Here is a 63452-nt window from a genome sequence, read left to right on the forward strand (position 1 = left end):
TAATGTAAATACATCTTTACGAGCATCAGGAACATGACACAAGCCATAGATCCATAGGAGAAAAGACAAACAGCCCAAGCTGACCAATCATAGTTGCATTCTCCATTGTTGCCGTATCTATACGTTCATCTTTAGTCCTAGCACTGAACATCTCTCCCCTCATTCAATGATCATAGTGTCTGTAGATGGAGGCTGGTGGTGGGTTGACTTTGTTATGGGATGACAGACTGTGCCTTTAAATGCTTCACATTCATGTCTTCTTTGTATTATTCTCTGCTTTCCATTCACTGAGCTGTGGAAAGAGCGACAGCCTTGGCACACGATCGTGTCGCCAAAAAGCACCGCATCATCTCTTAAGTATCTATCGAGTGCACATCAGCTGCCAAAGTCCCAACCTCTGGATACGACTGTTGCACAAAGCAACATTGTTTTTCCGCGTCTAAAGAATGAGAGACAGGAATTGGCGACCGTGCCAGCAGAGTATGGATTCATCTCTGTCTGGCTGACCTCATCGGCTGCTCGCTGTTGACCAGCGATGCAGAACGAGGGGGCAGACGGAGGGTGGGCAGAGACCAGCACCCGAGTGGACCCCCGGGCGGCTCCATTGCTCAGCCAAGTCGAAAATGAGTTCTCAGATCTTTGCCTGACATGACGTCCTGTGGGGTCCGGCCTCTGCGTGTGCGTTTCGGATGTGCGTGTGCGTCTGTCAGGGAGGAGAGGAAGCAGAAATTCACACTGATCAGCCTTGACTGGTGCGTGTGTGTCTGTGTGTGTCTGTGCGTGTGTGTCTGTGTTTGTTTTAAAGGGCACGGAGGTGTGTCTAACGAAGGCGATCTGATGTGCGACAGTTTCACACAGGCCTCCTACAAATATGAGATATCAGATCTCAGGGCCATGTGCGAGCGTACGTGTGTCATCTGTTTGGAGGTGATGTGTGATTGTTCATATCGTAGGAACATTAGCGGTTACACAAGCGAAGCGTGTGGAGAATTTCACGTGTGCTTGGACTCGTGTTTACTTGTGAAAATTGGAGCACACCAAGTGCGCTTCAAACGAGAATCGCAGAAAGGGGTCCACTATGTGGAAGAAATAGTTGTGTAGTCGAAAAATTGATTTTGTGTGTGTGTGTGGGTTTCATGTCGTAGTGGAGGCAGTGAAGCCATGATTCCTCCCTGGGCCTGTTTCCAACTGGAACACTTTGTCAGATTGAGCGACCTTCGGCTGACAGGCCGAGGAGTTCACTGAACCGTGCGTGGGCGAGCACGCCGCACAGTCTGTGATTGTATGGTTAAATGCATTTGTGCGATTGTGTGCATGAATATGGGTGAATGCACGGATGTGTGAATGTGTCTGTTCGTTTATGTGTCACACGTCCATTGTGTGTATGTGTGTGTGTGTGTGTGTTTGAAAATCTCCCAGGGTAACAATCCATCTTGACAGTCTGTGGAGCCCCAAAACATCACTGTCACGCCACTCTCTCACTTGGACGAGTGATGGAAGGAGTCCAGAGGGAGAGAAGAAGGGAGAGAAGGAGAGAGATAGAGAGAGAGAGAGAGAGAGAGAGAGAGAGAGAGAAAGAGAGAGAGTGACAGAGAGAACGACAGATCACATCGGACTCATCAGGAAAAAGTGCTGTGACACACACTCTTCTGCACGGAGAGAGGAGTGCCCGTCGTCGCAAAACAAAACAAACCGAGTCGGCTTCCCCCTGATCCACGGATATTGGTTTAATTGGAGGTCTCCATTCGTTTGATTTCCTCAGAGTTAAACAGCTTGCAGCCTCAAATTCCACGCTTTTCAATTGCTGTCACAAGATTAACTTGTGCATGGAAGTGATGAGAGCCACCCCCTTTTTTTCTGCAGACACAAAACAAGTATTAGAGACCACCGTCTTCATGGCCTCCAAGGAAACGGTGTATAAAATGTTATCGCTCCTTTATGTTACATGTCTTTTAGTATGGCGAGAAATAGCTGCCCCACGGCCTTCCTCAAATGTCATCTTCTTCTTTTAATAAACAAACATCTTGAATAGATCCCATAGTGAAAGTCAGTTTAAAAGAAGTATTTCCTGATATGTAGAACATCCAGAACCAGGACAATTAGAGATACCCAAGTAAGATGACCACGTTCTTAATTTAGTTATTTGGCTTGTTTGTGAATAGTAACTATATCCTGATACATGCTGTTAGCGTGCTATAGATGTATTGTCAATAATCAAATATGTTCTAGCAATCCTAGTTCAAGGATTTTGACATCATTAGATTTTCCCTATGAAACATATTTACCAATACTTGGGTACCAGGTCCAAAATTGATGGCACTTGTTTACAGTATCCCAGTTACAATAGGTACGATTGAAGTACATGGGATTATTATTTATTTTTTACTGTGGTATGAAATTGGGTATTGAGAATCATGGAATTTCACTGGTATTGGTATCGACTACAACATTTCTGGTATTGTCATACCCCTAGTGCTTTTTAATTAGTTTTATTGTTTTCATTATATTAACAGCTTTCACACGTCCAAATTAATTCATATCGGTCCTACTTTTAGGTAAAAAGTGAAAGACTGTAAAATGACAGCCGATGAGAGAATTTTTGAAAATAAATATCAACAATTGACCTTGAGATTCAACCACAGATTTATGCCTGCACTCCAGAGGAATTTAAAGTCAGTTGGCTCTTAAGGGATTCAATCATGTGAAGCGCACAAAGAGCACAGATTGGCATCGAGCTGAACACTCAATTTGTGGCAGCGATGAAGCTTATGGTTCTCAAATTGATGGCTTTTGCTCTCCTGCTACATTTCATTTGTTATAGATAGGCTTCAGCTATTTACAAGGAGTGAATAGCTTGTCCTTTGAAATGGCATGAAATTGGTCTCAGCGAATCATCCTTGAAGACTATTCAGGTGTAATAGATGCTTTCCTCTTAAAAGGAGATGAATACAAATACATCTCCAGTGTCCCGGTGTTGAATGCTTGTCCGTTGTGAAAGTTGATTCAAAAGCATCCCATCTTTTCTGCTTTTCGTGGTATTTCTACTAAATGGAAAATTAACGTTTTAAAGAGGAAAGATGAAGCGTATTGGGATTTTCAAATATTTCTGTCTCTATATTTGAAGGCTTTTTAGCCGCCTAGCAGCTAGGCTCTAGGGACGGAAATGTGTGTTGGTTGGCTGGCTGGTCAAAACAACAATTATGAGATGGATTGCCATGACATTCTGCACGGACATTCATGGTCCCCAGAGGATGAGGCCTACTGACTTTGGTGATGCCCTGGCAACACCATCAGGTCGACATCCTTTTTTCTTTCTTTTTTTTAAATGCTTTGATTGATGTTGGATGGATTTCCATGAAATATAGTGCAGGCCTTTCATCTTACACCATCATTAGGTGAAAACCTACTTTACTATACTTTATTTTATGACACAATACGTGCAAAATTAATGACCTCCCCATCAGTTCAGCTGTTGTTTGTGTTCCCTGCTAATTATGAAACGTTAACATAACTACTAGTAAGACTTAAAACTCAGGATGTCAGGAGAACCGATCGATGCCAGAAATGTGAAAAAGGGACAGTACTTGTTTCTCTGCAGTACCCCAGGTACAATCAGGGCTCCAAACTGGCCTCCCTAGTTGATAGTTTGGTGGGATATTGTGCTGATATTAGTTTCCACTTCTGTGCATTGCCTTATGTAGGAGGCCCCAGACAGCTGTGAAACTATGGTGACACCTGTGCAGATCTCATTAAGATGTCCAGCGGGGAAGCTGCTCGCTCAGCCTTGGCAACAGGGCTAAGTACTGCAGCTCTCAAAGGAAACTAAATTATACTATTGGAGAGTACGTCTGAGGGGAAGTTAGCAACCTGCACTGCTTTAGCTCTCGGAGCAGAAAGCCTCAGCGTGAGATGGGACACGCTGAGATTGCGTCCCACCATTGATTGTCCATAAACTGCCCAAAGATTTGACAAAATTCAGGCGCACTCGCTAATATCAACTCCTTGTATTGTAGATTTAAGTTTATATTTCCCAAATGTGATGTTTGGCTGGGTCCACCCAGCGCGGTGCCAGCAAATGTGATCTTAGTCCTCGTTGCAGAGTAATGATTTACAAAATTGCACAGTGTAAACTTTCATGACTTCATTTCCTCTCCCGGTGCGTTGTCACTCAGCTGTAAATGTAATCAGTCGCTTGTCCAATTACGTTCAAACCCGGCCCGTCAGCGCTGTTCTGAAAAGCAGGACTGCGGTTAACTGAGACAGTGAAGACTTTTGGCTTGTTCGCCTTGTCAGCTGCTGCTTTTAATCAAACTATCTTCTGAATAATATGCATTTCTTCATCCAATCCTTTTTTGCACTGGCTGCTTGAGGCGCACTTGGAAAAATCTCCTCGATACTCGTGGCTTTTTCAACCTCTGCTCAAAATGTGGCGCACAGATGGTCAGCGTTGGCCCAGAACCAGCTTTGAAAGGTTCTTGTAGTTTTTATTGGTCCAGACATTTAATTGAAATGCAACAAGTTGGAGGAATAAAAGCAAAACGTGTGGGAGCACAGCTTGACGCCGAGTGAATCTTCATATACAGTCAATTCATGTCATTTGCCAGAGGAATAAATCAAAGTTTTGTTTCCGGCTTTAATGGCTTTGTGTTTGTTTGGTGTGTGGCAGCGTCGCAGTGGGGCTGTTTTACAGAAATCTCACGGCACGAGCACATAATTAAAGCATTGTGGGGGAAAAGCGAATTTGAGATCTTCATCAGCTAGACAAGCGAGAAAATTGCCATCACGTGCAGTGATTTATTAGTTTCATTAATTTATGTTGATTTGCTTAATCACTCTCTGAGTGTCAGGCTCAGATCGCATCAAGATGTTTACAGCCCTGGCACTCAGCAAAGAGAGGTGTTATAACACTGACGCCAGATAATTAAACTGGAGTGCTGGATGTGTAATGGGGTTAAATTGGAAGCAGAGACTCCAATCAATATTTTATCACTTAGGATTTGGTAGAGAAGGCATCTTGCATTGATCCTAATGCGTGACATACCACCATTATCTTTTGACTGGCCGATTATGTGGGTGCGAAGACTTGAGGAACGCCACGTCCTCCTCTTCCTCTCCACGTCGAGACACAGAATCCCGCCTTCAATATTGATTAAACGCATTTCGCGTTAATGTATTTACTCTCGTCTGTCTGCGCTTTCCACTCATAACCGCCAACGTGGAAGCTGAAAAGGAGACGCCGTTCTTACAAGAAGCACGGGTATTTTTAACAAGGCCCCCTGTGTCAGTTGCCAAGCATTGAAGGGCTCGTGTGAAGTCTTGTGCCTGGAGGGGCGTTTGGTTGTATCTCTGTGTGGCAATAACAAGAAGAGGAACAGTGGAGGAGCCAAAGGGGGATGAGTTTTTTGTTTTTTTTTCAGCAAGGTTGTGGAACTGACACTTAGAAATGTATCACAGGAGAGCCTCCAAAGACAGATAGCCTTTTGTTTTTGGCACTATAGGCAGATGTGGAATGAATCAGTGTAGGAATACTGTACCTTCACTCATGGGGGTGACACCAGGAGTTTTTCCAGCCCCTTGACAAGAGCTCAACAACAGCTCTGACATAATAAATAGTGGTTCCTGGTATGTTCCAGCTCCAGGTTCCCTTCGACTACTAACTCACATTTTAGAGTCTGAAACTATGTATATTCAGATTCAGATTCAGATTAAACTTTATTATCATTGCTCAGAGTACTAGACAACGAAATGTAGTTTAGCATCTGACGAGAGTGCAAAAGAGAAGCAGTAAAAGTGCAGTGCAATGTGCTGGATAAATACAAATTAAGACAGTATATACAGTATGGTCAGTATAAACAGTGGATATGAATGCAGATATAGACAGTATAATTGTTTCAGATGATTTTTTTCTGACGATCAGCTACTCAACTAATCTATTTAACTGTAATCTAATCTCATTTGTAACTGACCTCCAAAAACGACACACACACACACACGTACACACACACACACACACACACACACACGTTAACTGATCAGACACACTATGATAACGTTTTGGTTATCTTTCGGTAACACGAGAGAAAGATCCAGGTTGAGGTTAGGGAGCGATCGAGCACTTTGCCCCTGGAGGCTTTCTGAGTGTCAAAGGATAGATTTAAAAATCCTATTACTTGTCTATAAAGCACGAAATGGTCTCGGGCCTAAATATGTTACGAAGCATTCAGACACCTCAGCTCATCTGGGACAGGGTTACTGAGTGTTCAGGGTGAAAACCAAATAAAGGGAGGCAGCTTTAAGTTTCCACGCTGCCCACCTGTTGAACAGGCTTCCTGAATATCTGAGGTCTGCTGAAGCCATTCATCTTAAATCAGGGCTTAAAACACTATTGTTTACTGTGGCTTCCCAGTAAATTCCATGCATAGCATGTTCTTGCCTTTTTGTTTTAGTTGTAATTATCTTTTAAAGGGAACTTTGTATGTATTCTTAACGTCTCATGTTTGACATATTGATTATATTTATATGCTCCTGTAAAGCTCTTTAAATTGTGTCTGATTTGTGCTCTACAGAAAGAATTGCCTCACTTTACCTTGAATGGAAACAGATGTTTGTTTGTTTTCGGGGGCATTTAGTGAAAAAAATGATTGGACTGATTGGTCTTTTTTCTTTTTGTTGGAGGACAGTTTAATGTAGTTGTTGAAGCGTTGTTTCTTCCCCACACTGCTGCAGAGCCAGCTCGTCTTCAGCTCTACCCGTGACTTCAACTAGCTACTTAAAGCGTGATCGCAGTTCTTTAATCTCATTAACTGCTATCTGTGGGAGCACATCTAAAGGACTTGGACGCAGATGGCTCTCTGTTTATTGTTAAATGTGTATTGTTAAATGTTATGCATCTTCCGCCAGGACAAATTCCTTGTCTGTAAAAACATACATGGCAATAAATGGTTCTGATTCTGATGTGGTTTAATGCACATTTAATTGTTGTGACTGCTGTTTGGCAGCAAGGCAAAATCTCAACGCTCCAACTGCCACCTCTTTATTCAGACTTAAACTATGACCTTTGGTATGTGGCACTATATAAATATCTATATGTGTTTCATGAGGGTCTTTATGAGCCATTTTTAGCCACACCAGCTGCGTCGCCTGTCTGTCTGTCGGCCGGTCGGTCGATGCGCCGCTTTGGTCCAGATGAACAACTGTGAAATGAATCTCCGTGAAATCTTGTGCAGACGTTCATGTTGCCCAGAGGATAAATCCTAAAGACTTTAGTGATCCCTGGACTTAAAGCGCCGTCTGCAAGTTGACATTTAGTTTGTTTGCTTATAGTCAAATGTCTTGACAGCTATTGGATGTGTTGCCATGAAGTTTGGTACCGAGATGTATCTCCATACCTTTTCATCCAGTGACACCATCAAAACAAACTGTTAATTGGCTCAGTGCTGAATGTTTATGACCTTACACCTACAAGACGAATAACATTCCCATCAGCCCCAGCAGTACTTTGTGTGATAAACATTTGAACCGCAGAAGCATCAGCAAGCTGACTCCGTCTTCGTGAGCGTGTTGCCATGCTGCCGTTAGCATTGAGCCCAAAGCCTTCTGCCCAAACACAGCCTCACAGAGCCCGGCTCTTCGACTTGTTATTCAGTATTTATAAAGACACTTCTACAGTACTTATCTTCTGCATATTATAAAGACATCAGCTGCCAAAGCCACTTAGAAACGGCCTGACCCTGGATGAGGTGTGTGAGGCTCTTTGAATGAGAGACGTCTGTTGTTTAAGAGGCACTTCAGTCAGTTTCTAAAACACATTTGTGAGTGATGTTACAAAGAGCATGAACTAAAGTACATACTCCTGTTGGTGCTAAAGCTCCACATCGTGACCCCTGAGAGGCTGTTGATCACGTTTCGTAACAATCTCATCTTCTCAGGCCCAGAGGATGGAACTGAAGGAGTTGCTCTGTCGTTCACTAACAACCACTTGAACCGCGCTACCAAGGAGACCCAGGTACTCCCCAAATCCCAATTAATGATGAGAGAAAGGCTTAAAGAGGGTGTTCTTGACTCTGGCGGTGACAGCTTAATTGTAATTTTGGTGAGGCCCCTCTGGCAACAATGTTCTCTACTTGAGAGCTCTTTGCTGCTGATTGAACTGAAAGCCCTCTTTTGCATATTCATGTCGTTACAACTGAACACAGTGCAACGGTGGAACATCTAACCATATACGATTGTGTATTTTCTAGTCAAGGAACCATTCTGCATCTAATCAATACGCATCCACGGTGAATAATCAACATCAATGTGTTCGTACAGATGACAGTGACATGAATGTGATGCTGTGTTTTAGTCAAATGTGATTAGTCCTCCGGAATACAACAATGCTCGATGAACATGTCTTATATTTGTCATAACACTGAGACGTATTATCGCTTTAGAAAAATAAGGGTCTATCATGTTGAAGTCACGGTGAAATGACAATGAGCGTCTTTATAGCTTCTGTACTGTGACGTATTTGAAATCCTTGGCATTTGATTGGATCGCTAAAAAGTGAAGGTTACAGTTTACCGCGATACGGAGCGACCTTTCCCCAAATTGAAAAACTATATACTGCATAGAACTCAATGAAATCCTTTCGATGTAAAGTAATAAGAGGACAGGGGTTGCTGTGGTGTTAAAAACTGTGAATTAATGTCCCTGATAGTGGAAACACAATCTTATAAAGACAATAACAACTATGATAACGTGGATCAGTAATGGGATGTCATACTTACTTTTATACCAATCTGGTTTATCAGATATGATGAACATGAGATATATATATGAGAAACAGTCTCATTGTGGATACATACATATGTAGACTCCTCTGACTAAATGGGTCTTTAAGTTTTGAGTTCACTACTTGTAAGACAGATCTGCAGATGTTGTCAGGAACTTGTTTCTGTTCAGCAGCTGTTTGCTGCTGAACACGGGAAGTGAATGAGTAGTATTACTTCCTGTGTGAAGAGGGTTTAACTTTATTTGGTGTGCGTAAATCAGTGATTGTAGAAAGGTCATGTCATGAGGTTGCTGGTTATAGTTTAGCATTCATGTATGCATTAGACGGAAGACTTGAACTGCATCTGTCTATTTAGCAAGCATAGTATTTATAATTTGGCCATAGGTGCAAGCCGAGCCCAACTACGGGTCGTACCTGATCCAACATGGCAGGAAATATACGTATGCAACTTGGATGTTTCTCGATAAATGCAGTGCTGCTGGGCAATGGTTGACAGATCGTGGGATTTTTTAAAGGCTGATATAATAACAATAGTTTGGACCAGGAAAAAGACGATAGCCGATTAAATGGCAGATATCGGTAGTTAATCACATTGCACACAGATATTTTCTGCCATGATGGATCAGGTACGACCTGTAGTTGGGCTCGTCTTGCACCTATGGCCAAATTATAAATACAATGCTTGCTAACTAAACAGATGCTGTTCAAATCTTCTGTCTAATGCATACATGAATGCTATACTATAACCAGCAACCTTATCATAATCATATTTTATGAATAAAGCTGTCAAATTTTCACAGTTATCTTTCATTGAAATTCCTCTCAGGTACACATTGACTTAATGGAGCCTCAATATAAAACGGTAATATATGATTTGTAAAACCTCCTATTGGCCTCTACGGCCGAGTATAGAAAGAGCATGAATAGATATACATATATGTGGCAAGAGCAGCTTGTTCTACATTGTGGCAGACTGGCTTTCACATTGTGTGATAAACAGTATTTATCTAGGACTACAACTTAGTCACACAAACATATTTAATTATTGGGTGCGGTCATGACGTTGTCTTAAATCTTTTGTTTGTTTTTATTTTTTTACCAAACTCGGACGACTAATTTGCCATAATTTCCTCTAGTACGTGTTGTATCTCCTCTTCGAATGCAACATGACGTTATAGTGTTGCTCCAGTATTGTTGCATCAACTCCCTTTGTTGTGGGAGATCTGGTCATTATGCATGAAAGGCTGTTCCTGCATTAGCGTCGCTGCTGTTGCTCAGAAGAGCATATTGGTGCAGCATCCCTGACTTCAGATCAGCCTCGATGGACCATTACCGTCAAATGATGCACACAGGAGCAAAAAAGGCAGCAAGGTGCATTAAAAGCAGTCCTTTTGATGTTTGTAGACGCATAGTCGTCCTTTTATGAAGTGCACTATATCTCGCATGAGTCCCTCTCCTTATTAACATAATATTAGCTTTGAAAAGACTGGAGCTAAATGCATTTGTCTGCATGAATAATGCAAGAAAGAGACATGTCGTCTTCCGCGTTTCTTTTTCCACGTGTGCACCGTTCCTCTCTGAAGTAGACGTCCCTAAAAGCCTTTCCTGGGAGAGTGCAGTGAGGTGGACGGCAAAGCAGAACAAAAGGTTATTTTGTTGAAAGAGGCAGAGTGGTCACAAATTATGAACAACTCATTACACTGAGGTGGCACTTTGTAGAACAGCGAACATAATCAAACATCGAGGATGGATCTCTGGCGGAATGTTGGAAGGTGCTAATAGCTCTCTGACAGTGACAAAATGAATTACATTAAATTTCCCCAAAGAACAAAAACTAATTTATACTTTAATGCTTTTCATGTTTAAGATGATTTTGTATGGCGTTTCTGCTCTGTTAGATACAGTACTTCAAAACTTTAGAAAACTTTCTTTTTTTTAACCAACCGTGTGTCCCAAAATATATATATATATATATATATATATATATATATATATATATATATATATATATATATATATATATACACTTCTCAATTATGCTTAATTGCTATGTTTACTGGCCAAGTAGTAGTAAAGTATTACCTTCTCATAGTAATTTTGGGTATTTATAAAACACAAACAATCATTCTACACTGGAGTGTGTCCTGTTCCCCCATGTCGAGGTTATGGACAGATTGTGGTTGTAGTTAAATACTAAAAAGTATAAACTTGTCTTGTGTCACCATAAACTTTTTCAATATTTAAACAAGACCTGTACCTTTGCCTTTAGTTGCCTAAACATAACCCTAAAGACGTTTTACCTTTAGTTGTGTTTTGTGGATATTGTTGGAAAAATACAAATGAAGACACCACTTATGCAAATATGTTCAATAAAAATGTTTTCGTATTCCAGATAAAAGCTCAATTTGAGGAGGCGTTATGTTTCTTTCAAAAAACATACAGTTGCAAGTTGGGAGTAAATAAAATGGATTTAAGTAGAACGTTGATTTTATGTGCATATCTTTGTTTTAAAATGTATTGATTTAATATAAGAAAAATAAAAATGGATTTCACTTTGTGGTGGCAGGGGTGTGGTTAGGCTCAGCTGCAGAGGGGGTGTGGATGAGCGGCTCAGGGGACAGGTGCCGGTGATGAGGCCTAATTGGCCTCAGCTGATGCTGATTGTTTTTCCCCAACAAAAAGTACAGTAGGAAAGACGGTGGAGGTGACCGGGATGACCGCTGCCAGACGGTCTGTGATAGCTGGTGCAAATAAAGGCCTTACCAACTTTAAATACCTGGAGTGCTGTGTCTCTGTGCAGGGGGGGAACTTACCAGGGTAACGGAACGCGTTACACACTTGTATTGAAGGAATAGTTTGACATTATGGCAATAGCTTTTACTTTCTTCCCTGGCGAGAGTCAAGTGAGAAGTATGGAGGGTCTAAAAGACTCAGTGAAAGTCAATTAACTGAGCGATTAGACACAGTGACAGATAAGATGCAAACAAATTAATTAATGTGTTTTTTTAAGTGTTTCTTCTCTTGAACTTTGAGCAATTCGATTAGTTTTGGTTTGGCACTTGTGATGCGCTTGTATCCAGAGCACCTCACTGAGCTGTGGTGGTTGTGGTGGCAGTAACACAGGGAAGATGAAAAACAGCCAAGAAAACACTATTTAAAAAAACACACATCATGTGAGAGTGTTGTCAGAGACGTCATGGAGCTTCATCATTCAGTTTCCTCTTGCGGGGCGCTGGGGCGAAGCGGCGTAACCCTGCTCCGGTGTCTCGGATAAAGTTATCAGCTGTTTGGATGCTATGGTGTTAAAGAGCGCTCCTGTGTGGGCCAGCACATGTTTCCCTGGTGGCATCATCAAATCCCCTCGGCTAGACTCCCCACTTCGCTTAATATCCCTTGTCAACAACTGCTTTGGGTTCAGTTCTCGCCACTGGTATTTTAATCAGTCACTATTATGGGCTAAACAGCTACACTGGCCCTGAGGCCAGCTGCTGGGCATGTTGGGCTGTGTTTGGACATCTGCCTGCATTGCAATGGCCTGCCAGCACGGGGGCAGCGCAATTTGATAGACCTGTGACGAACAAACACACACATTTACACACAGACACGTAAACATTTCAAAGTGCTTCCTCCAATTCAAAATGTCACGTATCGTTAATGGCGTGCCCTTTTTGTTTTTCTTTCTGTTGGCTCGGCTGAAGTGTGTTGCCGCATTTTGGTCACGGTCACGGGTGCCCTGGTCGATCAGCCGCATGTCGTTAACACGACTCTTTAAGCGCAGATCAGAAGAGCCGATCGGATGACGCATGGATTCTGACATTTATAATACTCTTTAATTCAGTCTTGAGAACGACACAGCTGGACTTGGTGCGAGTCCAGCTCACGATGGATTCCGAAAGGAGGCGGGCGGCCATGTTACATTAACCCATAGACTGCCATGCCCAGCAGGCCAAAACTGTAATGTTTATTCGTTGACATCCCCAACTTCACTACGGCCCCCTCAAATGCACACAAACATTTGCACGCAAGCTCCTGCAAAAATCCACACTCTTTTGTTGCAGTGGCGAGTTACTTTGCTCGACAACGTCGAAACAACCAGTCACAGGGAGGAAGTTATTTCTGACCCGATGAGACAGCCCCTTTCCCAAATTAGTCACTGCGAGGTTGCCTGAGCGCTCACTCTAAATAAACATTTGTATGCACACACAAAGCTTAGCAGTCATCAAAAATATTTAACCGTCGTCTGACACTGGACCAATTACTGTTAACTGAACCGAAAAAAACCTGATGGGAAGATGGAAAATTGCATGAAGCATCAGCATCAGCATCTAATAACAGCATGCAAAGTGCAAGAACACAGTCTCACACCAGCAATTAGACCCGTCCCCGGGAGCAAGTATCCTGTGTGTTATATATATATATATATATATATATATATATATACATATATATATATATATATATATATATATATATATATATATACATAAAACCAAATACATGGGTCCAATAGGTCAAACATGCAGGATTTTAACTGATGAATGGAGCTGAGCTGAGAGCTGTCAACATTTAATGTTTAATTTATTAAGGATTTAGTCTGACAAGCTTTTTGTTCATTTCTATATGTTAAATATATTTGATTTATAACTTCTGAATCCCCTAATGGGGAACGTTGAGCTTGAAGGAAAAATAAGTGTATATATTGTGACGCGAGAGAGACGTTTCCTCTGTCTGACAAGAGAGTGAAAGACAGAAAGTGATGGGTTGTGGGCAGCGTGCCCGCCCCGACGATAAGTGGACCACTGCAGAGCTCCGAGTGTGGAGAAACCTGATATCAGGACGGCAGCACTCAGCACGCTGGAGGTGAGGCACAGACGGAGGGAGGGCGTAACACTGACAACAGCATTGCTTTTAAGTGGACAGCTTGAAGATATTAACATGAGATTCTGCTCAGACGTGCGAGTGTGAGTTAATGACACGTCAAGCACAAGTGGTACCGAGAGGAGATCCAACCACACCAGCGAGCGGAGGTGTCACTCTGTCACATATTTCCTTTTTTTTTGTACCCTGTGAACGATATTCATGTCAAATCCTGTCTCTTTATCTCACGGTTACTTGGCGTTCTGAGGCGTAACCCACGCTTCTTTAAAACCACGGTTTGGTCTCGATGAACCAGAGTTTGTACACTCCCTGTGTGGCGTTTCCTTCATAGGTGCATTTGACAGTAAGCTCACATCCTCACGTTAACAAACACTCAGATTCCAGACCGCTGAGTCATCTCACACATTTCATATGTTGACCACGGTGACTCAAAGGTATTCCCGAAATAATGTTCGAAGGTTGGCCGGCTGATACCGTAAAAGTCGGATTATACGCCGCTACTACCTTCGGCATTGTCCCCATTTGCACCCCGCTGTAGCCAGCTGGCGCTCATGCTAGTTCCGCGCTAACTTCCGCTAGTTCTCCGCTAGCGCCCTGACAACCACCAAAGGTAGGGACCAGCCCCGGCTCGACACCCGACAGTAGCAGCGCTAGCTAGCGCTGCTACTAGCTTGCTACAGCGGGACACTGACCGGAGGTAGGAGCGGCTTGTAACCCGACTTTTACGTGTACTAGATAGAACTTGGTCAGAACGAGGAGACAAGAGAGCGAGGACAAGAGAGAGAGGACAAGAGAGAGAGGATGAGGACGAGAGAGAGGACAAGAGAGAGGACAAGTGGAGTCAGAGCGAGGAGACAAGAGAGTCAGAGCGAGGACACAAGAGAGTCAGAGCGAGGAGACAAGAGAGTCAGAGCGAGGACACAAGAGAGTCAGAGAGAGGAGACAAGAGACAGAGCGAGGAGACAAGAGAGACAGAGCGAGGAGACAAGAGAGACAGAAAAGAAAGACCGCAAGGACAATAGAAGCAGGAAAAGAGAAGAATAAGCAAAAGACTTGAAAGAAAAGAAAGGTAGGTAACATGTGTCTGCGTGAGAGTTTTTTCCTTTACAGGAGGATCAAGAAAAAAGAAAAGATGGATATAGAAATTGTAAATCTGCAATAGTTTAAGGTAAATATATACATATGTCTATAAATGTGTCTATACATGGTAATCTGGCAATTTATATAATTCATCAACATTATTAAGACCTTTTAAAACAAATTTTGAATTTAATTTCTGACTGTGTCAAAATGAATGTGTATTTGCAGATGCCGAGTATCCGGCAAATGAGGAAGAGGGAGAGGAAGACGAGGAAGTGGACCCCGCAGGCCATGGCCCAGGCCGTGCTGGAGGTGAAGGCAGGCAGGCTCAGTGTTCGGCAGGCAGCCCAGGAGTTTGGGGGTCCCGAAGTCCAGCCTGGGTGATTGAGTCAGTGGAAGGGTGTCCTCTGACTGTGGGCCTGGTCAGAAGACATTCCTCACCCCTGCAGATGAGGATTCCCTGGTGGAGTACCTCTTGTACTCTGCCAGTCATGGGTTTCCACTGACGAAGCCTCAGGTCCTGGCCCACGCTCTGGCCATTTACAATCACCGCCATCAGGCACCCCTAAGACCGGGCTTGGCCAGACGTGGTGGATCAATTTCCGGGAGCGGCACCACCACCGCCTGACTGCCCGGACCCCAGACATTATTGACCGTGGGAGGGCATCCTGCGCCAAGAGGGGGCCAATAGAGGAGTATTTTAGGCTCCTCACCACCACCCTGGAGGAGCACGGGTTGAGGGAGAAACCCCGTCAGATCTACAACTGCGACGAGACGGGGTTTCAGCTGGACTCCTCAAGGAGAAAGGTTATCGTGCCCCGGGGGACCAAACATGTTTACAGGCAGGCCCAGGGAACCAGGGACCACATCACCGTCCTGGCCTGCCTGAACGCGGCTGGGGAGGATATCCCCCCTTTCATCATTTACAAGGGGGGATATCCAGGGGGCCCATATAACAAGGAAGGGGTTCCCAATGCCCTCTACGGGAAGTCGCCAGCAGGGTACATTGACAGTGAGCTGTTTAAGAAGTGGTTTGTCGGGCACTTCCTGAAGTTCGCCGCGCAGGAGCGCCCGCTGCTGCTCATTATGGATGGACATCAGTCCCATCTGGATCCAGAGCTGGTCCGGGCGGCACAGAGGGAGGGGGTCATTCTCCTGTGCCTGCCACCACATACGTCTCACATTCTTCAGCCTTTGGATGTGAGTTTCTTCAGACCCTTGAAGGCAGATTTCTCTGGTGTTACAGGAGATCTGTCGGCAGTGAGCCACTCCTTCTTGGTTTCTAAGAAGGAGTTTTCAAGGGTCCTAAGAGACTCCTACCAGAGGGTGAAGGATCGGGGAGTAGTGGTGGCTGGGTTCAGGAGATGTGGCATCTTCCCTCTGGACTCGATGGCCATTGACTGGTCACAGGTCATGCCGTCCGGGCCACGGCACGCTACCTCTTCACCTCCTCCGCCAACCCCATCGGCATCTTCCTGGGCTGGGCCTGATGTTGCCCTTCCCTCCCAACAACCCCTTTCCCCAGCCCAACCCCCACCTGCCCCTCCTCCTCCTCCTCCATCCCCTCCCTCCTTCCCCCCCAATCCTTACCTCACCCATCCCCTGGTAACATCAGGCCGGATTCCAGTCGACCTGGCCCACCTCCTGGCCGAAATAAATTACACCCGCAACACCGGTAAGGTCAGGAGGAATGTGACCAAGGCCAGGTTGCTGACAGCCCAGGAGATGTCCGACGTCATTGAGGAGGCGGAGGACCCGGCTGTGAGAAGGGAAGCTCAAGCTCTGGCCAGAAGAGACAGAGAGCAGCAGCGGGCCGGCCCGGCAGCCACTTCCTCTACCCTGTCTGGCGGCTCCCGTCCCAGCCGCAGAAGACCAGTGTCCCTCGTGCCACCCACGGTCCCCGGCTGCCTGCCAACCCCAGAACATCTCTCCCAACCCTGCCTGCTGACGAACCCCATCACCTTCCCCCGTCTCCTGGTCAGCACACACCTATTTAGCATTTTAATTCACGTTTAAATCTGAATGTATTAACTATTGTGACAGTTGGACATTATGTGTATGAATTTTAGTATTGTTATAATAAAATCTGATTATTATTTTAGAGCCTTCAACATCGGCAGCGGGATGTGGCCTCCGTGGGTCCCAACGTCGTCCCTCTCCCTCCTCCCACTGTAAATGCTTTATATAACCTGAAAAAATACAATATTATAACATGATGGTGACATTAGCATGATGAAGACTAAACAAAACATGGTTATGCTTATTCTGTTATTCATGCAGCCTCCAATCCTGCAGACGCCGGACTATCTTCCAGCTCCTTGTCTGCTGGACCCATGACATCCACCGGTAGTGTACTTCATGTTAACTTTCTTTATATACCAACCCATGAAAATCTGATCATTTTCTTTAATTCAAAGTTGTTGTTTTTAATTGTGAATAGGTCACACTCCTGAAGACATGCAGACTACAGATTGGGAGTGTGGCCGCTGCAGGGAACCTGAGCCTCCCGAGAGCTCAGAGGGCTTGGTGTCGTGGGTCCAGTGTGACAGCTTGACACCATTCAATCAGCTGAAAACGTGATACGATCATTTTTATCAATATTTTAAGTGGCATTTTATCGGAATTTTCGCTAAAATGCGTCCGGAAAAGGATGCCTTTCCGTTACAACAGTTCTTTTGAGATTTCTGGAGTTAGGGGCCGATCACACCAGACTCGACTCTCAAAAGCGCGTCGCTACCAAAACCATTGTTTTTCTCGTGTTTTCTTGGTGCGCCTAAAAGTTTAAATATTTTCAACTTTTAAGCGCCTTGCACGGAGTTGCACAGCTCATCAATGTCAGTGTGTATCGCCTGGTTGCGCACGTTTTTGCCAAGGCGTTTTAGAAGCGACTGTATTTTTAAAAGTCACGTCTGCTGTGATCGACCCCTTACTCACCATTTTATAAAAAATATTTTGATCTACTTCTATTTGTGTACTTTTTGTGTGTGCAAAGTAACAGTACTTTTAAATTTTTCGGCTACTCTATCCACCACTGCCGAGTTTATTTCCAGTTTCAGTGGATGAGAAGACCTCAGCCAACAGAAAGTAAACACAAACCCAAAATGTTGCCTCGCAACGCAATTCTGTTCGGAAAATTCTAAACGCAGCGTTTCAGACAGAGAGGGAATACAGGTATATCCAGTCAGACAGACAGTATGAGAAAAATATAGTTTTTAGAACATGAAAGCACATGTTTTAGTAGAAACCTGGAAATTTGAACTGGAAGTTAGCACAAAATGTCTCTTTTGATAAGAAATCTGTCAACATCAGCTTGGTGTGGTGCTGTACTTCCCCGGTCCAGTTCCTTGAAGACAATATGATGGGTTCTGAACATATTGCAGGGGGTGGAGCTGGGTAATTAGAGCAATTGATCTGGCTAAATGATTGCCTTTGCAGCGTGCTGAAGGGCATGTGCTCAGCAAGCCCCGGTGTTATCTGATGACCCACGAAATCGATGGCCTGGCTGCAATCTCCCAGGTGATTTACCTCATTCCATTAATCTCACAAGGCTGAGTGGGTCCACATGCATGAGAAACACAGCACACAACGCTAAGCACAGTACTGCATACTCTCAATAAGCATACATAAATGCTACACAATTCCCGTTTGAAGTATTCATGAGTGCAAAAATCTCATCTTGCCCACAGTCCTGAAGGCACTGCGTGGAGGGGCTTGTTCCCTTGGAAACCATATTTTGCTCTGGTACATAATGGATTCTGGTTGCCCGCCGAGTGACTGATGAAAAAAAGATCATTACATAGAGAAGACATTTGAAATGTCACCAAGATGTCAGGCTGCTCTCACATACTTGTAGACATCCCATGTTTCTAATATGATTTTCACGTTGAAACAAGATGTGCACAAAGTTGAGCGCAAACTCGCCAATAATGAACAATTTCAAAGCTTCAAAGAAAACCGATATCAAACTGCAAAAGACTCTGGTCAAATTTACCTTGAACCACAATATCTCAATATAAGAATTTGGTCACAATATGAAGAGCGATAGTATTTAAGTTCTATGGTCCTCTAAACCCAACAGCGTCTCTGTACCGGTTTGTATAATATGAATAATTAGCAACCAGATGTGAAGCCGGACGTATTACGTTTTCTGTCAACATAATTAGGAAATGGTGTTAATTAATTAACATCCGGCTGGGATATGAACATAGTTTTGACAATATATCCAATCATGTGATATTATTCATAGTGATCACTGCAACTATAAATCTATGGACATTTTAATGATGCTTTATTAACTTTCCATAGGTTAATAATACAATTTTATGAACTAAAGGTTTGATCTATAGGTTTGAACTATAGGGAAAGATTGTGTTCTGGTTTACCACAGGAAGTGTCCGTATGTATGTATATATATATATGTGTATATATATGTGTGTGTATATATATATATATATATATATATATATATATATATATATATATATATATATATATATATACACATACATACATACATACATATATATATATATATATATATATATAGCAGACGTGTCATCATTCATTTGGTAAAGGCAAAGTGGGCGTCGCCGTCATCACCAGGTTCCCTTTTGCTCTCTAGCTGAAGGACAGGATGAGGTCACTGTGTTGACCTGCTTCTTACAGCAGCCACTTGGATGGTAATCACAAAAAAATAACACCAACGCACTAAAGAGCGTTACGCCGGGCCGGCCTGTGGATCCGGTCACAATGAGTGCCGACTAAATGAACTCATTAATCACAGACGGCACTGGAGGCAGCGCTATCCTTAATTCATTAATGCTCGGTAGAGCAGTCTGAAAAACACAAAAAATAATCATGGATTTGGTATCAACAACTGTGAACTCCAAATTGACGCTTTGTGTACAACAAATACTCAAAATGAGTCCTGATTAATATGTTCCAGGACGGTAGAGTCACAGAATACATCAACACTCCATGTGAGCCGGTTTTACGACTACAAATCAAATGAATCAAACGTGATTATTGTCATTATTTTAGCTGTTAAACCTTCTCTTTGTGTTGACACCAGTTGTAGGTGGTTACTGACGCATAGAGGGAGTGTAATAACAAATCTGAACATCTTTTACCTTTTTTCATGTACGAGCTGGAATAAGGCAGTCGTTCTGCTCCGAGTGTTAACATCTCCAAGCTTCGCAAAAGACGGGAACAAAAGGAAAATTTGTCAAGGCACTTGGAGGAGCCTCGTGTCTTTTCCCACTGTTTCACTCTTGTTTACCTTTCGCACCGGAATGAATTGCCCTGATAGACAGCTGTGTGTTTAAAAAGCGTACCTGTCACAGGTTTTCTTTGCGGAGGATCGAGCCCTCTTTCAAGGAGGGATTACAGAAAATCACCAGATGAGAATTGAAAACAGGAAATTCCTCAACATCCTCTATGTATTTCATATTGCACTATGTTTATAGGTTATATGTTGTCTATTTTTTACTTTTTTAACCGTTTTGCACTATTCACTTTATGTCGGACAGTAGAGAAACATCATTTCAGGTCCTCTGTATGTTTGCACAAATGGAGGAAGTGACAATAAAACTGACTTTGACTTCAGTTGTGTAACTCGGCTCACTCCATTAATGAATAAAATACAACTTGGGGAATATGTTGTACTGGCTTTGACAATGCTGCGTAGGCACAATGAAACTGCTTGGGTTCAACTCCTCTATTTCTTCTCCAAACATGCATGTGCGTAGGCCATTGCACACACACTCACACACACACACAAAGTACTGTATATACACTACCCGACGAGGCAAACAAATACATGGACTTTAGCTAAGAAAAGCCTTCACCTTTTTTGTTCCGACACCGCTCATGTCTGTTTGTCTCTTTTGATGAAGCCCTTTCATCTTGTTTGCATTGATTACAGGCTGACGAGTCACAGTGATACACTTCGGGGCCCTATTCATGTCTGCAGCCCCCGCGACACACACTGGGTCCATTGTGGCGAGGAATGTCTCCTTTCATGGCCTGAACCCGCCTGTGAAAGCATGTCAATAATCCCCAGGCAGTGGGTGCTTCACAATGCCGCCGCGACCATCCCACCAACCGGACCGCGGTGGAAACGGGCCCCATTTTGCACTCCTCCGAGGAGAAAAAAAAAAATGACTGCGATGGCTGTTGAATGGATGAAGTAATTAATCTGATGGATGCTGATAATCAAACAACGTCACAAAAGGTGAGACTACTTACGCGAGAAGAAAAAAGCGCTAATCAACGTTAAGCCTTTGAAGCAGTATGCAATCCCTCTTCATTTACAGCCCTCTCACACACACACCACCCCAATATGTTGAGAACAGCTTTATTGCTCTGCACAGCCCCTCCTTGTTTTCACACTGCAGGTCTCCAGGAGGCGAGTGGACATGGTTTCTCCACTCAGGAAGTATCACGAGCCTTGTATACAGCAGAAGCAGGAACAAGAATCGGTTCGCTATAGAAGCTGTGGTTTTGGTGCCGAAGGAGCTGTTTGAGCAGAGAATGCGATACCATAAGAAGAATAAATGGGATTTGAGTCTTCAGTGGCCACTAAAGTCATTGAAAATACACATCAGGTATATTTATTTTGGGGCGGGTGTGAGCTGGTGTGTGGAACTGAAAGATGTTGAAAGGCTCCATTGGCCGAGCCCTCGTCGAGATGGGAGTGAAAAGAGCCAATCGTTGATCGGTAAAGAATTAAAACCACCTCTGCAAATAGCTCCAATATTTGTGTAGTGCCTCAGAGTGGGAGATTCACAGCGTCTGGGTTTCCAGTGCAAATAAACAGTGCAGAGGTCTACAAGGGTGGACTGGCCCCCCTTATCCCAGAGGTGAAGCCCCCTTCTTTGTTGCTGCCTAATCTGGGCCACTCTATTGAGTGGGATGAAAAGTGGATCTCTGTGTGTGTGTGTGTGTGTGTGTGTGTGTATGTGTGTGTGTGTGTGTGTGTGTGTGTGTGTTTTGCGTGTGCGCGTGTGTGTGTGTGTGTGTGTGTGTGTGTGTGGGTTAGAGAGAGAAACATAATCACAGTCCTCAATGTGTGAGATGAAGCTGTATGATAATGTGTGTTTGTATGTGGTTCTTGAATCAGAGTCTCGGGGCCCGTGAAGACCGCCGCTGTGTTTGCCGGTTCCCAGATAACCCACATCTTTACACTGCACCTACACATAGCAATCCCAGGATCCTCAGCGCAGGGCAAACGGACAAATATCTGCACAATTGACCAGCAATGCGGCATAAATCCACAGTCCACTTGAGATACGATGAATAGAAGATGAAATGTCAGCAGTTGATTTTGGGCAGCGTTAAAAACAGGCAGACGGCATACTTGACGTACAAAATACACAACATAGTGTTCATCACAGGTCTTAACCACAGAGATCTGACCCGGGGCCTGAACTGGGAAGATGTCTGAATTATTTTCAGTCTTCTTCGGTCTGGTAGTATCTCCATTAGGTCGCCACAGGTCTCAGGTTTGTGTGTCAAAAACTCGAAAACCCAAATGTATCGAAGTGAGCGAACTATCCGATGGTGTGATCATGTGTCAATAACATCACTGGAGGAAAACGTGGCGTTTGATGCGAGCTGGAGCGTGTGAACTGTGACGTTTAAAGGGAAAATGACACGTATTGCTTCTGTTTTTCGGGCCGGCAGCAGCTTGTTAACTGGTGACGCATCACACTGCCTGTGTTGTTCTCTTTGAGGGTCGTTCTGGTATCAGTATCCCCAAATCTGTTCTTGGGTCCCTTTCAGATCTGCTCTCTTATGTTTATGAACTAATGCGGCCAAGTTCCGGTAGCTTTCTACAAGTTCATTTGGGACTTTGGACATTTTTTGGTGGATTTTACTTTGAGGGCATTAGAGGATATTCTGCTCTACTTTTATTCAGTTATGTTAAAATGACAAGATAGAGGCGCATGTTTTTAGTGTTACTATTGCAAAATGGCGGAAAGCCAGGTGAAATGTGCGAGTCTGAAACCTGTAGAGAGTGTAGAGCAGCAAGAGCCGCTCTGAGAAGTCGTTTATAAACCTGACACAAACTTCCCAAAACCTTCTCAACGCCATTTTTGTGTATAGTGACACGATAATTAGTGGGTTGAAACAGCGCCTCGACAAGTGACTTACAATCATCATAAAATACTTAGTAATTTACTCCCTCTTTTAAACGTGGCGACATCCCATATTTGAGGTGGAGGAAGAGGTTTCCAGCATCGCCACTCTTCTTGGGCCCTTCAGTCTAAAAAAAAGAAAACTGTGATTTATTCTGTTTTTTTAAACCCTAAAACTGTTCATTACACGTAAGGTACACATAGTAGAGAGCAGGTCGCCATATTTGAATAGAGGCGCCTTAACATTCAGACTTTTTGGGTAATTTGATCTCTAATAACACCTGGCTGGCATGCTGTGGAGGAAACTGGAGCAGGCGGTGGAAATAAATACAAACAAGGTGAAGTGACCGACTGTGGTTCCACCGTCTGAAACAAAATAAAATATTTGCAATGTAGTTATGAATGTTTTCTACGAGCGCTCTTACACTTTGAGGGTAAGTCCACTCGTGCGCACTTAAAAAACCTCTAAACGTCACCTCTCCCTGGTTCTGAAGTAATGAATACACTTTCACATAACTTCACACATTCAACTGTCTGCCGGTCATGTTTATTCATTAAAAACACATCCATCACAAAACAATATGTCTTTCAGCTGGAATGGTTCCGAATGGTTCCAAAGCTCGGTCAACAGCCGTCAGCTCGCTGCGCTTTATGATTCACGTCACGCAGTGGACGTGGGTCCAAGAAAGTAAAATTTGATTTGGCTGCGGCTTGAGGAACCCAGAACGAGGCGGCGATGGTTCCTGTGCTTTCCACGACCGAGCGCGTCATCTATTGTGATCCGTGAACGCCGTTCTCTCATCATTTATGCATTCGACTCACCGTGTGTGACTGACATGCTTAATGGAGAATATACAGAACTTGGGGAAAAGGAAAGTGACATTTCAGCCAGGTGAGAAGAGGAAGAGGAAGAACCCATACACTGGCGGAACTTAAATGGAATGTGTCCTTTGTGGTTCCTTCTACAAGTTGGCTGTTCTTAAGATGCCTTTCACCTCTTTCGAGTGGAGGCACTCGTTAATCTAAGACCGTTTCTAAGAGCCACTTCAGCTCCAAAGCTTTTGGGCAACGAGGCCTTGGTCTTCACATCTGAGGCTCCACTGAGTTAAGAAGCAAAATTGCTCAATGTAGCCTGAATTTGTATATCTGTTCTCATCTCAGTTCATTTTACTTACACATGCGGCCGGGACTCGTGCAGTCTGCAAGTGTGTGTGTGTGTGTGTGTGTGTGTGTGTGTGTGTGTGTGTGTGTGTGTGTTCAAGGTCAAAGGTCAGACAACGGGGAGACAGAGAGGAAATAATTTCCGGCGATATTCTCTTTTACAGAAAGATGAGTTGATAGTCAGAATGTCTTCCATAACTCAATGATGAATGTTTCATACTTTTTTTAATTAAAATATATCAAGCATATTATTATTAACTTTTGTGTGGGCGAGGCTGCGTCATACTAAAAGCCTCATTTGTAAAGTCTCTCTCTCATATATATATATGCATATATATAACATATGCAGAGAGGCATTACTAATATATATATATATATATATATATATATATATATATATATATATATATATATATATATATATATATATATATATATATATAGTAATGCCTCTCTGCATATGTTAAAGCTAAAGTTAAAACAAACAACCTATCAGAGCAGACTATAGGCAGCGCTGATTAAATACGCATCTAGATTCTGTTACCGTATTGCCTATTTCTCCCGTCAAATGTATTCAGAAACATATTTAAGTGTACCATTTAAGGAAGGATAATTATCCAAAAATGTCTGTTTGTTGTCACTTTACAAAGTCATGAATTGGACTATTTCACTCAAGAATGAATTGATCTTTTCAGACACAACAGATATAAATGATCTTCAAGCTCTTATCTGGTACAGGGCATCACATGGTGTCATTTGTGTTTTAAACGATACATGGCCCCTTTTTAAATAAACTGAATTGATATAAATATATGATGATAAATAAAATGACCGACTGAACATATGTTTTGAGAATCACTTCGTGGGAATCAACAACACGGTGTTGTTGGTTATTGCGAATCAGCGCTTGTCACGAGCAGCTAGGAGAACTAATAAAGTTCCCCCAGGAAGCTTGGATTTTGAGAAGTGCAAAAAGTTCTGTCGCTCACACAGTTCACGGTCTGTTACTGCGGAAAAAACGACGATTATGACCAGGATAAATTATCATGAGGGAAGCTTTGTGTGGAACATCTTCTTTAAAGTCTCCCAGTGAGTATGTAGCTTACTGACATGCCCTCAGCCGATGAGTTATTATCCCAACTCATGTCAGAGCATCTGCAGGAGGGATGCATTTGTTGCTAAGCAACAGTTAAAGCTTGCAGTATGCTCGCTGTAGTTATGTTAAAAATAAATAAATTGGTGGACTTCTAAGCTTTGGGCACTTTTTAATTCTACATATAGTATAAAATGTAGTCGAGGTCTCAATGTGTACAGAGTGCCCGAGTAGTTCTTATATCTGCAGTTTAAAAACACCCTGTATTATAGAATGAAGTCAGACCGAGATACATGTTTCATCATTGCGCAAGTTATGCACTGTAAACCTAAATTAAATTCGAATGATTCACATTTTCAGATATTTGATTAATTTCTTCTAGATTGCGTCACTGGCAAATATTTCTTCAACATTTTGTAACATGTTCCTCACAGAGTTTAGTTGAAGTTTCCCTGTTGACGTCAATACACACATATCAAAAGATTACACTTTTTAAATAATAATTTTAGAAGATAATAAGCGGAGAGACAGACGAGAGAAACGAGCCCATGTTTGAGCGAGGTAAAAGCTTTGTTTTGCAGCAAATGTTTTCATGGAGGAGGGGTTGAGGAGGAGGAGAGGAGGAAGGGGGGGAATCAAACTGATATTTAGCCCCTACTGGCTTTTTTTTTTTCCTGCTTTTGTTTTATGCAAGGCTCTTTTTACCACATGGTAGTGACAGATTGTTTGAGCTGAAAGGAAAAGCCATTCGAAGCTAATTAAGCAGCCATTCCAGGCACTATTCGCAGGCAGGAGGGAGAGTAGCACAGGCATTTGTCAGCGCCGTACCCAACGTGGGTTTAATTGACAACCCTGCCTCCTGACTGACAGCTTTTCTACACCTCGGCCAATCGTAAGCCGTGCAGGGAGACAGCTGCGACCCCATTGGCTGCAGAGCAGCGAGGAGGTAGGAAGCGGCCCCACGTGGGGGCCGGGCACAGTGAGCGACGCTTGATAGGCTGATACCCTCACGCGCAGACGTGTTGTAGCCTACCTAGTGCTGCTGATAGGGAAGCTTGTAGATGCTTGAGGTCTCGTTAGAAATAGGTCGATCAATTGAAGTCACTCAAAGGACACTGCTGTAGAATAAGCGGCATTCACGTCTTCTACACACTTCGGGTCTTGAATGAAATTGTATGAGCTCCTATTTTTATTGGAATAGTACAAAAAAAGGAGTCTTTCTTTTTGCATGGCTTCTCTTCCTCTCCATATATTGAGAGCAGAACGTGTGATAGTCTGTGTGATAGACGTGTAATTGTTCACATCTCATACGCACATACCACATTGTTTTCTTTTTTTTTTTAAAGAGGGTAACATTCTGTATTTGATTAGTCTGGTTATTTCCTGTTTACACCAGCACAAAGTCCCAATCGAAATCGGTTTCTTCATGATAAAACTCGCAGGTAGACGCTCACAATGTGAAACGCGGGAAACACCGGTTGAAAACGCACTAATATATAAATCATTGCCTTTTGTTTTGAACAAGTTGTTGAAAGCAGCCGAATGTCACTACACATTCAAAATGGCGACAATGGTGAGGTCACATCGCGCGGGCCTATCAGAACGCCCGCGCGCGGAACAGCCCCACGTGGGGGACACCGGGCCGTGATTGGCCAACGGTGCTAAACTCCTTCGGAGAACCCCATTGGTCAGAGCACGGCCCTCTCGCGGCAGTCGGTTCCTCGTGTCAGTGCACAGTCTGTGTGTGGTACAGCGCGCGGCGGAGGAACTGGGTATACCCACCAGTAAGCTAGTGGTAGATTTCACAACGGTCGACATTTTCACAAGAAGTAACCCGTTTATTCGCCGCCACCCACACCCCCCCCCAAAAAGAAGAAACGAAATCTTTGGACTTACTGGAAGACTCGCGTGCTACTACTGGATCTAATACTCTTTGAGGTCGTATGCGGGCGACAACTAGTCCAGATCGAGGGGTTTCCGACGTCCGACCGGACGGAGAGACGCTCTCCGCCTCGGGTTCACCGGGGTTTTAAAGGACTCTCCAGGGGCGAAGAAGAAGTGTTAGAAAAATACGAAACGGCGACGGACATTTCCTGCCGTTATCGTTCTGTGGTGACGGTTACACGTGACGGATATTAAGCTTTTTGTGTCTGGATACTATTTTTTTTACCTGTGAAGAAGAGAGAGGGGAGGAATCAGCCCAGACAAAGGTAAAAAAAAAAAGGGCGACATGAGGAGAGCCGCTAACAAGACGGGTTGTGGCTTCATGGCAACAGCGCCTTGTGTTTTCTGATTATTATGTGTTCTCCGCCGCCGGATCGTCAGAACAACCCCGGTGTGTGTGTGTGTGTGTGTGTGTGTGTGTGTGTGTGTGTGTGTGTGTGTGTGTGTGTGTGTGTGTGTGTGTTCTTGTTCTCTTTGTGGAAGTCAACTCGTTACATTCACGAGAATTACAAAAAGCCTCGTGAGGTCGTGATCAAAAGTACCAACTTTGGGATTTATTTGATACATCGGATCAAACGCATTTAGCTGGTTTCCATGTTCTTCATGCAAATCGAGGCGACACATTTATATATGTTTTGACAGAAAATGGGGAATATGTGAAATAAAATGTAAGAGTATTTACAAAAAGCATTTTTACTGTCGTTTTCTCAAGGAGTAGATTACAACCAGTCCATTAAATTCACAATGGAGCTTTTAACTCTGGCCGATTTACAACCGAACGGGGCTGCGGTCGCTCGCTGCGAAAGTGATTCAGCTCCTCAGCTGTACCTCGTTTTGTGTGTGTGTGTGTGTGTGTGTGTGTGTGTGTGTGTAGGTACAAAGGAGAGGCCGACGAGGGGGATCCATCCAGCGGCCGGGCTCCGAGAGTGTGCCTCACCGCCGAGGAACAGGGCTTTGTCCGCCGCCATCCTGCGTACAGAAGGGAGGGGTGGCGGTGATTTACAGCACCTTCACCGGGATTAAGGAAGCAAAAGGAGAGGAAAAAACGCCGACTTCACTCGTGCAAAGGACGCGACATGTATCCACAAGGCCGGCATCCGGTAAGTAGCCGCCTTTGTCACTATTTAGTAAATTGACGCAAATGCTGCCGCCCTTCAAAGTATTTAATTAGCTCGTCGGAGTGGAGCTGCAGATCCACACCTTACTATTTATGGTCTGCATCGGTGCCGCTGAGCTACTTCACTCTGGCAGCAAAGCAACTGGGAGCTCGTGCTTGTTGGCGAGCAGATGAGAGGTTTTGGTTGAACTCAGAGAAAGTAGATCACCACCTCCTGTAATCCGACTTCATGTCTCACTAGAGTTTGTTAGTTACATTTGGAGACAGTGCTAAGCAAAAAGGTGAATTTAGCTTACAATCCCACATATTTTATTGTAGTTTTTCACCCCCTCTCTCTCTCTCTCTCTTCATCCTCTGCCCACCATGTAACATTACTTTGAGGACAAATGAAGCGACCCGCCTCTTGTCGCTGCACATGTTGTTGTGTGAAAGCGGTTCTTTCCTCCGCCAGTGGGAGGGGGGATGTGATAACAAACCACCAAAAGAGGAAGACAAAACAAACCATGAGGAGGAGGGATGAGCCTATTGTATTTCAACTGTGATGGCGTTATTTACACCTGTGGTATCTCCCCCTTTGCACTTTTCAGGCACCTCACCAGCCAGGGCAGCCTGGCTTCAAGTTCACAGTAGCAGAGTCCTGTGATAGGATCAAAGACGAATTTCAGTTTCTGCAGGCTCAGTACCACAGGTAATGACTAGCCTACAGTACACAGGGTTTGCTTCCTGGAAATAAACCGAAAATGAGTCGTGTGTGTGTGTGGATGTTATACTTTGCTTAAATTCAAATCAAGAATGTGATTTAATGAATGTCAAACTTATAAATAAAAAAAAAGGACAACTTTTAATTTCTCTATTCTCTTCCTATAGTCTGAAAGTGGAGTATGATAAGCTGGCCAATGAAAAGACGGAGATGCAGCGCCACTATGTCATGGTAAGAGCAGTCGCCGTGAAGCCATGAATCTGATTTACTGCCGTATCCTCCCTTAAGCCTCAGGTGAATGGTCACAGGTGCTGCAGCCCTGCTGCTTTGCAGAGGGCATGTTAGCATTTGCTCGAGCTCGGTATTGTTGACTCACGTCTGTTTTCATTGGATAAGACGGCGCAGGTGGGATGTGTGGAAGGGGGTTGTTGACGCTCCAGCAGGGGTCAAATGTCCAACTATTGATTGTGAGGTGTGAAGACCCTCCTCTTTTGGCTCTGGGGTCCTCTTTATGACCCTCCACCACCCCTCCCTAACACACCCAACGTGACCCACTAGGGGGTTAATGACTGGTCTGCTGGCTTTGTGCGTAAATCAGAGGGTTTCCTGTATTTTCTTTAAATTTCTTAACTCACCCAACTTAAACCATGGGGTCATTCAGACACTTGTGACACACCCATGGGTTTCTCGCCTTTGGGGAGAACAACTGTAAAGATAATAGACTTCTTGTATGTGGGGGATTTTCATAGAGATCAACATCACAAAATACACAAGTGTGTTTTTCCACTACTTGATATCACAATATGGGAAATGCATGCAAAATTTCACAGGGGATAATAAAATAGTTTTTCAGTGCAATGAACTATACATTTTCCCCTCTTTTGCATTTAACGCTGTACTTGTGGAACTTAAAACAACTTTGAATCACTAATTTGGACAACAGTGTTTGTAAGATGACAATGTGACGTCTTCGTCTAGTTTTTTTGATTAATCAACCAAAATTGAATCGGCCATTATTTTATTTTAATTTTTAAAGCTAATACAGGTGCTAGATTTCTATCAAAGAGCTGTGAAGAGGTGACATTTAAAACAGTTCTAGTACTGCAGTTAAAACCTAATACTTTCAGTTGAGAGCTCCCTGGTGATCAGATGGAAACAAAAGAAATGCGTGCCCCCGCAAAGACGACCCGATTCAAAGGTTCTTTCTAAGGCTGCATCGTATGCGTGGAAAAAAGAACATTCTTTATCTGAATAGTGTTGTAACTCAGACCTAACTCTTAGTTTGTGTATGCACAAGCTTATCTCGTCTGTACATGAAAGGAACGATGAACTAAACGCAGCAGTGCGTTTTGTTAAATATTATTTTCTTTGAGGAACCAGAAGGCGGTGGGAGTAGCTTTCAGAAATGGAAGCTGTTTAGTTTGTATCTGTTGGTGGGCTAACAATCTTCCGGCAATCATCGGCAGATAATGTTAATTCAATGATAGTATTGGCGTTCTCCTGTGTTTCTGAAGCCACAGACTGGCAGTGCCCAGTAGACGTAAATGAGAACAGTAGCCACTCGTCTGTCGGCTGTGGTCGCACACAGAACATGAAGCTGTCAACCTCTTTGGTTAATGTCAGTGTGTTTTTTAATAGCTCTCCCCTCGTGCCGCAACAAGTATTCACAGTCTATTTTATTGTTTGGGTACTTTAGAGGAAGGATAAAAGAGTCATAGCAGTCAAACACCATTTTCTTTTACAGCCTTGTTGCACTAACAAATTGTCTGTTCCTCATTAGAGAAAAGTCACAAGTAACTTGGGTTTCCTATTTTGTTGAACACATTGAGAATCATGACTGGCCTCCAATGTGCAAAAGTAAATGCGTCATTGAAAAATCTTTGAAACAAAGTTTTTGGGCCAGCGTTACTGTGTATTCATGTTTTCTCTTCTCTGTTTCACAGTACTATGAGATGTCCTATGGGCTCAACATTGAGATGCACAAACAGGTATGTAGCCATATCAGGGATGATTTGTGTACAAAACATTGCTGCCCCCCCCCCCTCCTTAGTGATTATAGAACACACACACACTCCTAACTGTACTCTCTACCCGCATCCTTAAATGACTTTAAGAGGCATACACATGCTGGCTTCCTGTAGTGAAAATGCTGACAGGCTAAACAACACGAAGGGCACGCTGCCTGATGGGGATGGTTTGATAAGATTAAAGTGAAGTATTTGGCAGACTGTCTGAGAGGATGTGTGTGCACTCGCACACACATATGCCAGCCCGGCTAAAAGCTCATTAGTTCAGCTGCCACCCGGCGCTGGGCATTATGCTGCAGTGGAAAGACTGTTTCAGATGAATAGGGCAAAAATGTCTGCAGTTTCCTCGACACCACCCAAGGAGCTGTTTCAGTAGTCTGAAGGCATGAAGTGAGGGGGCAGATCATCTCACCATTTTAGATAGTGACCGCTTCACATCAGGCTTCTTTGTTGGTTTATTTCCAGTTGATCGTGGGTCATGTTTAGGGTTTGCAGGACTCATCGTGGTGCTCAGCGTCTTAACGTCTTCCAGCACCGTGCTCGAGATACTTGTTCTCATTGAGTGTTTTTTTTTTTTGTAGTGCTGAAACCATTAATGGAGGGACAGATGGATACACAATTATTCACTCAAAGATTTGCTGCTATTCTGTGTTTTTATTGTAAATTGGATATCTCTCTGGGACTTTTGGTGACGTTTTATGGACTAAACAATCAATAAGAAATCGATAAATGACTCAATAGTTGTTAGTTGTGGCCCACGGTTTGCGTTGAATCAAAGCAGGTATAGTTTCTTTCATAAAGTCTGGAGGTGTGCATTTTAGTGTTTCGTGTGAAGCGTTTCGACGTGTCCACTTGATAAGGAGGGTGCATGCCGTCTGGCTGGTTACCTCTTGGTGCTGTTATGATAATACAGCTGCTACTGCAGACACCATAGTCCTGGATCCTCTATAAAAGTCAGATTACACCTGTAAACAACGTTGCAAAACAACAGTGTTCAGCTAAAGATCTGACCTGAGGCCTTTTAGTCAGCCGTGTAGAACCCACATTTTCTTTTCTATTAACACACATTAGCATAATCTTTTATTCAGTTCACTTGAAAAGAGTAAAGATTACTGTGATCTCGAGATGCCCCTCTTTTGTAAAATCTTTTTATACTTGCATTTCCATTTTATCTGATTTTTGTCTCGCCTTCTGTTTCCCTCAGTCACCTTTCACCTCCTCTATTCTCCCTTTCAACCCCCTCCTCGTGCCCTCATGTCTTTTCTTCGCTTCCTGCTCCTCTGTCTGTACCCCTACCCCAACGATGTGATGTGAATGATGGCCCTTGTGTCATTAGCTGTGTGATATGATGTATGAGAGTGGGAGTCTGTCAGAGGGGGGAGAAAGAGAGATGGGGCAGAGGCTTCATGGCCCCTCTGATCCAGAAGGTTAATGGCATCAGTGGGAGGGAAGCCCAGTCGGAGCGGCAGCACACTGCACGATTCATCAGGTGTAGGCGTAGGCGCAGGCGCGTGCGCGTGTGTGCGCGCGCTAACTAGCTGTTAGAGCCACCCCCCCCAGTTCTTGCGCGTTGTCTGTCAGGCACTTATCACCAACAAGGAGGTTGCAGGGTGGGGGTGGAGCTGGTTGTTGTGGGTGGATGCTGGTGGCAGTGGACAAAACAAAGGGGGGATGGAGACAGGAAAGGAGTGAGAGGCTTCAGGATAAATGGGTTAATCGACTGGTCCTCTCCTGTGCATCTCCTTTGTTTATCAATAAGCCCGGTGGAGTCGGCGGAGCACTCTGAATAATGCATGATTCCTGCCACCTCCCGCCCCATCTCTCCCTTCTCCCCTCCCCGGTGAGTGAGTGTTTGTGATGACATCAGCGAGAGCTAAACAGGCAGCTCTTAGCTCTCCCTGTTATTGGTAGGAAGGGAGGGAGTGAGGCTGGATTATTGGATGCAGGCAGGCACATTACTCCGCTTGTGTAGAAGATTTATTGCAGTGTGAAAAAAAAAAAAGAAGACATGATAAACTCACTTTGTGTTGTTATCGCTGCAAAGCTGGATTGGAGAAGAAGGAAAAAAAGCAGGGGAATGGGCACAAGCCGCACACATACGCGTATACATAAATAGTCGTATCCCTTACATGGCAATGCTCGTTCTGTCTTTACACACACGCATAAGCACACTGTAATTGAAGTTCCAACAGACACGTAGCTTCCCTGATGCTGAGCTGGATGGTTGCTAGCGAAGGGATCTGTGTGGTTGCTGGGGGGTAATTTGTTTTGACAGTGTCTCTTATGATGGCAAAGAGTGCAGGGTGGAGGTAATCACCCTCGCTTGCTGTCAATAAGTGATTTTAATTAGCGCAGCTCATTAGGCTGCCTCAGCAACATGCCCTGCTGACTCTGTGGTGTGCGTTTGTTTTGTTTTTTACTACCTCCGCTCTCTTTTGGTCCGTGTTTATCGCTTGTACTCGCACCTACATTTTGTTTTCAGTTCTCTCTTTTGGTAAATGGAAAGCAAAAGGAATCGACAGTTTCTACACCGTGCCATTGTATTTGGGTGCCGACTTTAGTTGCACCTCAGGTAGCCATTTTGTATAGTATGTATTTATCCTTTTCCTCACTTGTTGAGTGACTGAGGGAAGCGGTGAAAGTGCTTTTTTAAGGAGCGTCATTTCAGTTTCCTGGATGGAGGAAGAGCTTGAAAGGAGGAGCAGAGGGAGGGAGAAAAGGATCTTGTGCAAATGAATAATTTATAGAGGATTCCTGGAATTGTTTGCCAAGGTGATGATGGCCGACCTGTCTCTAAGCCAAAACAAACTGACTACGAGAACACACACACACACACACACACTCTCACTCACTCTCTCCCCCTCTCGCTCTCTCAGGGGAGCTTGACGAGGTTATTGGAGGCTGTGAGACATGCTTTATTTTGATAGCTAGGCTAGAAGGCTGGTAGAACAGTGTTACACAATTAGTGTCTCGGTGTGTGTGTGTACTCAACCAGTTGTTACTCTTGATGTGTTTTTAAATGGAAGAAAAGACGTTACGTGCGTCCGTACACATAAAGTGCACAAGTCAGAATGAAGCCTAAAATATTGCTCACATGATGGTTTGAAATCCGGTGTAACCTGTTGGAAAACAACTTATTTCCACATGCTTCCCTGCGGAAAAGGATGTTGCTTCAGTTTAGTGTGTATGAGCTCAAAATATTCTTCATGCATTTGTAATGAACAAGGTGCCTCTAAGTGCCTCTTTCTTCCTCTGCTCTGGCTGAGAAGATAATTCCCAACCCCACCACCCTCTCCCCCCCAAACCCACCACCACCATCATATGCCACTTGGTTACTTCGCCAATTGAATCCTCGTCAGAGACTCTGCTCTCCACTTGGGGGCTAATGCCTGAAGCGACCCAAATGGCTTTCAATGCACCGTTGACGGAGGGCTGCAGCGGAGAGAGAGAGCCTCTCCAGGCTCTGGTGCTACTAGACAACCCTGAGTACCTGTAATTGTGGAGCTGCAGTGAAAAGCTTCTGCAGGCTCAAAGGCTTCTGTTTTCAGTGGCTTTAAGTGATAATGAACTCTTCCCAGTGCCCGTCTCCACCACTAAAAGCACTGTGGAAAATAGTGCCTCCGAAGTGAAGCGGGAGTAATGTAAGAGTGCCGCGTGTCATTGGATTTGATGTGTTATGAGTATATATATTTTTTTCTCTCTCTGCCAAATGGCTGTGAAAAAGTTGTGTAAATAAGCCATGTGCCCATTTGCCCTCCCTAACATGTGTGAACTCTGTCTGAACAGGGTTGGGCGGCGAGATGTAGCTGATAAAGGCAGCGATTCGGTTCACTGCTTCTCCAGTTGATGCGCGAGTCATGCCCTCTTAAAGTGTAGCTGTAAAATGAACGGTGTCAATAATTAGGCACACAAAAAGGAAAAAATGGATGCAAAGGAAGTCTGTTCCATTGTTGTTTTTAATTCCTGTCTCCAAAGTAATATTTTGACTCTGAGGCAAATTTCAGAGGAAGTTAAAGGTTCTGGAACATGCAACCTTAAAAAAGAAATAACGTGAACACAACTCAACATGATCTCCGCTCTCAATGTATCTAGTGCTCCAGCTGGCATTTCAGAATGAACCTCTACCACAGAAACCTGTGTTTGTTGTTTTTTTAGCACATCCAACTAAACAATGCAGCAAAAAAAAAAAGAAAAGCAGAGTGCACCTGAATCCCATGAATGTTTTTGGCTTCCAATGGAGGCTCTGGCGTGGTGATTTTCTGTGAACAAATGGATGCCTTACTTTGGGAATCAGTTTATGGGGAGGGTTCGTAGTGTTGCTGCTCTAATAGCCGAGTGTATCAGCATACCGCTGTTTCCTACTAGCCCCATGTTGCTCCCCTTGCAGCCATTTCCAGAGAAGTGGTGTGATACTGAAACACTCTAATCCTACTGTGTGTCATTGTATCCAGCCCCCGCTAATGATGATGGTTTATGAGTCTCCATAGAGCTTCCTCTTTCTCTATGTCAGCCTCCACCCTCCCCCAGTGCATCCCCCCCTCCCCACTCCCAGTTATCCCTCATTAATTTCCCGTGCCGATCAGATCGACAGGCCGAAAATTCAATTTAATGACCTGCCTCTTTGCTGTGCCTAATATGATTTTACAGGCTGTTCTGGTCAGGGCCCCAGCCCAATTTACATAACGATCAGCCGTGCCAGATAGCGTTGCCCCGGCAACAGAAGAGTGGGGGAAGGAGGGAAGGACACGGAGGAGAGTAGTGGAGATTAGGAGGGAGGGGTGTGAAGGAGTGTTTTGGGGGGGTCTGGATGGAGAGAGAAAGCACAGTGCGTCTAAGGTCACGCGGGAGGTTGTGAGATAATTCCTGACAGGCCAGCAAAGGTCCGTCCCCTCCTCCTCTCCTTCTTTTCCCCGTCTATCCTCCTCCAAAATGAAAAGGGTGACACGCAGAGAGCTGTGCAAAAGGCCACCGGCACCTCCTGTGTCCCTTTTCCACGTTCTTCCCTTTCTCCTCCCCTCTCCTCCCTCACCCTTTCACAGTCAAACAAGGTTAAGGGAGAAAATGAGTGGAATGCAGCAGCGTATAAAACGGCGGGAAGGACCTCTTCAGCACCCCTACGCCCTCCCCACACACACACACACACACACCTGCTGGGCCTCCACCCATAATCTCTCAGAATCAATTAGTTCACCTCCCCCGGTTCAGTCAAACTATATTACCGTAGTGTCAAATCAGACTTTCACTTCACTATTCATCCCCTCCCTTTCTCCTTTTATTATGCTTTCTACTTTTGTGTTCTTCTGCTTCCTCCTCTTTATAGGGAAAGTACAGATTTAAAAAAAAAAAAAGGAAATGCGTTTGGGCAAAATGTCTTGGGACATTCGAGTGCGGTAGGTCGACAGCGCAGCACATCCATTTGTCCAAATGTAGCGCTGTAAAGTGCTCTTTGTGCGTCGAGTCCTGCAGTATCATCTTACTCTCCCAGCTAATATTCTGTGGTCGATACCAAAGATGCCTCTGATAGATAGAACCGGAGAGTTAACCAGTCTGCCCCGCCCTTCTCAATAGGCTGTAATTATGAAGTATGGACCTCATTACGGTCTCTCCAGCCAGATGTTATTAGCATATTTCAGCCTCATAATGAAATAAGGCCCGAGTCTAATGGAGGCCGGAGAGAGGGGGAAGTACATTTGCGGTCCCAATTTAGTTAAGAAATACAGGGTCAGTCCAGATGGATGCTGCAAACATTTGTGTGTGTGTGTGTGTGTGTGTGTGTGTGTGTGTGTGTGTGTGTGTGTGTGTGTGTGTGTCCACAAATGCACAGCGTTTTGTTTTATAGGTAGTGTAAGTGCTTGATTGTAGTGTTGCCTGTACAGAAACACCATCACTCTATCATGTTCTCTCTCTCTTCCCCTACAGACTGAGATCGCCAAACGTCTCAATGCAATTCTGGCTCAGATCATGCCGTTCTTATCGCAAGAGGTGAGTGTCAGTCCAGCTCGCAGCATCTTAAGAGTGAGAATCATTTAATTGAACAGTAACTGTACAGGAAATTGTGAGGCCGACGATTGGACAGAGACCCTTTACGCAATCATGTTAACCATGAAACAGCCATTGAATTAGAGATTTTAGCAGCACAACCCCACACAATAATGCAGCGCAATCGTAAATGAAATGAGGACATGTAAAGTATTTATGCTGCTCTGCAACGTGACGCTAAACATGCAAGGAACTTTATCAAGTGCAAAGCAAATGTCGTGATCTAACTCAAGTTGAACATCGCTCTGAGAAATGAGTCCAGCTGCTGAAAACAGCCACATGGAGGGAAATCACCCCTCAGGGATACACAAACACTGTTGCGCCAAATTTGCGCTTTATTGGTTGATATATTCTTGATTAAATTCTTCACAGTGATTGATGGATCCTTGGTTCATCCTCAACATCCCTTTTACATCCTATTGAATACACGACAAGTCTTTTTGATGGTTCTGCTTTGTCTTTGAGTAGGATTAAATTAATGTTGTGCATTATCGAGCATATTCTCCCCCCCCCCCCCCTCGGCTAAAAGAACCTGTTAGCAGACTTTTCTAGGTAAACCGTCAGTCCAGGCCTGGATATGTGCTAATGAATTCTTCATCAGGAATCTAATCTGTGTTTTTGTGTCCTGCAGCACCAACAACAGGTGGCTCAGGCTGTTGAACGGGCCAAGCAGGTCACGATGACTGAGCTGAATGCGATCATCGGGGTACGTGGACTTCCCAATCTGCCTCTCACTGTGTGTATACCCCCTTTTCTTACTTCATTTGACCCGAGGCCGGGGGCAAAACTGCACGCATAGAGGAGGGCCGGCGCTCCAGTACGGACACATCTACTATTTAAGTGTGCTACATTAAGCTTACGGGTTTATTCCACCTTCATGCGCCTCAGCTGAAGCGTCGCGTGTCAAGGATGACTTGGGAAAGGGTAATAGATTCAGCAGAGAAATAGGGGTGAAAAGGGAAAAGGAGTAGCTTAGTGTATTCATCTGCCACCGTTCTCTTGGCTTTTGAACATTCAGACTCACTACAAACCAGCACACCATGTCCTCCTCACTTGTGCAGACTTGCCCCTGTCTCTAGTGGTTTATTGTGTTATTATTTAAGTTTGCAATGATGCTGTCAATATGGTCTTCACCGGTGTAATTTCTCTGATTGTTGGTTAACCATGACCTGTCAGCACGCTGCGTGCAGTTCATAACAGCAGCTGTGCTCTGATTTCCTTCTCCTCAGGCAGAGTCAAAGAACATCTGATATACAGTAACACGGTCCAGGCTGAGATCAGATTATGGTGTTTCTCTGATTTCACTTTGGCTGCACTTAAAAGGTTTCAGCTAACGGGCTTACCTTTACCTCTGACCCAGCAGCAGGAGGAATTAGAGTGGTCAGGTTGGGACACGCTTTGTGATTGTAAGATTACAGCAGTGTGGACGTAGCCGGCACTGAACATTTGTAAGGTGTAGAGGGTGATGGATTTAGGCTGCAGCCAAACAATGTTGGCAAAAAAAGAACAACTCCTGTCATTCTGACTTATGGGAGTATTCACACACTGCTGGCTTTGTAGTCACACCATATAAAAGATATTTAAAAAAACAGCCTAAATGAGCTACTTTTGTTGTTGCTAGAGCTGTAAACAACCATTATTTTTCATTGATTGATCTGCCAATTATCTTCTTGATTAATAAATGAATCATTTAGTCTATAAAATGTCAGAAAATAACCTAAAATGCCGATCACAGTTTCTTAAATACACCGGGTGCCGTCTTTAAATTGGTTATTTTGTCCGACCAACAGTCCAATGGTTAAGTTTACTATCACATGAGACGAATGCATTCAGCCAAATAGATTCTGTTGCTGTGACTATGATGATCTTGTCTTTTATTTCTGTGTAACTTCCAGTGATGTTGGTTTTGTCACCAGTATTTTGTAGCCAAGTGGGAGAAGTCGTAGCTGTTAAAACCTTTGGACATCTCCAAAGGAGTTTAACGTTATTTTCCCACTCGGCTGCTTGTAATTATGGTCTGAACAGCATGAAGTGTACACAGCATTATGTCCAGTATTAATGTGTTCTCTCAGTATATTTTGGGTACTTTTGGCTTTTTCACTCAGTTGTTTTTTTTTCCCCCCTAGCTTTATTTAAATTACATTTTCTTATGTTTGATTTCAATTGAGAGCATCTGCAGCGCTCTAAACTTTAGTAGAGGAAAGTAAAGCACTTCAAAAATATGTAATTGATCTTTTAATTGTAGCCACAACCCTAAATGCACACTAAATCCACTCCGGCTAAATGTACTTTTAAGTGATTTGGTCTTCCATCTGCTTTAATTTAAAAACTATCAGCGTAGCTGCTTTATGATGGCCAGCTTGGACGCAGATGGATAGCTGACCCTTTTGATTAGCCCTCTGTAGTTGGAGGTTAGTCAGCGGTTGGCCAGTCCCACTGGTCGGGGGTCAAGTCTAATGAGAGGCAGATATCGAAATTCGATTAAGGTAAATGAGCCAGGAGCACAACCTCCAGTTTTCAAGGTAATTACTTCCTGTTTCCTTTTTTTTCCTTTTTTTTTCTTCTCCCAACCAGCTCAGTGAAACAACAGGAGTGACCCTGCCATCATTAAGGGTGGGCAGGGCCACACACACACACACACACACACACACACACACACACACACACACACACACACAGACACAGGAAAACACACTTTAATTATAGGGGCAAAGACGCACATGGCAGGTGATCAATCTCCATGTCCCCTCAGTGTGAGAGGGGCGGTGCTGCTGTCGTGTTCTTGTCATTAAAGTGATATTCAGAGAGCAGCAGACTCTGGCAGCTTCCTGCTGCAGCGCCGTCAGAAAATAGGTTTGAGTCCAGACTTACAAACACGAACACACGCGATAAGCGGTTGTGATGCAGTAAATCTACACATTGTATTGAAGTCCCCAACAAACAGTCTGCTAATCCAGCTAGAGTTAACTGATGAGCCCAGGGGGGACTTCTAGGACAACAAGATGGACATTCTTCACCATTTTCAGATTTCTAATAGACTGGAAGGATTGGAAATCATTATATTATTATTTGTCACCACAGTCCTAATCCTTTTTTTTTAAATTTTTTTTTATAAAGTTAATTCCCCCGATCATGTGATGGCTGCCTGGCTGCTGGCGTGTTTAAAATAAAATAAAAAAAACCTGTGACCTCTGCCCAAAGTAAACTAGTAGGTAATGTACAGTATAATATGATGCTTTTTGTAAATGTTAATTGTTTCCATCATTTTAAACTACAAAAACACAAGTCACCTTCGACTTGTGTGGGCAGAACTGTGTGAAGACAAAGAAGCAAAACTAGTCTCGTCCGTCCTACAATATGTTTTGCATAAGTTTGGCCTTGGGCGACGTGTGATTTGACGGAGGTGTTATGTCATGTCGATGCCATCGCCCTCCTCTCCTCTCCGGGATGTTAACCGAGGCAAGATTGTACTTTGATACTGTTTAACGAGTCGGTTCCAGGTGGTGTGCTGCTTATCGCCAACCCCTATTCAAATGCTGTGGAACACCCAATGTAAAGTTACTCTGCCTGGTTTCTTTTCAATTTTTTTTGCCAACAGTGATCTCCTCTGTCACAAGTTTGCATGTTTTATTTGCATGTGTATATTTACTTTATTAAAAACGGTCATATTTTCATCCAGTTTGAGTGTGTAGGCTTTTTGTAAAGTAAGAGTCTGCACACGTACACATGGTGTGACTTTTCAGCATCTACACATTAAGGTCTGTTCCATGGAGCCATCATATTGGGGTTTTCTATTAGCTGGCCCTTATTTAATTGTATTTGAAGTTATTTAACAATAAGACAATAGTCTGACTTCACCAGCCTTATTATAAGGGGCATTACACAATGAATCAAGCTTACTGTTATATTAAAGTATTTTCAATTGGAGGAAACTATTAGTTCATTAATGAATTAGTTGATAGACGGTAGAGATGAACTGAGTGTAATTTTTTTGCTTGTTTCCAATACCTGTAACTTTTTTTTTGAAGACCAACCTCCTGATTCAGACCTTTCAAAGAACTATAATTAACAACAAAGCTCCAGACTAACTTTATTCACCACCATCCTAAACAACTATCTTTAACTTAAGTGAGACTGGACCGACAAACATTCTAAATATTATTCTTTTACTTTAAAAAAAATCATCTACAGTAGACATTTGTATAAAACCGGTCTTAATTTCTAATATTGCTGTAAAACCATCTCCTTCAAAACAACTATTGATTCAAGTTCCTTGCCAAAACCTACATTTTACAACATTACATTTGATCAATATACTATGATGGTTATAATCTCTTCAGCCAATGCTCGGCTTACTGTGTAGAGCTTGAACGCACCACAGTGCCAGTTAGCCGGTTAGCTCCGGGATGGAAATGAATTACCATATAACAAGTGTATAAATAAATTCCAAATGTTTTAGTTAATGTCAACTTATGTTGGATTGGAATTGCGAGTTTTGTATCTTCCTCTGCATCTTCAACCAACAGAAAATATATTTAACATTTTGATAATTGAATGAGTCAGTCTTTTTAAAGCCAAAATGTCTTGAATGTGTCATATGAATGTGAATATTTGATGGTTTCCGTTACTATTTGGGCATTTTGGACTGTTGATTGCACAAAACAAGCAACTTGAAGACGTCCCCTTTTCACTGTGGAACGTATTTACTTTTTATTGTCCTAGTTTTGTTTCTTGTACCATTTCTGGCTGAACCTCTCCTCTTCCTCTCTCCTTTGACTCAGCAGCAGCAGCCGCCTCATAGTGTCTACCCAGCCTTCATGGTCAGTTACCAAACATAGAGACACAATCTGTTGTTACCAAGTGTTTTCAATTGCTTGCTGGCAGTCTAACATGTGTCTTTGTGAAGGGGGGGCTGATGTCTTTTTTCTTTTGGAGACGACGCATGTCTTTGGGTGTGTTTTGGATATTTTTTGGCATCCAGTCCTTGGTCCACCTCTCTTCAGGTGTCTCAGATTTGATGTTATTTCTAGCTTAAATTTTTTTTTTTCCAGAATCTAAATCCTTTAGCGAAGGATGTAGTCCGATTTTTAGGAAGAGAATACAATGATCCGCAGAAGCTGTCGTAAAGCACAGGATAAGTAGGTAATGTGGCACTCATTGCCAGACTTATTAAGCCAGCCTGCCAGCTGGTTTGTGCTGGTGCTGTTGACGCTTGTTCCACCTGACAGTACCGTTCTGCAGGGAGCCAGCTTCGCCTAGTTAACTTTAATTGCCTGTTTCCTGTGGAAGTTGCCTGAGCTGTGGCGGCATTTACACATAATGAAAAAAGATAAGTGTGAAAGGAAGCCAGCTCTTTTTACCCATGAATATTGAATTGGAAGCAATTTATTTTCTGAAATTTTTCCCCTCTTTCTCTCTCTCTCTCTCTCTCTCGCACTCTCTCTCTCTCTCTCCCCCTCCTCTCCTCAGCCATAGCTCGTTAATGAGGCTTCTTGATAATGATCCCTGCACGCTTTTCCTCATTAGGCACACTCAATAGGGACGTCCCTGACTCAATCCCTCGCTCTCGCTCTCTTTCATTCTCTTGTTATTTTCTGATTCTGCCTCTCCCTCCCTTTTCTTGTTCTGGCTGCCCCCCACTCTCTCTCTCTTTTTTTTTTTACCCGCTTTTCCTTTTTCCTCAACAAATAGGCTGCTCGGCACACCAATACAATATCGATTAACAATGCCGCCCTTCAGTTGCTTCTATCATCGTACGATTTCAGGTCCAGCGCGACATAATGAGCTGACTGAATAATGGCCAGCTGCTAAATAAAGCTTTAAATGTGGTACGCCACTAGATATACCCTCGTCTAGTTTCTCCATTTTATGTAATGAATGTATGGATGAGGCTATTGAAGTTCTACCCAGCAAGCAGAATAGCAATCATGTTTTTTTTTTTTCTTCTTTGGAGAGGCAGTTGATGGATGTGCTAAGTGTTATTTAACCTTGTTTTAAAGCACTTGCTTCCCTCTTGCCTGAGTGGCTCTTTAACTCCTGTCTATCTACTCGCTCCTCTCTGGCTGCCGCTCTCACACAGACATCCACGGCCTCTTGGGAAGTGTGTGTGTTCTCCACAGTGTCTGTGTTTAACAGCATTTTGCTGGAGGAGCAGGCATGTTTGCGTCGTTTTTTTTCCAGAGGGTTGAAAGGTTTTGAGGTTTTCAAGTGTAGACCTATTGATTTGTAAGCGACCCAACTATGATTTGAAGCGCGCTGGATTGGGAGAGAGCAACCAAAAACGCTCTGTATCATCGCTGACGACCAGAGGTGATATGTGGTCGACTTAGTTGTCACATAAAGGTCTCGTACCATAAATAAGAATTCCGAAGCCCTTTTTAAAACCACTGCAGCAGTGTTGTAATACGGGAAGTTCATGGTGTGAAAAGAGCCCCAGGTCTATAAGATGCACCTATAGGCACTCACGGCTCACTGGTGTGCAAACCTGTGCAGAAAATGAATCAACAGCAATTCTGATTTGATTTGTCAAGCATCAACTTCAGATATTCTCCGGTTCCAGCTCCTCATGATTTACTGCTTTCCTTTAAAAAAAAATATTTTTTTTGTAAATAGAATATATTTGTGTTTTAGACTGTTGGGTCAAACAAAACCAAATCATTTTAATGCATCACTTTTGCCTATGGACTAACCAATTAATAGATAGATAGAAAAGCTACATGACGGATGAAAGTAACTGGTAGTTGCAACCCTACTTTGCACTGCCACGATAAATCAGATAGATTGTGTTTTACGTTTTTAAACGTGACCTCACTATGAAAGCTGTGGTCTACTTTGGGGTGAAACTCGTAATGTATTCTGTTTCGGTTAGCCAACACACAGCCAGACGTAACCGTGCTGTACATCTACAGCTAAGAACAGAATCCGTTTCCCCCTCAGACAGCGAATGAGCTGGATCAGCATGTTGGCAGTCACCGTCAGTCTGCTATTATGCATAAATGGTTTGGCCCTGAACTAAATGTTGTCAAAGCCAGCTCTAATGCATGAGTAGAGTGCGGTCATTCCTGGTTGCACTCCCCAGCCGACCCACTTGTCCTCTGTCTTGTCTCTCTGCGTTTGTTTACAGCAGCAGCAGCTTCAGGCGCAGCACCTCTCTCACGCGGCCCACGGCCCCCCGGTCCAGCTGCCCCCTCACCCCTCCGGCCTGCAGCCGCCCGGCATGCCCCCTGTGACGGGCGCCGGCGCCGGCCTGCTGGCTCTGGGTGCTCTCGGCAGCCAGGCTCACCTGCCTGTGAAGGATGAGAAGAACCACCACGACCTGGAGCACCGAGGTGAGGATCACTGCCTGACACGAACACACACACACATAAACACATACACGCACACACAACCTTAGCGTTTTAGCACTGATGGCTGATTGTTTTAGCCAATAATCATCATAGAAACATGTTTTCAAGTCTGACTGCAGTCGTAAATGTGTTTGGTCCAGATGTCCCTAAACACTTTTCCAGAAGTTCAGAGGTCAAACATTCTGTCTACTTGAAAAACGAATAAACACAGCCGGTGTTTTTTGTTGTTGCACAAACTAAAGCCTAAAATGCTTAATACGGACTTATAATTCATTCATAAAGCATCAATAAATAATTGAAGCATGAACAATAAAAAAAAAGTTATTAGTTACAACTTATAAACCCTTTTTATTGAAAGCAGCTCATTAGAAAGTGTTAGGAAAATTGCAGCGTTGCAGACATGAGAGTAATCTTTTCGCTGAATAATAATTGAATAACTGTTATCTGATAAGAGCGCTGAGTCGTGGTGACACCCATACTAATTTGTGTTTCTGCTTGTCTCTCTCCTGGCCCCTCATCTTTTCACTTGCCTCTGGCCAACTCTCTGAAAGAGCGTGAGTCGAGCACGGTACGTTGACTCTCCTTCTCCTTTGTGTGTCTGCCGGTCTCCGGCTCACTGTGTCTGGTGATTAGGTGTGCTTTACGTGGACTTAAGCCCACTGTTCAATAGAAATTTGTGCTCTCTGTGCAGGAAGACACACATTTTTGTACTCAGTGTGGGCGGGCGGGGGTGTGTGTGTGTGTGTGTGTGCGTGTGCGTGTGTGTGGGGGGGGGGGTTATAATGAAGTCTGGCCAAATAAGCCAGTGCCATCTAATCCAGGTGGAAAATGACTCCAATCACTGGGCGAGGATTAGTGGTCAGCTACCTCCTTTAATTTCTGCACAATTAAAAGCGACTTTGACTCTCCTTCTATTCTTCGCTCGCCACTTTAAAGGATTCACTGTTGCGTGTGTCCTGTACTTTATCTACCTCTCTCTTTTCCTTCCCACATATCCATTTTTTTTATTTTCTTCTTATTTCTTTCCTTCCCACATATCCATTTTTTTTATTTTCTTCTTATCTCTCTCATTTACTCCTTTCCTCCACCGCTCCCCCTCTCCCTGTCTGCCTCTCGCTATCTCTCTCCTCCTTCTCATGTTAAAGTCCTTGTTTATTGGACTGGCTTAAAGCTCTCAGTTAGCTGGAGCGTAACGCTCTGTTGGATCTGCTCGGCCAGATTGAGTTCCCATTGACTGGCCACCCTGAATGGGACCACTCATGTCTGAAGGGAACCCAAACTCGTCCCCCATCTCGTATGGTGACGAGCGGCTGCCAATACTGCCTTACCTGATCTCCTCACCACCCTCCCCATCTCCTCTTTCCAGTGCACAACACACACACACACACACACACACACACACACACACACACACACACAGCGTCTTCCTGTAATGTTGTCTCAGGTCATCTGATACCAGAGTTGGAGGCAACTGCAGGGTTATTGAGTCTAAGCAATCCTTTAAAGGTCACCGGCTCAGATGCACAGACGGGCTGTAATGCTGGAGGAGATTGTTCGTCTGTCAGACGGCATCTTCGCACCAAGCCAAGACTCAAACTCTGCGTGTGGCTTTCTTTTCCCCAGCAGTAGCCCGAAATACATTTGCATATTCTCACCTGACAAGAAGGGACATGAAATTGGCAGGAAGTGTGCCATTAACTGTCCAACCTCAGTGTTTTCTTGTCGTCACACTCTGCTCTCCTCGGCTCAGGAGTTTTTTTTCCAATTTTTTTTATTTTACCACTCGAGCAGTTACCTTTCTCTGCTGCTCGCCTTTCTCTTCCCGTCATTTGCAGTGAAGAAGTCAGACATCTTCCTTGTCCCCTCTGTCTGTTTCTGATGAAGGCAGGGATTTGTTGAGCTGCCTGCCAGCGTCGGCTCGCCTTCACCCCTCCTCTTCCTCCCTCCCTCCTTGCGGGTCGGCCTGTTTGGCAGTGCCCCCCCCCCCCCCCTACCCACCAGTGCCCACACTACAAAAAACCCCGTTTCCAGCTTCTGAGAGAGTGCCAGCCTGTCCAGGCATTCCCACTAGTGGGGAGAACTCATTGCCACACTGCTACGCTCTCATTGCTTGCCAAGTTCCTTTCCTGTTTTTCTCTCTTGTCTTTCTTCCTCTTTTTTTTTCTTTTTTTTTTTCCTCCTTATTTTCTCACTTTGCCTCTTTCATGGGTCTTTTCTCTGCTGGCAACACCCTCTTTGTGTCTTCACATTGCACTCTTGTCCAGGTTCCCTCAATGGCTTCTTTCTTTCCTTCCTCTTTTTTATTCTGGTTGATTTTCATGAACTTTGCTGTCATTTTATGCCATTTAGTCACGGATCTGCCACAGCGCACACACTGCACACTTACACACACACGCGCGCGCACACACACTCATGGACTCTCAAGCAGTCGTAACTGTCGGCTTTACAGTTACATTGTGAGATATTTTGGTCACTTATTTTTATTTGCTTGTATTTGCATGTCACAGATCAGAACATAAAGTCAGGAATGTAAGCTGTGTTTGGTTTGAATTGTTAATGCAGCTTCAAGCGTGTCCCTGACCAGGTCACTCTGAGGGTCCACGAGAGGATTAGGTGTGTGTGCGTGTGTGTGCGTGTGTGTGTGTGTGTGTACACCAAATATCCCATGCTGCATTCTGCTCCCACCTCACATTTTCTCTCCACCTCTCCTCAATCTGTCCTACGTATCACCTTGCTTGCGAGTTCTTTGTCTTCCAGAGGCGTTTTGTGGGTTTGCTCTGCTGCCTCGTCTGTTTCCTTCTTGCTCCGCTGCCTTGGCAGCTCTAGCAACAGCAGCACTAAGCTGTCCCAGAATCCTCTTCTGCACCTCCTGTCCCAAATCAGTCCAGCTCAGTCCAGGAGCATTGTGTGTTTTAGCTTTACATTCAATATTGTCACTGCTCTGACAAAGAAAAAAAAAAGGCTCCACAGCCATGCCTGGACTTAAACGCACCATTTGGTTTCCGGCTCTTCTGGTTTCTGAGAGACTTGCTGCATTTAATTTTCCCACATATTCACTTGAATGAGGCGCATATGCTTACTCTTTTATTTTCTAAATATTGGTGGAGTCGTTGGTAGGTTCAAATAGAGAAAGATGACATTTACTATGTTGGCAGTATTTTGAGGATGCTAAGACGCAAAGGTGTAACTCACTCAGGGGGAACTGACGTGGTTCGGCTACATGTTGTTGTTGTTGTTGTTGTTGGCAGAATAACTCGGTGTCGCCGTCAGACAGCCTGCGGGCAGCGAGTGAGAAGCACCGCGGCTCTTCAGATTACAGCCTCGACTCCAAGAAACGCAAAGTGGACGACAAAGACAGCATGAGCCGATATGTGAGTGTTTATTGCTTTAATTGTTCCAGCTGACGAGTTTGAACTCTCCCACTCTAGCTGTGGGTGAGAGTGTATGTTTACTATATTAGGCTTCTCTTGAAACAAGTTACACGTCAGGGCATAAGGTGAGCGTCAGCAAACCAAAATATAGCATGAAAGCTATTTCACAACCAGTTTATTACTTGTTATTTAATTGTATAGCCAACACAATTTTTGCAGTGATTTACTTAATGGGTCTCTACATTCCTAATAATTTCATAGTAAGTGTCGTTGAAGAGAGTATCCACAGTAATTTGGCTCTAATTAAAGAGAACATCGAGACAGTGTTCAATTGGTACATTTCTAATTAATTAATTAATTCCAATTGAATGCTAAGCTAGTGCCTCCTTGAGTCTTTTAATCAGTGCACAGCACGTCAGCTGAACATTAGTAAGAGGTGGGTATGCAATGCAACATACATGAAGAATAATGTTTACTATTATTAATGAATATGAATGTACTTGGGTTCAAATGGACATCAAATAAAAAGTTCCCTCTAATTACAGCCGTGTTACACAACCAGGACACTTCCAAGGCATTGTAATTATGAGGAAATAATATAAGTCACATTTTCATGTGTGTACAACAGTGTCTTAAATGATAATAAACAAATGCCAAAAAAAGTTTACAAAGGTCATAAATCTGGTCTTTGATGTTGATCTATTGTTAAATAAATTGGACTGCATATGTTTTTGCTCACTGTGCTGTGTGTGATCTCCCAGTAATGTTAAGCACATGACTCTTTTGTTTTCCAGGACAGTGACGGAGACAAAAGTGACGACTTGGTGGTCGACGTTTCCAATGAAGTAAGACTTCGTTTGAACTGAGCCGCTCCGCCACATTTCTCAGTGTGAACGCCGCGCAGAAACTAAACACAGCGCTCTTTTGTCATTTGTCTGTCGAAGCCTCAACACCTTTTACAGCGTTGCCAAAAAGTCTGTCATAATATTGCTTGTGTGTGAGTGTGTGCCTGCTTGCTGTATTTCTTTTGCCATTCATGCAGAAAGTAATACAAAGAGAAAGGGGAGTGACAGGTGAATGAAATGTGTGTGTGTGTGTGTGTGTGTGTGAGAGGGAGAGTATGAGCACGCACAAGTATACTTATCTGTGTTTGCACACGAGGCCCCAGTTTGTTTGACCTACATGTACATGCCAGTGGCTTTCCTCCGGTCTGTTTGCTCAGTCTCGCTCTCTGTCTGTCTCGTTTAACTTTGCAGGATCCAGCCACCCCCCGAGTCAGCCCCGCTCACTCTCCTCCAGAAAACGGCCTGGATAAATCACGAGTCCTGAAGAAGGACGCCGCCCCCAACAGCCCCGCCTCCGTCGCCTCCTCGGGCAGCACGCCGTCCTCCAAAGCAAAGGACCACGCCCACGTGAGTGACACACGGAAAGACTAGACAGAAGATGAAAAAGGGCAGTTACTGTGGAGGGTGAGCTGACAGACTAAAGGGCATTTGTCAAGTGAAGTGGGTGTCTGTGTGCAGGACTAATACGCAGGAGGCTTAGCAGTTGGCTGCTATGAGGGGCTTGAAGGGGCAGAGATGCACTCTCAGGAAATCAAACCCTGTGGCTCACTCCTCTCAATCTCCTTTATGGCTTACCCAATAAATGGTCATTTCTTCCTTGGCCTGAGGCTGTAAATAACCCAGAGACACGGCAGCGAGGGAACTGCTGTCTCCCTCTTTTCTTGCTTCGCCTCCTCCTCTCCCCACTTTTTTCTCTTCATACCGAAGCACTCACTAACCAGGCTAAAACAATCCTCAATCATTGGTTTTACATAAACCATTTCGCTGAGGATTAGGATAGACTTATAGTCCACATCTATGACACCCAGCCGCTCTCCGTCCCTCATTAGTGTGTGTCACCAAACTAAACCCTCGACTCCTCTTACTTCATCTGCAAAGGAAGAAAGATGGATTCATTATGAGAGTGTTTGGGCCACCATGTTGTTTGTCTAGTCGCTCTTAACAAGCCTGACTTCTACGCACACGCACACACAGACACAGACATACACACACACACACACACACACACACACACACACACACACACACACACTCTGCTGTAATGAAGTGTCAGTGTTAGATTGGATTACCTTGAGCCGTCCACTCAGATTGTCACTCTGGATTTCTCTGAAAATGGGGGTATTTTTCAGACTCACTTTAGGATTTTTATTTTTACACTGGCATGTTTCATTTTGTGTGGCTGGGAGTAAGTGAACTCACAACTTTCAGTAAGCGGATAAAAAAAACAAGGTTTCGCCCAGAGATTAAAGACTATTTCTGTTTTAGAATGACAAGTCGTCCACACCCAGCCTGAAGTCCAACACACCTACTCCGAGGAATGAGGCTCCAACGGCAGGAACCAGCACCACTCCAGGACTGCGGCCTCTTACGATGGGCAAACCACCCGGCATGGAGGCATTGGGTATTGGGAACACCTTCTCTGCTTTTGCTTGAAAATGAGTTAAAATAGAATTCTCCTTCTCCAAAGATGCATACCATGTGCTTTTCTTCCTCTTATGTGATAATAAACAGATTACTTTTAGGTTTTAGGATGCTGGCCGGACAAAATAAACATTTAAATGACATGAAATCGGCTTTAGCAACTTGCGATAGACCAGACTATCAATGAAGAAAGTAATCTGCAGATTAGATTGAGCTTTTGATTCATGACCTTGGAAATACAAAAAAATAAAAAATCCATTAGAAGTTGTTCTGGAGCTTTTGATCTTATCACACAATCTGTAATGAACCATAGTTCCAAAGTTTATTTTATTATCTTATTATTGTCTCCCGTCTGCAGCGTTTCTATTAAAATGCTCTTCTCTCTGCTCTAGCGGCCCCGGCCCTGCGCACGCCTCTGTCCATGGCGGGTCCATACGCCTCCCCGTTCGCGATGATGGGTCATCATGAGATGAACGGATCCCTGACCAGCCCGGGAGTCTATCCAGGTCTCATTTCACCGCAGATGAGTGCTGCAGCTGCCGCCGCCTACGGACGCTCACCAATTGTAACTATTTCAGTTTCTATATAGAATTTATGAATCCAATGAGGCTCCTCTTCACATATACTCATTCATTTATTCCATCAGTTTGGCACAACGAAGCCTCACCAGCGTCTGTGTGAATTATCCTCCATGGCTGTAGGTTGTGGGATCTGACTTTGAGAAACATAAAGCATTATTTCCACAACTCATTGTGAATATTTCTGCGTGGCTGGCTGCAGCTTGTTGTGTGTATATAATGAGATAGTACAAAGGCGGCCTCGCTCCTTTACTTTGATGTTAGTTAGTTAGCATTCTAAAGGCTTTTAAATAAAATGCCTCTCCGTGTTTGAAAATCTCCCAGGCTTTCATTAGCATTAGCAAGTGGGATGCTGTAGCCTTGTGTAAAGCTTCTCTGTATGCAAGGAAGCTGAGTCTGCGCCTTTCAAGGGATTTGCCTGGAAAAGATAGCACGAGAGCTCCTCAGGGCCTCCGCGGTTAAAATGAGGCATACATTTTAATTTGAATGTTAGCTCAGACTAATTTATCTTTTCAGGTTATAGGTTGTTTAACTCCTGGCTGTTATTTGTCACGCAGGCAGGGTTTGACCCTCATTCTCACATGAGAGCTCCAGGCCTGCCAGCCAGCCTCACGTCCCTTGCTGGAGGAAAACCGTGAGTAGCTGGACTTTTTTGGATTTAGCCGTCGAAACAGAGTGCATATGCATCCGGGCTCAGACTGACCATATTTCCCCTAATTTGTCCCCTGCAGAGCGTATTCTTTTCACGTGAGTGCAGATGGTCAGATGCAGCCCGTGCCCTTCCCTCCTGATGCACTGATTGGCCCCGGAATCCCGCGCCACGCTCGCCAGATCAACACATTGAGCCACGGGGAAGTGGTGTGCGCTGTCACCATCAGCAACCCCACACGTCACGTCTACACCGGCGGCAAGGGTTGTGTCAAGATCTGGGACATCAGCCAACCGGGCAGCAAGAGCCCAGTGTCCCAGCTCGACTGCCTGGTAACTAGCATCTCCTTTTCTTTTTTACAAGGAAGTGCTTGTCAAAGAGTTTTTGGATCCGTGTTATTATTAATGTGGATGTTTCAAAGCCATCCGTCCAGTACAGAAACATAATGTACTCATTTCACGAGGTCTCTGCAATCGGCCTCCTTCATTAAGATTTTTTTTGAGCATCAAATGTAGCCTGACTCCAGATCCCAACAGACAGAGATGTGAATAATTCAGCAAAGTGTCTCACTGCTGTGCTGAAATAATCCTTAGTGAGGGAAAAAAAGAAAAGCCTGCTGAGTAATGATGTTCTGATTGGCTGACCCTGTCTGCCATTACCCAGCTCATTACTTCCTCCCAACTGCCTCCCATTTCTCATTTTGATACTGTGGCTTCATGCCATCCTCATACGGCCCCCAACACCCTTAAGGTGCGTCCAGAGTGCAATTGGGTCTTATAAAGCCATCGGGGTGCCGTTTTAATCCGACCAAGAGCTTCCACGGTCTTATTGATCTGTCTTCCTGCACTCTTGGAGCCTGGCCAACTGCTGCAGCCCCACTCGCTCCCTGCATCTCTTGTTAAAGCCGACATCCACATCTTCACTGTAACACAAAAAAACAGACGGCAGCAACCTGAAAACTCCACTTGTCAAAGAAAAGCTCCTATGAAGTTTCAGTAGAGACAGTGGACACACTGATGATGTATGCTGCTAATCTCTCTCTCTGTAATTGAGTTTGTCTTTAACCTCATTGTCCTCTTCTAGTAGATGTTTCTCATGTTTAAATTGCATCAAGATCGTGATGATACTTGTTTCTCTTCCAGAACAGGGACAATTATATCCGCTCCTGCAAGCTCCTGCCTGACGGCCGCACCCTGATAGTGGGTGGCGAGGCCAGCACGCTGACCATCTGGGACCTGGCCTCACAGACGCCCCGCATAAAGGCCGAGCTCACTTCCTCCGCTCCAGCCTGCTATGCGCTGGCCATCAGCCCTGACGCCAAGGTCTGCTTCTCCTGCTGCTCGGATGGAAACATTGCCGTGTGGGATCTCCACAACCAGACCCTCGTTAGGTCAGTACTTAGTGTTTTTACCAATATGGGCTCGATTCAAGCACCGCCTGAAAGACTTAATTGACTCACGGGGATGTGTGCTTCTGGCATTCTTTTAATACACAGCTCATAGACACAAGATGGATGGCTTTATCCTCTGTTTCTGACTTTATGTTTGGTGTATTTGGGGTCTTCCAGGCAGTTCCAGGGCCACACAGATGGAGCCAGCTGCATCGACATCTCCCACGACGGGACCAAACTGTGGACCGGAGGGCTCGACAACACGGTGCGCTCCTGGGATCTGAGGGAGGGACGACAGCTCCAGCAACACGACTTTACCTCACAGGTTAGAGAAACGCTTGTAACTTGCATCTCAAGCGTCAGGGTTCTTACGGTCAGGGAAAACCTGGGAAAGTCATGGAATTTGTAAATGGTTATTTCCAGGCCTGGAAAAGTCCTTTTAATATGAATTATTTCAAACTCAGCGTAAATGAAAGTCATGAACACATGAATATAACACATTTCCATGACTTTCATTTACGCTGAGTTTGAAATAATGAATATGCTTTTAAAAGAAAGACGGTCAAAATATAAGCAGGCATACATACATCTATGTAAATGTTATAAACTATTGTCTCATTCATTTGTGTCATTTAAGGTTTACTATATGCTTTGGAATTCTCATTGTTAGTTTAAATACTTTTTCATGTATACACCGAGATTTCACAAAATGTTTTGGTCATGGAAATTTGGTTTAAAGTCATGGAAAAGTCATGGAAATCCATTGGTCAGAATGTGTATAAACCCTGAGTGTCCGTGAAGACGCACAGGTTGAAATGCTGTATCCTTGTTGCAGATCTTCTCGTTGGGCTACTGTCCCACTGGAGAGTGGCTGGCTGTGGGCATGGAGAGCAGCAACGTGGAGGTGCTCCACCACACCAAGCCTGACAAGTACCAGCTGCACCTGCACGAAAGCTGCGTCCTGTCACTCAAGTTCGCCTACTGTGGTAAGTAACCGGCTCCTCGACACAGACCTATGGGGAATAATACGAAAATAGTTCGGCATTCAATTGCAAGGAGATTTAAAGGTTTCATTTTCAGTGTAAAAGAGCGTTTTTGCCTTGTAATGGGTATTTCTATTTAAACCAGGTTGTGTTGATATTCATAGTTGTTTTAATTGTTTTGGTGACATCATGACTGGTGATATTGGCCCAAATAAATTAGCACCCAGTGTTTTAAACTTGATTTAGTTCGACTTGGTCATTGGACAAGTGTTGAGGTCATGTCCTATTTTGAGGAATTTATGGGATTTAAAGACATGAGAAGAAATGTACATTTCATAGTAACAGTCATATATATATACATATGTTCGGGTATTTAAATATATTCAAAATATAGTGTTTTTCTCCAGAATTTCAAACTCAGCAAACGTAAGACAACCAGTTACATGAATAAATAACTTTGGACTTGTTAGTTAGTTGGTGATGAGTCTGTAACTATCTTTGGTGAGTTTTACTGGGATAATATTTGACTCCAGACCTTAAATCCTAGCTACTGCCCTGCTGGCAAATGTGGGGAACATGGATTTCTCTTGCAAAAATAATCTTGGCATCTCGGCCGAAACCAGTTCCTAGAGCCGTGTGTGATTCTTGCAGTCTAGATGAGTATTATCTGTAATATCAGCATTCAGACACGTATATAGCTGCTACAGTTGGTTCCTGGTATTGTTGGAGACCAAGAAATGAGGAAGCAACTGTGTCTGGAGATGTTGAAATGATTTAAACCCTTCAGTAACTGTGATTTAGTCACGTGCAAAGTGCTGTTTATTAGTAAGAATGTGTTTTAAAAGCGTAGATGGACACTCGTACAAGTCGTTCTGTACAGTCTGAACTGCACATAACAATATGCTCATTAAAATTTGTTATTGGCTTTTCAGTTTCGATCATTGTGCCTGCTGGGCAGACCAGCTGGTGTCAAGTTTAAGACTCAGACAAATGAGGTTTCACTATCGCCCCACTCAGTATTCATTTCTCCTCACGAAACCCCCACAGCAGAGCTGGTTAATTCAAATGACGCTCACTGCTTCAGAGCTCTGGCTGCCACTAATTAAATTATTACCCAACTAGTCAGTTGGGTAATTAATCAGAGGGTGATTTAAATAATTGTCAGAGTGGAAATGGTGCGAGTCATCTTCATTATGATTCTTAATGTAATGGTATTTTCTCCCAATAAGGTTTTTATGTTTACTGATAAGGTTATTACAGAGTCACTAGTTAGCTGATGTTGTGGATTGGAGGTTTAATGTGAAACTATTCTAAGACACGCTTGATTGTGTGTTCAAGTGGAACACACTGGAAGTAGCCAGCTATAGAAAAAGAAATGTGGTTACAAAATCCCAAAAGTGTTGTGTAGGCCTCTGGCACATTCTTATACCACTCTCATCATATACATATAGTTAACTATTCCAATTTGGCTTTTTGTGCATATTAGCCCATGCTCAGCTGTTTGGCACTTATGGAAAACAGCACACGCATTTTTCAGGTAATATTCTCAAGACGTCTGTTTTATGTTTGCAGGTAAATGGTTTGTGAGCACAGGGAAGGACAATCTGCTGAATGCATGGAGGACTCCTTATGGTGCCAGCATATTCCAGGTAACTACAACAACCACATGCACACTTATTAAAAAGGAACCTTCATTTTGTTAAATCATACAAAATAGAAGCACAAACTCCATGGTCATATTATAAAAAAGCTGTTTTACATGTAGATGATTTAGATATGATACATCTTTTGTAAAGCAAAACACGTATCACATTCATTGGCGGTTTTTGAGTAGCAGTACTTGTTGGGCTCTCCAACTTTAATGTTATAGGATAGTATATATACTGTATTCATCCCTAAGGGGAAATTGGGTTGTGGCAGCAGCAAACAAAGTTACATATAAGACATTTAAGAAAATGAAATAATAAAAGTGCAAAAATGCAAAGTATATGAATATGAAGTGTCTAAATAAATATAGTGTATACAGTGAAAGCGGCGCTAGGCATGTTGATGTTGATGATTCACTTTACGGAGGATCTGGCCAGGGGGGATTTATTGTACAGTCTTATTGCAGTGGGCAGGAATGTTCTCCTGAAATTATTAAATAGGGCTGAAATAATTAATCAATTGAAAGAAAAATGATCGTTCAATAAAATGTCCACCAAAACCATAAACAAACCACAATGCTTTCAGACAGGCTCTGGTTAGGAGGTGTGCTTGCTATACGTCAACACATGCAGCGATGATAGTTTTGAAACAAATCCACATGCCGGTTCACACCTATTCACGAGGCTAATTGAGCATCTTTCATAAAACTTTTCACAGGATAAAAAATACAAAAACAACCACATATGAATGAAAACTTGTACTTCTCTAACTTGAGTTTCTTCTTTTCTTCCAGTCGAAGGAGTCGTCCTCCGTCCTGAGCTGTGACATCTCAGCCGATGACAAATACATCGTGACGGGATCCGGTGACAAGAAGGCCACCGTCTACGAGGTCATCTACTAGAGAGAATGGAGGCTGCTACTTCAGCACTGATGAGATGACTTTTACTTTCCCCTCCCGACCAGCCGTCTGTGGACTACAACGTGCTAAAATCGGAACTGGCGGCGATCGAGGGAGCTGTTGGCCGAAGGATGCTTGTGCTGGAAAGAAGGTTTTCTGTACTTGTTTTGGAAGTTGTTTTTTTTTGGGGGTTACACATTTTTCTTTTTTTACTTTCTTTCCCCTTGAGAATATTTGGGTGTAAACCTGTGAAGCAGCGCTTCATTTCTGAGAACCTCGTTCCCCCAGACGTCTTGTGAAAAGTGTACATATCGGATTAAATAAAAGACACTTTATATATATTATAAAATATATATATTTTCATGTCCTGGGTGTACTTGTGATCAATTTTTTTTCTTTTTTCGGCCCACTCTGTCTTATGCCATGCTTTTTGAGTGGGAAAGCGGAACATAGATTTAGAACTTTTTAACAATTTCTTGATTTTCTTAAAGCACATTCTCCGGGCTGACCTTTTCAGAAATTAAACCGAGGAGCTTGAAACTTGTAAGTAGGACGTTTTGTGGAGATTTTTAAAAGGCCTTTTTGTCACAGTGCTCTTACCGGACAATGGACACGTGGAGTCCTCTGACTCCGGCAGAGACTCGGCTGGTTTGGACCACTGTGGGATGGAGCAGGACACGACGATTCAGGAAAAGAAATGGATGTAAATTTAATTCATATATATAACAAAAGACCTTTTTTAAAGTGTACTGCTCTGTCTGTGCTATCGTTCTCCCTGTTTGTTTTACCTTGTTGGATTATGGGAGACGGGGAACGTTTAATGTTTAGCCTAACCCTTGGACCTCAGTTGGCAGCAAAAGCACTGCAGCAGGCACAAACTGGATGAAAATGTGCTTTTTTTTCTGCTAACTTGACGCAATATGGATGTTGAATCGCACCATTGATTTCTTGGTTCCAGATTAAACTCAAACGGTTCAATCTGCGCTATTGGAATCCTTCTGCCCTTTGTATCTGGAGATATGTAAACCGCTCATGAGGACAGAGGGCACGGCACTTAAATGTATACACAAATTAATAAGTTGAGTGTCTCCAATGTAGACGGTAAGAAGCAGTGAATCATTCTGGTTATACACTGTGCTCCTCATCCTGTCAGCATTTCCCACAAAATGAAAAAAAAATCTAAAGGGGCGATAAGCGCTGGCCCTCTGAATCACACCAAAGTATGTAGCAAATGCTGTCGGCACTGAAAAGAAATGTACAGTTGTTAATAAATCAATAAAACAGTTTTTGTAGAATGGCCCATTTCCTTGAGATTGACCGTTGACTGTTTCATCACCGTTTAGGACACGGAGGCCATGTTGTAGTGTAACGGTTCTGAGACAAAAGTTAGTTATCCGTGTTCACCCGACACCACAAACGGAAGAAAAGACGAGGAATGAACCCAACTGCTGGAGAATCGTAACACCCTGAGCAGTTTGGGGGGTTTTGGCTAGAAGTTGTGTGGATCTCTGTTCAAAGAGGGAATCGGCGTGATAGATATTAGTGTTTCGTTCAGTGCAGATCATTAAATGAGTTTAGACTGAAAATAAACACATTAGCTGAGAAAATATAATTTCATGAAGTTCATGTGATGTCACCGAATGCAACAACGTAGCGGCTTCACTGCCAATCAGAAGTATTCAGATCCTTTACTAGTTTATGTGGATGTCCAATCAGTGTTTATGGTGAATATAGTTGATTGGAACAATACATTCCTCAGTACAATAGCTGATCCTTGAAAACCCAATTTTTGTGTTCAGCCTTTAAATTCACACGTTAAAGTGGGACACCAACTGCCGCGGCTGAGAGAAATCAAGTTGTTTTTGTAGGTGTCATTTTTGGGAATGGGAACTGTTACATGTGATGGTTCTGACACAAAGACTAATATATTTGTCAGTGCGCACACACACAGATATGAAAGAGGAGATCTTTTCAACTGAAGTGAAAAGGTGTGAGTTAATGGCTTTGTCTCCAGACGGGATGGTTTGTGGTTTCAGGCCTGCTGACAAGAGCAATAGTGGGAGGGATGAGACACGGAGAAGGATCTGAGTGGCTTGCCAAACCACACGCGCACACACACACACACACACACACACACACACACACACACACACACACACACACACACACACACACACAGTCACCCATGAATCACAGAACCAGTCGAGACACATTCAGTAAGCGCTCGCATTCCACACACTCCCCCACACACCTCACAAAATGACAAACTACTTGGGAAAATGTGTGGCTTTGTGCTGATTCCAGTGCTGATTGTGAAACAGGATAAAAAATTAATTAATTAAAAGCGTGCCAACAAAGAACCAGCACGTGATATTGAAACTGCAACTTTTTGTCTCTTTCTGTTGTGTATTTTGCCAAACAGGCTTCCATAAGATTCCTCATGATGTATAATATTAATGTAAAACCCGTCTCTCAGACTCACCCAAACAGTCGCCATGTCTTCTGCTTCTTCCTCTCCCACGTCCTTTCCCACTCTCTCGCTCTGCTCCCACCACAGGTGGTGAGTGCATTCATTTTCACTCTTGTGGGGGTGCTGGCTGTCAGGCTGTGATTTCTGATTGTGGATGTGAGAGAGAGAGAGAGAGACAGAGAGGTAGTTAGGGATGCAAAATGGGGCGATTTCTTTGCCTTCACCTCACTGTGTGGGCTGAGTGCTCTGGATGTACGGCTGAGCTCTGCATGCGCACAAGTCAAAACAAGGTAAATCCATCAGTGTGTTCTACGGATCACATGTGGTTCAATTTAGGAAACTAAAACAGGGAAGCTGAGGTCAAGGAAAGACTTTGGTTAAATATTTCGAAATACTGAGATGTGTGGAAAAGTGATCACGTCCCGTCTCCTGTCAGCGATGACTTTTCAATATCATGTTTTTATGACATGCTATTCTTTGACTTTTAAATTATATTGTAATGGCAAACTGACATTTTTATTAAATACTACTTTGACTTTTTCATAGCATATAAATGAATTACATTTTGCCATTTGTGGAAAATTCTTATGGAATACTAGACTATGACATTTAAAAAAAAAAATGTATGGAATACTCTTAGATGATATATTTATGGAATACTACACTGTGCCATTTATTATGGCATATTGAAGGCCATGCCTTAAGCCCCTGACATGGATTTGGTAATTTTAGTGCAAAATGCATTTATTTCTGTCTTCGCAGACAATGTCTTCACTTAATGTGAGAAATTACAACTGCTGAAGCCTCAAATTATTTTTGCTAAAATTTTGGGATGTCGAAAAGAACTGTAAGGATTTTTAAATAGCATTTAAAGGGATCTCATCACAGTCAGTATGAGCAGGATGTTTCAGTGTACATATATGGGCATGTGAACATTTACTTCAACACATTAACATCCGACCTTGACATGAAAAGTGATTGTCGAGATATGTGTCCTTTTAGATTTGCCTAAATTTTAGATATTACAAAAGTATATAAATGCGTTTCATTGTCAATCAAAGAGCTATTACACCCGATTCATAAAAAAAAATCATTTTCTCTTCTTATGTGCTAAAAGCCTGACTGCTGCAATAAAACGCTTCCAGAAGCTTCCAGAAGAAAAAAAATCCTGATGTAAAATGTTTTTTTTTTGTTCTTTTGACAGTCGAGAGCTTTTGCTGTGAAGGAGAAGTGATGCGAGGCGCTCTACCTTCCTCCTCTCCATTTTCTCTGCTCGGTCCGTTTCAGCAGCGAGGCAAATGTTTTACTCTCCTTTCACCTGACAGCCGTCTGATTTCATCTCTCTTTCATAGCACTGCGAGAAGAAAAGAAAGACAAAATGATCAGCCTTTTCTCTCCCCTTTTTCATCCAGACAGACCTTTTATGTTTCCATCTCCGACTGACTCCTCTCCTCCATCCCATTTTCAGAAGGTACACCCCTCCACATCTGTCTTCTCTTTCCACATCGATCGGGCAAGTAGCCTGAAGAAAACGGAGAGGATCGTACGAGGGTGCAATAATCTTTCTTATAAAGCGATACAAAATGAGAAGCTCTTTTTCTTTCCCTTTCACTCACTGGATAACCAAGTGCTTGCGGAGAGCAGTGCGAGATTAAAGGGAGTTCGTATTGAGGCTGAGAGCTCTGGTGCTTCAGCTCCCAGAGGTCATTTTGGTCCCTTTGATAGCATTCAGGCCTCGCTCCAGCTTCTGACCTGTCCTTAAAGATGAGAAGCTTTCATCAGTCTCCGCCGGACACAAGAGCCCACTCGGAATCAGGGACTCAAATTAGAGAAGGGCTTTGTGTGTGTGTGTGTGTGTGTGTGTGTGTGTGTGTGTGTGTGTGTGTGTGTGTGTGTGTGTGTGTGTGTGAGAGAGAGAGAGAGAGAGAGAGAGAGCGAGCGAGAGAGAGGGAGTGTGTGTGTGTGTGTGTGTGTGTGTGTGTGTGTGTGTGTGTGTGTGTGTGTGTGTGTATATGTGTGTGTGTGTGTGTGTGTGTGTGTGTGTGTGTGTGTGTGTGTAGGTGTGTGTGTGTGTGTGTGTGTGAGAGAGAGAGAGAGAGAGAGAGAGAGAGAGAGAGAGAGCGAGAGAGAGGGAGTGTGTGTGTGTGTGTGTGTGTGTGTGTATGTGTGTGTATTGAGTTTTCATAGTTATGTATAATTCAATGCTTTTACAGCTAGAAAAGCCTTCCCCTTGTTCTTTGATCACACAGACTGGTAAGAACAATGCCTTATAACTCTAAATTATTTGTCCGGGAGGGACTAGAGGGGGATTTGAAAGGATTCAGGTAAAAAAACAAACAAAAATAAAACAGTGGAAGAGGATTCTGTAGCCAACAGCAGACCTATATATATTGAACATGACGCATGACAGAACATTACTCTAAAAGCTCCACAAAAGCAGCATTTAAATACAATTCATGCCGGTGTGACCACTATTTGTGCATTTGATTTTACTGACAATGGGTAACATTTGACATTGAATACTTCTCCAAAGTACATAGCAGGTCTGTGATGGACCGTCATGATGGCGGTCACTTGATGAAGTATATAGATCATGAAACCTTTGAGCTTCACAACAAACAGCAGCAGAATGTCCCTTGTTCCTACTTCCCTTAGTCTGCCCCTTCCTAAGTCAGAAACCGTCCAACTACATGTTGTCACATTGAAATGTTGTCTGCACTTTCACATCTATCCAGATTAAAAAAATCATGTAACATTTGGGTAAATACACTTATTTACTCTGTTGCCAAGACTTACATGAAAAGATTGATTTCACAAAAAATATCGACAGAAGCAAGCACAGAAATAGAGACGATAAATATAGGTGCTGGGCAGAAGAACATGTAATAGTCCACTAGACTAAGACTGAAGAGCAAAAGCTCTTGGTGATAATGAATCAAAACATACATTCGTGGGAGCCTTATCTATCGTGGGTTTCCATTTCTTCAGTTTGAAATCATTCTCATTCTGTAAGCTAAATAGAATGAGCCGGTTAGCTGGGCTTTGCTCGAAGACTGGAAGCAGTCGAAACAACAAGCATGGCTCCGTCCAAAAGTCACAAAATACAACAAGCGGCACCTCTAAAGCTTTCAAATGAACATGTCAAATCTTTTTTGTTTGTTTAATCTGTATATGTCTCTTTTTCATAAATGTTGAACTAGTCCTCAATGTAACTCTTGAGATGAACAGGAGTTCAGAATTTGATCACAACACAAACCCCAACGTTGGACCAGAGGATCAATCACACAAGAGGAATAAACAGAGAGGAGGAACTTGGTTTGTTCTTTCTTTTGTTTGCTTTTAGCAACAGAAAAAAATAAACATGACGTGTCATTAGGAAGATTTGGGTTACTTTATATATCGAGGCAAACAGGTGATGAAGGAATAACCTGCATCGGCCAAATCTGAGCTCAAGCTGGTGTTTAGTAATGTGGTCTAGACTACACAGTAATACTAGTTTAAAACGCATCTGTGATACACAGACACTGATAAGCGACAGACAGCAGATAAATGGCACAAAAAAAGACTTTGATTTCGCGGGACGTGTAAAAAGGGGAACCGTGAAACACTCCTCACAGCAACCGCTTTAACTGCCAAGTTGAACACGGGGGTTAACAAGCTCAGCTAAGCAAATCATTGGTACAAATAAGTCATTAGCACAGTAGAAAGGCTCCGATAAAATGTGAAGGAGCACTAATTGAACATAATTATAAACTTCCTTCCCTTCCTCCATCAACCGGAGCTGTAACGAGGAGGTCCTCAGAGATAATTAGGATCACACATCAAAAGTGCCACTTAAGAGAAACGCAGAGGTTCAGAAGAGAAACAAAGAGTTAAAATATGTCAATTTCACACATTCATGTGATGGTTTCCATATCTTCCTCATTCGACTTAGATTGAGTTCCATGACAGAATATGTTTTATATTAACACTAATTACATTTACTCTGTACGCTAAGAACATTATATACATAATATGCTTTTCTGTTCGTTTTCCAGCTACTCAGATTGTATTCTTCAGACTCAACACTAGCATTAATCTCACCATTTAAAACCCAGATCCTTTTAGTTGGTGTTGAACCAAACAATAGGCGAGTGTAAAGCTTTAAATTCATCATGTGTCCTAAAACACAACTTCAATGAGATATTTATCAGTGTTTCATTGTTTGCTACCGGTACTGCTTGTCATACAAAGTGAGAATGTCGTAATTTAGTACAGTATGCCATTCAAATGTAAAAAAAAATGATAGTATATAATATCATTGTATAATAGGAATCATTGGTGGTGTCTGAAAGGTTTCCCAGTAATTTACCAGGAACTATGTGTGAAAGAGGCTCTATTCAGACCTGTTTGTTGTAACTCACACGCTAGTATTAGCAGTAAACATTACTTTTCAATTCTTGTAGCACTGTTCCACAAATAAATTATTATAATTGTCTTTAATATGAATGAGATTTGTTTACTGTTTTTAAACCAGAGACACAGGCCTTGTTTCTGAAGCAAGTTCCTTTCATCAATACTTGGAACATAACAAGCTTTTTTTAAGTTGTAGTGCTGAAGTAAAGTAACTTCTAAAAGAAAACAATGGAGAAAATAAAAGCAGAGGAAGGAAAGGTCAGTAGAGGTCATGGAGGAGAGGTGAAAT

General features: G+C 43.4%; 1 protein-coding gene across 15 annotated transcripts; it reads left to right on the forward strand.

Moving 5' to 3' along the window:
* Positions 1-28143: 28143 nt before the first annotated feature.
* tle3b (TLE family member 3, transcriptional corepressor b) lies at positions 28144-57587 on the forward strand (the record flags this gene model as incomplete). 15 transcript variants are annotated; one of them, XM_079217232.1, is made up of 20 exons in its annotated part: positions 28144-28167; positions 28772-28872; positions 29052-29115; positions 30828-30872; positions 36831-36893; positions 37582-37686; positions 44074-44278; positions 44806-44864; positions 47545-47667; positions 48462-48512; positions 48924-49079; positions 49998-50133; positions 50546-50718; positions 51289-51365; positions 51463-51712; positions 52523-52774; positions 52952-53095; positions 53606-53756; positions 55326-55402; positions 56194-57587. In XM_079217232.1, 20 exons carry the CDS (start codon positions 28144-28146, stop codon positions 56299-56301), a joined length of 2364 nt encoding a protein of 787 aa, XP_079073358.1. In that variant the 3' UTR covers positions 56302-57587. The 15 variants fall into 15 exon arrangements, with proteins under 15 accessions (XP_079073358.1, XP_079073359.1, XP_079073350.1 ...); XM_079217233.1 differs by having other exon boundaries at positions 44848-44864; XM_079217224.1 differs by having other exon boundaries at positions 37582-37656; positions 44848-44864; positions 50546-50730.
* Positions 57588-63452: the final 5865 nt, after the last annotated feature.

The sequence above is a fragment of the Taurulus bubalis genome, assembly GCF_910589615.1.
Source record: "Taurulus bubalis genome assembly, chromosome: 4".
Lineage (NCBI taxonomy): Eukaryota > Metazoa > Chordata > Actinopteri > Perciformes > Cottidae > Taurulus > Taurulus bubalis.